Source organism: Magnolia sinica, chromosome 9 (genome assembly GCF_029962835.1).
Source record: "Magnolia sinica isolate HGM2019 chromosome 9, MsV1, whole genome shotgun sequence".
NCBI lineage: Eukaryota > Viridiplantae > Streptophyta > Magnoliopsida > Magnoliales > Magnoliaceae > Magnolia > Magnolia sinica.
In genome coordinates, this window is record NC_080581.1 from 38,962,459 (window position 1) to 39,034,547 (window position 72,089).

Sequence of the window (72,089 nt, forward strand, 5' to 3'; positions counted from 1 at the left end):
TTATATCGAATAAGCTACTTATCTACTGCTATATGTATATAAAGTAACTTATTTCAGGGTAACCAAACAGGACCTAAAAGCCAAATGCCTTACACCAGCACAAGTTAGTGACAAGTAAACATCATTTCAAGATAGCCTTTGAGAAGAGTTCTCTTTAGTTGATGTGTTTCGAACAGTGGTTATTAAGTTTGTCAATCCAATCTCCAATATCTAATGAAAGACAACAATTTTCATTTGAAGTGAAAGAAGGGATACGTCAAGCCAAATGAAAAGAATTTACAGTACATAAAGATTGTTTCGTGGGTACCTTAGTGAGCATTCATGCTTTTATGATGCAACAAGGATCTATTACATTAGAGAGGATCAAATACTATCAATATTATTTAAGTAGCCTGAAATCGAGCAAGGCAAAATGAAAATTGAGCGAGCCTAGCATGAGAGGGAGCAAGGAAAACTGAAAATAGAGCGAGCCTAGCATGAGAGGGAGCGAGGAAAACTGAAAATTGAGTAAGCCTATCATGAGAGGGAGCGAGGAAAACTAAAAATTGAGCGAGCCTAGAATGAGAGGGAGCGAGGAAAACTGGAAATAGAGCGAGCCTAGCATGAAATTGAGCGGAGCGTACATCAAATTCAGTAGGGCAAACTGGAAATTGAGTGGGTTTTTGGTTGAACACCAAGCTTTAAAACCAAAGACCAAATAAATACAGCCTTGTGCCTCTCTTTTACTGGCATAATGATTTGAGGACCAACAAGATAGCCCAATATAGTTTTAATTAGCCCTTTTGCAATCAACCCATCCCTCAAATCAATCTTCCCAAGGCTATCGTGATTAGAGAAAGAACTCGGACTGAAAAGCCACTAAGACTTGAAAATTTTCTGCACTCTAAGATAACTATAAACCTCGTACAATTTTCTTCAGTTGTAGGTCATCTGTTATAAAGAGCTTATCCTTCTCTACTAATTGAATTCCATCGCTAGAGGCAGTCTAGGAGGGTAGCTTTGTTATTTTCTCTTTGAGAATCTCTTCAGCGGGAGAAACTTGAAATTCAGCGGGGTAAACTGAAAATTGAGTGGGGCCAACATGAAATTGAGCGGGGCAAGCATGAAATTGAGTGGGGCAAATTGATATTTGATCGGGGCAAGCATGAAATTCAGCAAGGTAAACTGAAATTTGAGCGAGGCAAACATGAAATTGAGCGGGGTAAGCATGAAATTCGGCGAGGAAAACTGAAATTTGAGCGGGGCAAATATGAAATTCAGCAGGGCAAACTGAAATTTGAGTGGGGCAAACTAACTGGAATTTGAGCGGGGAAAGCATGAAATTAAGCGGGGCAAACTAGAAATTTAGCGGGGGAAACTAGAAATTGAGCGGGGCAAACATGAAATTGAGCAGGGCAAACATGAAATTGAGCGGGGCAAACATGAAATTCAGCGGGGCAAACATAAATTTCAGTGGGGGAAACATGAAATTGAGTGAGGCAAACTGAAATTTCAGCAGGGGAAACATGAAATTGAGCGGGGCAAACTGCAGATTGAGCGGGGCAAACTGCAGATTGAGTGGGGCAAACATGAAATTATGAAATTGAGCGGAACAAACTAGAAAATCAGCGGGACAAACTTAACAGATAATTTCATGACTTGAGCCCAAAAATCTAAACATATCCAATGTTCAAATGGACCACACCACATGAAAATTTTCTAGGGGCCACAAAGGTTTTGGATCAAGCTTATAATTGTGTTTTCTATTAATCCATGTCTGTATAATCTTATGAATAAGTTTGATAACAAACAAACATCATTGTTGGGCCTACTATGGTTTCAACAATGGAAATCATTATCCCCACTGTTTCCCGTGGTATGATCCACTTGATCTTTTGATATGCTTCAATTTGGGGCTCAACCCCTTAAATTAGATGGAAAAACGGATGGACGGCGTGAATATACTACATACATTCAATGTGGGCCTAACTGAGATTAAAATATACTTGTGGTGCATGCTTTCTTTACTGGACCGACCATTTTCAGAAGCAAACAAAATGCTGATATACAGGGAGGATGCAATCCAATGCTGATAAGGAAGGGGCCCCCAGAAAATGGGTTTTTTTGTCTTTCTTACTGGAAACAGAGTGAAGAAAGGGGGTGAAAGAAATGACAGTGAAAGCAGCAGTGGAAAGGGCAATGAAAGCAACACAGTGAAAAACGAGGGATATTTTTGTCCTCAATTTTGGTGTTCGTTCCAGCAGGTCTAAGTTTGTATATTAAGTTTGTTTCATTTCATAAAAACCATTGGATAAAAGGTGAGGCCCACAGTCGTAAATTTCTCGTTGGTGATCTGCGAGTTATCGGATCGCAAGGTCCCTCCCGTGACACGGTGCACAGAGATATACACCTGGCCAGGGATGTGTGGAGTCCACAGAGATGTCGTGACAAATCCACTCTGTCAATCTATTTTTAAAGATCGCGATAAGACATAAATCCAAAAATTAAGAATATATACAACTCAGGTGAACCACACCAAACGAAACAGAGAGAACATAAGCATCCACCGTTGAAACCTTCCTGGAGTTGACCATGATATTTATGTGCTATGCAAACCGTCCATGGGGTTATTACCACTCAGATAAACACTAGGCACAAATATCATCCTACTAGAGGGCTTCTGTCACCCCAGGCTTTCAATCACCACTGTTTCGTGTGATATGGCCCACGTGAGCTTTGTATCTGCCTGAGTTTTAGAATCCTATCCTACTATGGCCTTGAAAAACAGATAGATGGAATGGATTTTCCACGGCAATGGTCTTGAAAAACAGATGGATGGAATGGATTTTCCACCGCCATCTCTGCAGTCCCTACACAGCCCCGGGCACACGAATATCTCTGTGCCTGTGGTCAGAGGCAATCCGCTTCCGAGTCCACCCTGCTTGCCATTCGTTGAAACGATAGGACCCACCCTTAATATCGGATCCGACCCGACACTAGTGGGTACCAAATTAGCCTGACGGAGCGGAAACGAAATTTCAAAGATGATCCTAACCATCCAAATGATGGACGACGGTTGAACAGAGAAAACGAAATTTCAAAGATGATCCTAACCATCCAAATGATGGACGACAGTTGAACAGAGAATACGAGAGAAAGATTCTATAGTCCGCACTATACAGACCCATGCATTGGGCACGATGCATAATCAGAACCATTCGTCTTCTAGAAACTCACTGTAGATTGCCATTCCGAATAACTTTTTAACAATTGTGTGATCCAGTTGATCCTACGGTGAAAAAATAACCAGAAATTCTTTTTCTACGAGTAAGAAGCCGTTTCGTCAGTTTAGCAAAAGCGTTGTACTGACGGACGGGCCATGTAGAACAGGGATCCTTGGGTGAACGGTTCCGATATCTGGGATGGAAACAGGCAATGCCATTTCAAATGATCCGGCGGATTACGAAATGTAAGCTCGAAAGAAATTGAAATCCTCGTTCCTTCCAGAAAAATCGTTAATCCGCATTCTACCGGATCGTATACGGTTTTCGGGCACTGTTCCCCTTTTTAAGCTACAATCCCTCTCACTTTCTCACGTCTATCTTCCACTCTTCACTCCCCAACATTACCAGTAATCCATATATAAGGAAAAAGAAACTCTCCTTTCATCTAAGATAGAAATCCCTCCTTGTTTTCGCTTTCTTGTTTATTGTTGGTCTCTCTCTCTCTCTCTAGCTTACCTGTTGATTGCCATCTACGCCTCTCTCTCTCTCTCTCTCTCTCTCTCTCTCTCTCGTGTTTGTCTGTTTTTCTCGGAGTTGAGGAACTGTGGAAATCGCTAATGGCGGGAAACGACTGGATCAACAGTTACCTGGAAGCGATCCTTGACGTTGGCCCGGCGATCGACAACACCAAGTCATCGTCCCTGCTGCTGAGGGAGAGAGGCAGGTTCAGCCCCACCCGCTACTTCGTAGAAGAGGTCATCACTGGGTTCGATGAAACTGATCTCCACCGCTCATGGGTCAAGGTGCCGCGATCTAATAGGCTTTTGTTTTTTTGTTTTTGTTTTGTTTTTCCTCCTCCTTTCAATAACCCCTGACTTTCTTCAAGCAAATAATTTTTAATTTTAATTTTAATTTTTATGTTAAGGCGGCAGCGACGAGGAGTCCTCAGGAGAGGAATACTAGATTGGAGAATATGTGTTGGAGGATATGGAATTTGGCTCGCAAGAAGAAACAGGTTCTTCTTTCTTTCTATTTGTTTTTAGTCCCACATTTTGATTCGTATATATGTAATATCTCAATGTTTTTATTTAAACATTTGCATGAATGTGCTGAAAAGAATACACATGAGTGAATTTCAATTAGTAGCCTCTGGCCTAATGGAACTGCGATTTTTGTTTGAGATTGTCCATATGGTGGCCACCATTGTGAATGGGCGATCACCAATCGGAAGAGTTCCAGGGCAGGAGATTTTCACAATCTGGACAACTATAATGGGGCCCACCACATCATTAGTCTGGATCACATATAGGTGTAGAGTTGCTGGTTTGAACAAGAAAAACTGCTTTGTTTGGCCAAGCATCATATATTGTGTCCGCAGTTTGTGCCCATGAAAGCTTTTAGGATATCATGTTGAAGATTTGAATTTGACTCACTATAGGATCAAAAACTGTTGCTTGGTCATTTTTATGTATGCATTTCATTGCACTTGAAAAGCATTTTCTCTGAATTACTTTTCCCTCATTGGATTGTCACGCCTTTTGCTTTGTCATGTTTAGGGTTTTTTTTTTTTTTTTATGTCCTTATGTTTCTGTTGTAGGATTTATTTGTTTCATTAGGACATGATTTTATTTTTATCGGCTAATATGTTTCTTATTGTCTTTATTTTGCATGCACTTGATGTTAGTGACTTGCATTATTTTGGTCAGAGTTGTGCTGTCAAGTTGGAGGGCCTAAGTTATTGATTTAATCGTCGATTCAGTTTGTAGAAGTTAATTGATTAATTGTGGACATGTTTTGATTTTCTGTTTTTATTTTTGTACTGCCATGGTCACTATAGCAATAGTGTAGCATGCTTTTTATGTGAGAGTAGATTATGGGTTCCCATGACTGTGATCAGTGGTCCCTTCTGTGAGAATAGGTGATGAGCCCACTCTCCATGCCTAATGTGATTGAGTGGGGCCCATCCACATTTGCATCGGGCAGTGATCTTGTCATGAACATTTTTATTGAGAGTCTAACAAGTACGTGATTGTTTTTTTTGAAAGGCAAGTACATGAAAACTTTAAATTACATGCTTTGAAAAATATACAACTTAGCCTAGTATGGATACACTAGCTGGTCCCCATCAAGGTGGAGGTTTGATGTTAGATGGACAATCTTTTGTCCAACTTCTGCAAGAAATCATGAGAATTCTTACTTCAGATATGACAAAACAGAATTCCTTTAGCTGGCCCCAAATAACTTGGATGTGTAAAAAATTAGGGGAAATAATCTATAGAAACAGCAACAAAAGTTTGGAAATTGGGAAAGAATGAATTTGGATATATATATATAGGGAAAAGGTACTATGCGCTCGACCTCACAATAAGCTCCCGTGAGGTCGAGCTGTGTGGGCCCCACCGTGATGCGTGTCGACCATCAACACCATGCATTTGATGGGTCCCCTCTAAATTATGGGATATCCCAAAAATCAGCCGTATACGGAACTCAGGTGGGCCATACCATCTAAAATCATGTGAAGACACCGCTAAAACATATAAAAGCACTTGGTGGGGCCCACCTGAGTTTTGAATGCTGCTGAAACTTGGTTTGAACCCTCATTCAAGTGGGACACACATAATGGATGGGCTGGATTTGCAAACCACATCTCGGTGGGCCCAAAAAATGATTATGAATGTTTTAATGGTGCACGCCCCCCCCCCACTTCTGTATGTGGTGTGGCCCACACAAGTCACGGATTGACTTGATTTTTGAGACCTAGGCTCACGATGGAATGGTGCATCTGACTGATGGGGTAGATGTTTGAAACGCATCACAGTGGGGCCCACACAGCTCGACCTCATGGGACGGACTCTTGAGGTCGAGCGCATAGTACCTTTTCCCACACATATATATATATAAATTGAAATGGATCCCTGATAATTTTAAATTGAATTTTAGCTTGTTCATGAATGATCGATCATTATAAAATCAAGAGGCAAGGTAGAATCTTACTGGTTTTGTTATGCTGTATGTGCAAGAACTAACACTTATGGAACGCATAATCGGTCAAGATTTTGTGCCATGGTTTTTGTGGAAATACCCGATCCCTGATTTTCAGGGATACTGCTGCAACAATTTTGATTTTATTATTAGTTGGCTACGTTAATTTAGGAATAAAGAGATTCTGGAAAATCCTTGATATCTCTATTAGTTTGTTTCCTATATTTGTATTTGGCTAGTTCCCTGATTTTGTGGTAATTAGTATCTTGTTACCGAATATAGTGAAAGGAATTTCTCTTCCTTCCATTATATACAAGCTGTACATTTATCATTGATGAATAAGAGAATTTTTCTTCTCTAAGAACAACACGGTATCAGAGCCACCTCTGAACCGTAGATAGATGACAAAATACGGGATGACAATGGCTCGGCAAAGTCAATCCTTCTCCGAAGTCACCTCCCATCCTGAAACCTCAGCCGCAGGCAGCAATGGAGGATCAGATGGCAATATTCTGCCCATCAAACTCAATGGACAGAATTATCTTCAGTGGTTACAATCAGTAATGATGTTCATTTGCGGAAAGGGAAGAGACGACTACCTCACCGGAGTAGTGGCCCCACCAAGCAAAGAAGATCCGAAGTACAGAACATGGAAGTCAGACGAAAGGTTTGGCGTTTGATCCTCTTGAATTCGAAGAGAATTCAATTTCCAACAGGAAAGAAAATTGGGGATTTTTGGTATTTTTTAAAAAAGCTGTTTCACGCGCGAAAGGTTTGGCGCTGCTCTAGGTCTTATGCACGGGCACACGTGATGTGGGACGGATGGTCTGAACTAGGATGATGTAAATAAATTAATTAATGGGTTACCAGAGTAAAGCATAAAAGAAAGCTAATCTACGAGAAAGTTAGAAATCAAATATTCAATTAAGTTCAAGTTTAAGACTACATCACAATCTTGCAAGATAGATACTTAAGGCTATTAATTGGACAAGGCCCAATGGAAGGTAGAACTTCCATCTAGCATAGGATTTGTTCTAGATTCGACGGTTCACTTGCGCTTTGCTAGGGTTTTGATGGATTATGTTTTAAGTTTGGAAAATAAGAAATTGAGAATTTAGGAAACTAAGAAATTGAGAATTTAGGGTTTTATAAAAGGATAGGGTTAGGTGTTCTCGAATCCCAAGTGCAGGGTTGCGATGTAGTAATAAATCGGTGAGACTGAGGTTGAATCCGAAGGGAATGGGGAACACGGTCTAGAACTAATCTAAGTCTAATGTGTTGGTCTGGTTTTTTAATCCAGTGATTTGGGAAAGAGTTCAAAACAAATAAATAAACGACTAAGGATCCAGGAATTCACTCATAGTAATCTTAATATCCAATTTACCGATTCAATAGATAACTCAATTGGAATCGGAGTCTTAGCCTATCTAATTGGAAGATAATTATGTTAAACCATCATTCATGTACCAGAACAGATTTGAACATCAATTGAATTGGTTCCCTCATAAATCACCAACGTATTGATCACTGGGAATTTAAAGCATCTATTGTGCCCGGAGTCAATGATAGATTAATGAATTTTACAGATCAAACGATTGCAAAATAGATAAGAAACTATTCTTAGCTTTCCTAAGTATTCAATGTGCCCGAAGTCGACAATGGATCAAAGTAAATTAGAAATATTTCTTCATTCAAACCAAATCTCAATGAATTGTTCAACATATAAACCAAATTACTTGAATCGAAGTAAACTAAACATTAAGAAGAACTATAAGCTTCATCCCTTAGCCTTAGCTAAGAGATTAGATAGTCATAGCTAACCCAAAAACAAAAGAAAAACTAAAATATCTACTAGAACCCATGAAAAAAATCGAAGTGGAAGAATGTTGTTGGCGCTCCGCCTAGGCCTTCTCTCCCCTTCCAAACCTTAGAAGATGATTTGGAATAGCCTAGGGATGAACTCCTTTAAATAGTTTTGGAATTCAATCTTTCGTACTGCTTCGGAAAAGTTCGCAAATTGACTTTGAATTTATGCAGTTATCGCGCATTTGATGGCACCTTCGATGGCATTGAACAATCCTTCAATGGCATCGAAGGGTGCATGAATATGTCTAGTAAGAAAATCAATTTTTTCTTGGTTTTTGTGATGGCATCGAAGTCTGTTTTTGTAATAGGACAGTTTTTCTAGCCTTGGAATTCAAGAATATGATTTTTTTGGCCCTGGATTTTTAGGATTCCTTTTCTTTGGTTTCTTCACTTCAAATCTTCGATTCCCGTCATTCCTCACTTTGTTTTCTTGGATATTTGGCATGTGAATTCTTCATTAATGACTTCTAAATATCCAATTCTTTATTATTTTCTTTTGAGCTCTAAATCCATCATTTTAAGTACATATTCATGCTAGCCTTTTGAATCACCTCACATGACAAAAACGTATATAATTAAATCGAATCAACACTTAAATGCCAGGATAACTAATGTAATTGAAGGGTTAAATATACAATATTTGAGTCTCAACAATAGGGTTTTATAAAATTGAGAAGAAGAGAAACAATCAATGAGGGGGAGAGCGTTTGGCTGTACGAATGCTATTTGGACAAGTCTGTGTAGTGTACGGGCATGTTCGTACAGTCATATGGACGGTGTGGTGGGGTTGGGTCAGTTTGGTCAGTGATGAGTTGGGTTGATGATGGTGGAGTTAGAATTATGAGAAAGAAGAGAGAAAAATTTTTAATGGAAAAAGAGGGTTTGACAGGGAGAAGAAAGAAATACCTTAATAATAAGAAAGATAACTTGGAATCACTCCAATGGCTTTACACCAAATTCCATTCATAGGAAGTTTTCTTGCTCAAAAGATGCAATGTAGAGAAATTTCATTCAATATATAAGAAAAATAAAGCAGAAATTAAGATGTGCCACAGTGCACAAGGATGATCTCCAACATGCAACACGTACGTCTACACGTGATCAACAGCCTGGATGAATATGGTCCAACATGTCCATGACTCGGTTGTGCAGACTAGAGTGTCCTTACACTTAAACTCGTGTATATGAACATAGCCAACAGTCTGGATCACCAAACTGATGTGTCTAAGATATCCAATGACATGATCTAACATTTGTAACGTCCATATGTGGTCCAAGTCAAGCTGGTTGACATCCAAACAATCAAAGATGTATCAATCAGTTCCAAATAAGCAACCAACATGCATTTTTCCAGTTTGGGGTCTTAAAACATGCACCTTCCCAGTTTGGGGTCTTTAGACATGCACAATCATACATGTTGGGTCTTTAACATGGCTAAGAACTCAAATTGGGTCAACTGAGCCTCGTGTAATATTCATCCAAGCATAATGAAGCTTGCGCTGGGGCCTCAGCTCTCCTCCTTCCATAAACTCGCGCAGGTGCCCGGGTGCCCCCATCAACACAAGTTGTGTTTTTAGGCCCTGGATCACATGTACAGGTGAGATTAAGGGGTTTTGATTGTAATTCACCATATTGTAATTCACCATGTGGTCCAGTAATTCAATGGTTTGGATCCTTGATTGAGTGGCTCGTACAACGGTTTTGTTCAACGATAGCAGTTCGGTTTATCATTGGTTAGATCAACGATTTGTCTTCAGATCCAACGGTTTTGGATTATATCAAATTGCAAATCACGGTCCTAGGGCTCCTTAAGGGTGTTTAGGTTTAATTCAATGGTTGATTCTAAGGTACGTGCATAATCATTGGAATCGTATTTAACGGTGTGGGTGATGCAGGACAATTAACCACTTGCTCTAAAAGCTTGACCTGTTAGAGTATGGCGAATTAATCCCTTTATCTCATAGCCCAGGCCCCACATCTCATGGGTTAAGACCTCGGCCGAACCCCCCTCGTGGGCCCTAAATCACATGGGCTGCTTTGCATTAATCATCCCCGGTGAGGAGTCTCGAACACGAGACCTCCCCTGTGGGCCCCAAATCACATGGGTCACCCACCCCGAGTAGGTCGCCGCATCCCACGGGCTACCCTACTCGAGCCCGGTGTGAAATGTTCCTGCATTAATCACCCCCGGTAAGGAGTCTCGAACACGAGACCTCCTGCTCTGATACCAATTTGATACAGGACAATTAACCACTTGCTCTAAAAGCTCGAACTGTTAGATTTTGGCAAATTAATCCCTTTATCTCATAGCCTAGGCCCCACATCTCACGGGTTAGGACCTCGGCCGAACCCCTCTCGTAGGCCCCAAATCACATGGGCCGCCCACCCCGAGTGTGTCCCCGCATACCCCACTCGAGCTCAGTGTGAAATGCCCCTGCATTAATCACCCCCGGTGAGGAGTCTCGAACACGAGACCTTCCTCGTGGGCCCCAAATCCCCGCATCCCACGGGCTACCCCGCTTGAGCCCGGTGTCAAATGCCCCTACATTAATACATTAATCACCCCCAGGTCACTCACCCCAAGTGTGTCCCCGCATCCCACGGGTTACCCCACTCGAGCCCAGTGTGAAATGCCCCTGCATTAGTAGAACACTCTTAAGTGTATTTGGATCATAATGCAAAGTTTATATTCATTGATGATTGGGTGTAAAGGGCTTAAACCATGTCCCTTAACTATTTCACGATGATATGTTGATCCAAATTGAAAATGGATGGTTACTAGCTTTAAATGTCCATAAGCAGTCTTCTCGATTGTTGGATCGATGTATAATTGAGCATACAAGCTGATCTTTAGGTTATTTTATGAATGACCTAGAACCATGATTGAGTTGGTGGATCTGTACACATCAGTTTCGAACAAAAATTTGAAGGATTGATTTATCATCTTGATTGGATTGATTTGAACGGTTTAGGTACGACATCACGGTTCAATGGACTGGTTTAGATCGTGGCTTCAATGATCATTATTGATGTACTTCTCAAAAAAAAAAAAAAAAAGAAAAAGAAAAAAGAAAAAAGAGAAGTAAACCTATGTTGAGAATCATGTGTCAATCAAAGGTGGATTGATCTCAAACTTTACAGGTCCACTATGGGTTGTCATAGCTCAAGATTGGACGGTTAAAGTGGGTTGGATTGATGTAGAAATTGAAAATCTCATTAGGGCAGATTTTTAGTGTGGATGTATGGTCATAATCGAGTGATTTGGATTCACGGGTCATGAATCATGATCGAGCAAGTTTAGGGTAAGATCAATGGTTAGATTTAGGCTATATTATATATGAACCAGTGTTTTAAATAGCAGTAGCGTGATTCGTAAATACGTAGCGCTACACGATACTTCTATTTTTTAATTTAAAAATAGGACAAATATAATAAATAGTGGAAAAAAGGAAAAATATATAAAAATGCCTAAAAGATTATTCATTTGATCAATTATAAGCATGTTCAAATGATTTATTAGTTATCATTTATCAAAAGCCAATCCACATATATAAGCCAAATCAAATAATTATCACATCAACAATTTTCTAAGCAAACTACTTTAATTAATATTGTCTAATTGAAACCACAAGTCACAATTATGAAAATAAATAAAAATCCCGTAGGTTAAAAGTATCAAGTACAATACAAGTATCACATTCCTCAACATTAGATATAAAGAAAACATGAAAAAAGTAATATAAAAAATAATATAGTAAAAAAAGATACACTGTAGCTGTAGCATGTGCTATGTAGCTGTAGCATGTGCTACGTAGCTGTAGCGTATGGATTTACACTATTTAGGATGCTACATAGCGCTACAGCCACGTAGCATACGTTACCGCTACACTACGAGCGCTATTTGAAACACTGATATGAACAAGTAAACTTGCGAGTACAAGAGGGATCTACACATTGTATGCTTAAATGGATGTAAGCATACATACTCGTATGTGTGTACATGCACCAAAATCCTGGGTCATTATTGATACCATGTGAAATAGGGGAAGAATGGTTTTAACAGAAACTAGAGAGAAGAAAAGAAAAAGATGAGAAATTAGAAGAAAAGAAGAGAGGAGGAACGGCCGCTCACATGCTAGCCTCCTCACCTTTTTCCCATCTTATTTTATTCAGGCTGCAGTCATTACAGCTGAAATTACAAAATTGCCCTCCTTGCTTTAGGACTAACCAAAAAACATGCATATGGGCCCAAACTTGGGCCTAAACTAAACCCAATAAACAAACCAAAGCCCAAAGGGGCCCAAGGCCCAAAGTGTGTTAACCCACAATACTTTTAACAGATCTAATGGTGTAAAAACTCCATTAGCCTCTGGCACCCTGATCCTTTTATCACAACCCTGATGGGGGATATAGCTAATCTTCTTCAGCACCTTGCTAGAAGCTGATGATTTTAGTTGTTGAATTCATGTACCACGTTGGTTATGTAGCAACCTCGAGAATTAATAAGAATCAAAGAAAGACATGATCTAGCAGCCCAGTTTGTCAGACTTCAGATTTAAGCCATGCTCATGGATGCTATAGCCTATATTTTCCATTAAAGTAATAAAAATAAATTATGCTATTATTTTTTAATTAGGTTGGCTGTTATTTTGTCTCATGTTTCAACAAGTTTATGCTTTTTTTGTTCTTCTTTTTTTATCTGTGTAATGCAGATAGAGGGAGAGGAAGCCCAGCGCGTGGCTAAACGTCGTCTTGAACGTGAAAGAGGCCGCAGAGATGCAACTGCTGATATGTCAGAAGACCTGTCAGAAGGAGAGAAGGGGGATGTTGTCAGTGACATTTCAGCTCATGGTGATGGCACTAGAAGCAGAATGCCTAGAATCAGTTCTGTTGATGCAATTGAGGCTTGGACTAATCAACACAAGGACAAAAAACTGTATTTAGTGCTCATAAGGCATGAAACTCAACTTTAGGCTCTCACCATTCTTCATGAAGTTAGGTACAAGTTTATACAATGCTCACTTGCCAACATCTAAACCAGACAAAAATTTTATTGAATTGATTTTTTTTTTCGAGAGGATTTTTTTTTTTTTTTTTTTTTTTTGAAATTTGTATTAATAAAGATAAAAATGTTATCTGAGTAACCTTTCAAAAAGAAAAAAAAAAGGGTTATTGAGTTCAATGAGTTAGGTGCTGTTCTGGGATGTTTGATGGTAGTATTAATTCATCTGTGATGTCAACTAAGCAGTTGCTGGATATGGCTAAGGAAGTTTTTAAGAATTTGCAGCAGTTTTCTGTTTCTGATAAAGATACTTACCTTATTTTATTTCTCTGGCATACCTCAACACTAGCTCTGATAAGAAAAATACAGATCCTATGCCATCTGTTTGCCATACATGATGGTTGTTTATCTATTTTTTCTAACAATTAGCAGTAATGCAGCATTCATGGCCTGATACGGGGTGAAAACATGGAGCTTGGCCGCGATTCTGACACTGGTGGTCAGGTAGCCCTTATGAAGCTCTTTATTTCGTTGTCCTTGTGGCTGTCACGGTTTTGCTTCTAGTGATGAATTTCTGACTCAAATCTTTGCCAAGATCTATGTACTTTCCTGGCAATTATAGGGAGACTTAAACATTCTTCATCTTTTATCAGGTTAAGTATGTTGTAGAACTTGCAAGGGCATTAGGTGCAATGCCAGGAGTTTATCGGGTTGACTTGTTGACCAGGCAAATATCAGCACCAGAGGTAGATTGGAGTTATGGTGAACCACAAGAGATGTTGACTCCTAGAAGCTCTGAAAATTTCATGCTTGAGACAGGAGAGAGCAGTGGTGCTTATATAGTTCGTATACCATTTGGACCCAAAGATAAATACATCCCGAAGGAACTCCTTTGGCCTCATATTCCTGAATTTGTTGATGGTGCACTCAACCATATCATACAAATGTCTAAAGTTCTAGGGGAACAAATTGGTGGGGGGCAACGAGTTTGGCCTGTTGCCATCCACGGACATTATGCAGATGCAGGTGACTGTGCCGCCCTACTGTCTGGGGCTTTAAATGTTCCAATGATTTTCACTGGCCATTCTCTGGGTAGGGACAAGTTAGATCAGCTTCTAAAGCAAGGGCGCCAATCAAGGGAAGAAATCAATGCGACATACAAAATAATGCGTAGGATAGATGCTGAAGAGCTGTCACTTGATTCCTCTGAAATAATCATCACAAGTACTCGACAGGAGATAGAGCAGCAATGGCATCTATATGATGGTTTTGATTTGGTACTTGAGCGCAAACTACGGGCAAGAATCAAGCGCAATGTCAGCTGTTACGGTCGGTTCATGCCTCGCATGGTTGTAAGTATCACTCATGGTTGCTTAAATTCCCTTTTTTATCTTTTACGATTTTGAGCAAGGTTTCATTTGTTTGCAAACTCAAGACCCCTAAGAAGGTCTATTCTAGTTGTTCAGTAAACGAGAATTGGAGTACTATTTCATTTGTTTGACTGGTCTTGTTTATTTTGGAGAAACCTGAGTTATTTTGTCACAATAATCCACAGGTGATTCCTCCAGGAATGGAGTTCAATAATATTGTTGTACATGACTCTGACATAGATGGTGAGCCAGAAGGAAACGAAGATAATTCAGCTCATCCAGATCCACCTATTTGGTCTGAGGTTTTAATAATATCTTTGTACACTTTTCTGTTTTAAAATTCCATGATGCTTGCCTCTCATATTTAACTAATGATATCTGCAAGTGTGGGTGCAGAAGTGTGTGTCTGCATAAGTGTGTGCATGTAGGTGTATGTATGCATTCATGCTGCTATGTCAGCCAATAATGGTCTCACTTGCGGCACATGTTTCTATTTATTTTGCTTTGTCGTATTGCAGTGTTTGACTCTCTTGACTCGGAATTTTATGTTTGACAGATAATGCGATTTTTTACCAACCCTCGCAAGCCTATGATTCTTGCCCTTGCTCGTCCAGACCCAAAAAAGAATATTACTACTCTAGTCAAAGCTTTTGGAGAATGTCGCCCATTAAGGGAGCTTGCTAACCTTGTATGTTTAAATTGCTCAATGTAATTACTTGACAATTTTAGTTTGGTGTAAATACCTATGTCCATTTCATGGATGCATTAATTGTGTATTCGTGATTATGATTTGGGGCAGCAGTAATTTACTCAGTTTTGTTCTATGTTTTCTGGAATACTCTAACAAAATTCTTTAATGGTGCAGACATTAATAATGGGTAATCGTGAGGGTATTGATGAAATGTCAAGCACGAATGCATCTGTTCTTACTACAATACTCAAACTAATTGACAAATACGATCTATATGGTCAAGTGGCATATCCTAAGCACCATAAGCAGTCTGATGTTCCTGATATTTATCGTCTGGCAGCAAAGACAAAGGTATAATTTCTCTTTTTGTTGGAAATGGGCAGTACTAATAGTTTACTGTAGATAATAAACATGGACATATCTATAGATAGTTTACTTATGTCCTTTGTGGCTGAATCATATGAATTTTTGTTGAGTTAATGTTGGCATGTTCTTGTTCTATGTGCTGTTAGATCCCTTGTTTGTTGTTTCTATGTGTTATTTTTGTGCTCAAGGATTTATTCAAGATGAAGGTTGCCGTTCCTGTGTGATCATGAGTTGTACTACTACAAATTGGCAATTGGTGTTTTATGGGGCAAGCAGTAGGAGCTTCCATATGAATCAGTTAAGTGTGTCCATATCTTTTGTGGTATTTGTTTCTCATTGTTTAGTTGGTGATGAGAATTCTACTACCATCCAGATGAGTTATGGAGCTTCGAAGGGAGAGTTCAGTGTCAAATTCTTGTAGAAATCCAAAGAATGACTAGAGAAGCAAAAAATATCAAAGGCGGTATATAATCTTTGACGGAGAATCTAATCTCTGTTACAATTTCCAATTTCAAATAACAACCAATTAACTAGAAACTTGCAGAATGTTCTATCTTACGCTTGAAATTGCGCTCCAAAACCTTGAAAGCATGTGAAGCGTCTGTTAATACTGTCCTTAGTCCCCTATTAGAAGCCTAACTAAATTATTCTACTCTGCTACTTCATAAAATAGTAAGTCCCGTTCTTCTGTCTGCCATTTTTTTACCCCTAAATTAAAAATATGGAAAATTTCAAAAAATAAATAAATATAAAATATAAGAAATTAAAGGTAACTTTTTTAAGTTAATAGATAACTAATTTTACATATTTAAAATATATTTGAGAGAAATAAAATCAATTAAACAATGAATTAAACATCAAGTGCTTGAATCTTGATCTTCCAACTTCAAAGAGAGAGAGAGAGAGAGAGAGAGAGAGAGAGAGAGAGAGAGAGATTAAGACCACATGGAATTAAGAACCTTGAAAATAGGAAATGTAAGAGAGAGAGATTAAGACCACATGGAATTAAGAACCTTGAAAATAGGAAATGTAAGAGAGAGAGATTAAGACCACTTAGAATTAAGAAATGTAAGCGAAGAAGAGAGTAAGAGAATTTTGGAGTGAGAATATTGCAAATGGGGAAGGTTTGGAAGCCTTTCTATAAACAGAGTTGTTTAAAAAAATTAATGCGCTAATCGTTGGCCGATATGTGATCGCATATGCTATATGCGATCCCATAATTTCGCATATACTACATATGCCATGATCGCAGATGTGCCAGATCCAATATGCCATGATTACATATGCGATTTGCATATGGATATGTGCATATGCGGTCGCACATGACAACAATGCTTGCAACCAATATGTCATCCACATACAATAACAAGATAATGAAGCTACCATTACTATAGTTACAAACATAGGCACAATGGTTCGTCTCACATCTCTGAAATCCCATGCACAAAATGAAGGAATCAAACTGCTACTACCGGTACCTTGGCGCCTGCTATAAACTATAAAGTAATCTATTCAGCTGACAAATGAGATTCTTCTTATCTTCTTCAATAAAGCCTTTAAGCCGAGTCATATAAATTATTTCATTAACATTCCAATACAGAAAGGCAATTTTTTACATCCAACTGCTCAAGGTCCAAGTTGAGCGCCACTGCTAGACTCCATAGTACGAATAGTACTCAATTGGACAATTGGAGAAAATTTCATCAAAGTCAACACTTGATTTCTGAACATACCCTTTTACCACTAAGCGAGCTTTGTATCATTCAATATTCTCGTTAGTAGCTTTCTTCAACATCTAAACTCATCTATAATGAATAGCCTTCCACCCTTTGGGTAATTCAACTAATTCCCAAGTTTTGCTTTTATGTCGAGCTTCCATCTCCTTCTTTGTGGACACTCTCCACTAGTTAACATCTACAGATTCACATGCCGTAACGACCGATACATAACGGTAACGGTAGATATCGTTACGCGATATGGCTCCGAAACGGGGCACGTCTATTTTTTGGGTTTGTAACGGCCGTTACGGTACCGTAACAACTGTTACGGGCCATAACCCTAAATAAAATGAGAAAAAATGAAAAAAATGAAAAAGAAAAGAAAAAACATACCTTTGTTTCTTTCTTTTCTTCTTCTTCTTCTTTTTGGGCAACTACTGCGGCGCTGCTGCGGCTGTGGCACTATTGCCCTCTCTCTCTCTCTCTCTCTCCCTCTTTTCAATTCCCTCTCTCTTCTTTCCCTCTTTTCTTTTCGGTTTCCCTCTCTCTTTCTTCTTTTCATTTTCTATCTTGGAAAAAACAAATGGATTGCGTGCACGCAACATAGTGCACTTGCACTGTTTTGTTACATGGGGCCCACCTTAATTTATGTGTAGTATATCCATGCCGTCCATCAATTTTTCATGTTCATTTTAGGGCACGATCCTTGAAATGAAGGGATCCAAATCTCAATTGGACCACAAAGTTGGGATTGAATGCCCACTGTTAAAATCTTCATAGGGCCCACTATAATGTTTATTTTCCTTCGAACCTGTTGATAAGGTCACATAGACCTTGACCTTGATGAAGGGGGAACACAAATAATAGCTTGATCTAAAAAAAAAAAAAGGCATAAGAAAATTTTAATGGTGGGAATTAAACTTTATTTTGTGGTCCACCTAAGATTTGGATCAGCCTCATTTTTTGGACCATGCCCTAAAATAAGTTGGCAAAAAGGATGGACCACATGGATATACAACAAATGCATTGAGGTGGGCCCCACTTTTAAAGGGATGCTCACTAGTGGTCCACCGAAGATTTAGATCTACCTGAATTTTGGACCATGCCTTCAAATGAGTTGGCAAAACGGATTGATGGCATAGATATACAAATACATCAAGGTGGATCGCCTGACCCACTAGTGGTCCACCTGAGATATGGATTTGCCTTATTATTATTATTTTTTCCAATGCCCTTAAATGAGTTGCCAAAACGGATGGATGACATGGATATATAATACATAATCGAGTAGACCCCAGTACATGGCCTTAAAAATTTATACATGAGGTATATATCAACTCAAAATTAACCAATTAAATTTTCGGACCATTATTGCTAAGTCACAATTCCAAAATTAAATTGTTTGAACAATTTTCACCATTAGTTTGCAAACACTTGTTTTTTGAAATAGAAACATTTGATATTTTTCATTTTTCACTGTCCAATAAATGTCCACCAATCCATTAATGGGATAAGTGCCAATAGATTGCATTAATTTGAGGTTAGTTTGGGGCATCAAATGGTCCCCAAATCAGCCCCGAATTGACAACACTATTTACCCCAATTTATTTTATTTTTAAAAAAAGATCTATGGGGAAAAATGATATCAAATTGTTAGGTATATGAAAAGTCCCTAAACTCTATATATTGAAATGAAATGTATGTGAGTCACGAAGTATGCAATGCACTAGCGTTATAAATAAAAGGAAAACTTGAAAATATAAGATATTTTGTTATTACATTCATTATAGTAAATTTATATAGATATTATATAGTTAGAAAACTAAATATAAAAGGTTTGTAGTTAATTCCAGGTTATCAGGTTCATAAATCCATCAGACAGCCCGATATAGCTTTCTCACCAAAGATTGGACTGTTACACCACCATAAACATGTTAAAAAATATAAATGAATGCATATTTGGAATATTCCGGATTTAATGAATATTTTTCCAGATTTTTCTGACAAAAACAAATTCGTCCATTTGACACCCCGTATCAGTCGTTACGGCCGATACGGGGCATATCCGTATCTATAACGGTGGGGACTGTTACGCCCATCGTTACTGAATACATTGCTATCAGTATGAATAAGGCCTGCGATCTTTTTGTCATGCAAGCGTAAGCCTTAATATAATCCTTCAGCCAAACATAATGTTTTGTAGCTCTCTTCAGTTGACCTTGATCATTTTTAGTTTCAACACCCGGTATCTCATCTGTATTCTTCATCAGCTTCATCTTCAACAACTTCATCAACTAATTGATCTTCTGAGTAAATAAGTTGATTTTGAACATCCTTTGAGGATTCCAAATCAATTCTCTCTCAGGACTTCAAGCTCAGTAGTTCACTATCTTTCTACATTGGAGCTCCATTAAAAACCATATCGCGGCTAATCAACAACCTGTGGGTAGTAGGGTCCCACAATCTGTATTCCTTTATTCCATTTACATTGTAAAAAAACAATATTTTTTGGACCTTGCATCCAGCTTAGTCCTTTGCTCTTTGAGAATTCATATATAAACATCACAACCAAAAGTATGAAGAAACGAATAGTTGACAGGTCAGGGATCTTGCAATCTAATGCAGTCTTAGGAGAACGATTCATCAAGTAACAAGCCGTGTTAATGGCTTCTATTAGAAAACAATGCTTTGCCCTAGCCAAACTTAGCATGCTCCCAACACAATCCATAAGCATATGGTTCATATGTTCAGCGACTTCATTCTACTGTGGAGTACCAGGGACCATGTGGTGCCTCTCACTACCATGTTTCCTACACAAATCCTTGAATTCTTTCGAGATGTATTCTCCTTTTTTGTCAGTTCTTAGACACTTAATTTTCTTTCTCTTCTGATTTTTAGTCTATGCTTTAAACTTAATAAAGTTACTATTCCCCTTCAACATGCAAACCTATACATTCCTAGAGAAATCGTCAATAAAAGAAACAAAATACTCTGAAACTCTTAAAGATTCGACGGGAGCTTTTCAAGTATCAGAATGAGTTAGATTTAACTTTATTGAGCTTTCCAAACATGCAATCCTTACAAAATTTTAAATTAATAGATTTTAAACCAAAAAGTAAGTTTCAATCAAGAAGTACCTTTAGTCCTCGCTTGCTCATGTGGCTCAACTGCCCTTTAGTCCTCGCTTGCTCATGTGGCTCAACTGCCCGTATCGGATTGTAGCAGAGCTTGTCATGACATTAGTAATAATAGTATTGCCAACCACAATTTCTTTGATCAAATGATATAATCTGCCCATCAACTCTCACTTCGCCACCACCATTACTCCTTATACAATCTTTAATCAATCATTTTCACCAGAAAGTTTATAGCCATCTTCATCGAACTTCCCCAATGACAAAATACTCTTTTGCATGTCCAATATGTGCTGTACACCATAAATTGTACGTGTGATACCATTAAACATAATATTATTGACATTTTCAATCCTTACAATTTTACACGTGCTATCATCACCCATGTAAACTGTGTCGCCATTACATAATTGATGTGTAAAAATAATCCATTTGTGGAATCATATGAAATGAAGTGCCTGAATTTAAGATCCATTGATGGCTTAAATTCTCTCATGGAATTACTATCGACAATACTTCCCTGTCCTCGGATGAATTGCCTTTCTCAACTAGCTTTTCTTGGGAACCCTTTGAATCGAATGCTTGATCATGCGGATTGGGTTTGGAATTTTCCTAATTTTCTTTTCTAAGTTTTGAATTTTTACGGAAGTGGCCATTCTTTCTGCAATTCCAACACTTTCTTGTTTTGTGCCGTTTTGACTTTGATCTTGTTTGATCTCTCCTACTAGTACCTTTCTCCGTAGATCTTCCTCTAACCATCATAACATCAACAATAGACCCCACATGTGTTTTTCTACGGGACTTTGGTAAGCAATGTGGGCATAGTCGACTTCATATTGAGATCTTGACCGTTGCTGAAATTCATAATGAAACCATACCATGAATTTGGCATTGGACGAAGCAGAAGTGCCACCTTGTCTTTGTCGTCAAGCTTCACACTAACCACCACCAATCTATTAATTAGGGTGTTAAACCCATTTAATTGTTCTTGCAAAGAGGACTCTTCATCTTCAAGTTGTGAAGTTGTTGTCAGAAAAATATCTTGTTTGACATAAATTTCCTTTTATATAGGTTCACAATTTGTCCTACAAACCTTTTGCAATTATTTGATCAGACACGTTGAACAAAACCGAATCATCTAATGCAAGAAGATGATCTGCCATCGCTAATTGATTTTTGTCCTCAAATACCTCGTCTTTCGCCTCTATAGGCTTTTTTTTTTTCTTTCCTTGCTATCACAATTGCACTGCCTTCCTCATACTTAAAACGAAAAAAAAAAAGAAAAAAAGAAAAACAGCGCAGCTTTCCTTCACCAACATCATGTTCATCTTTAGTTTTCACAACACATAATTGGATCAGTCAAACTTCGACACCTCGAATATGGTAGGACTTGATCCAACCATCTGTAACACAATTGCAACACATGCTGATATCAATCTTATGTAAAAGGCTTCTCAACCGTTGCTTTTGGTACCAATTGTTGCCGAAAAATACCCGCACACGATTGATATAGGATAAGCCAAACCATAAAGAGAAAAGGGCCAAACAAAAGGCCAAAATGCCCAAATTAAAAACAAGACACGAGATATAGAGATTTACCTAGTTCAACATATGTCCATGGGGCAACAACACAAAGCTTTCTTCTTTATTGAAACAAGAGACAAAATTACAAGACTTACTTGTCTCTCAATGTTCCTTTGTATAAGAACTTCCCACACCAAAGAATACCCTATAAGATGAACGAATTATCTTTACCTGTGGTTCCCTATATATAGACTACACTAGAGAGAGGGCACATGTCAATGCCCAATAGAAGTAGGCTTCACATGAATGAGAGAGAGAGAGAGAGAGAGAGAGAGAGAGAGAGAGAGAGAGAGTTGTGGCCGATGCAGTTTCTTTCTTTAAAATTTGTAAATGTTATAGGGCCGTCATGGCCCATATCATAAAGATCTGAAGTCATATAGGCAAAATGGCAAGTGTGGCAATTAGAGCTGTACACGGATTGAGTTAGCCCGGTTAACTTGCTTGACTTGACTTGAAAAATCTTGATTCGACTCGGTTCGAAACTGAGTTCGAGTCGAGTCGAGTCAAGCTGATTTTTGGAGCTCGAAAAAATTTTGAGCTTGTCTGAGCTTGAATCGACTTGGATCAAACCCCAACTCAAATCGAACTTGGATCGAACCAGATTGGTGACTCGATTATTTTGATATCGATGCTGCTCACCTAGTGTTTGATGAAATGACTCAACGAAGTGTCGGTTGGTGGCGAGGAAGGTATAGATATGAAACAAATACCCTTGTATATTGATTTTGATGTTGCCTACCGAGTGTTTGATGAAATACCTGTAAACCAATGCTACTGTTTTACATACTGTGAGAAATTGAAAGTGCACTCCATGTGTTTGAGAACATGTCGCACGGGCTCGAACTCGGCTTGAACAGGCCTGAGCTACTAACCGAATTGAGCCGAGCTGGCCAGTCAGGCTCGAGGACCGAGCCGAGCCGAGTCGAGTTCGAGCTGGGGTCAGCTAGTGGCCGAGTTGAGTCGAGTTGTGCCAAGCTCGACTCGTGTACAACTCTAGTGGCAATGGTTATATTTTCTCAAACTCTGTAACCGCAAACTAAACAGGCTTTAAAAAAATTCCATGGTCTTCTATTTCTAAGAAATCTTCCAAACATTTACAATGGGCAAAAAATGCGTCAATTCTCTAAGGACCATGGAAACTTTTCAACACAACCAAACTGGCCCTAATGGAATTGTCTTTAAAACATTGTATTGTCCATATTCTTGAGAAGATTAGCTTCGCATGCATGTATTATTATTATTATTATTTTTTGCGAGTGTGTGTGGGTGTTGTGGTGGTGGGGATTTGAGTTACTATATGGGCCATGGTTTTGAATCCTGATTTTGGAACTCGAGTCAACTAAAGTTCAGATCTTTGTTAGATTGGTCACGGCCTGAAATGTGCTTAAATAACAAAAAACATGCCGAGTTGGGAAACAATTGACTTGGCTTGTTTTATACTTAAACTGAGTCTACTTGGGTTCATTCGATATTATTGCTTTCATTCTCTTGCGGAATATGAGGTTTGTCCCCCTCAAAATGTGGAGGGTGGGATGAGCGATTTTAGGTGATAATCAAGTGAAGTACACTAGTCTTCCATTCTCTTGCGAAATAGGAGGCTTGTCCCCCTCGAAATGGACGATCCTTTTTGTTTGTTGAATTTCTTTCATTCTTTCTTTATTTTTGTAATAGAAAAATGAGATCTTTTTAGTTCTGTAGAAATATTAATGCTTTCTTCAAGCTTATGACAGACTTGAACATAAATTTGCTATTTGCTTCTGTGGTAACTTCCAAATTTGGGATGGCACCAAAATATTGGTTGTGGTTAGTTCTCCATACATGATCTCAAATTTCTTACCCATTAATGATCCTTTTACTTTATATTGACTTGTATATTTGTGATGAGTATTAAAATCATTGTGTTTCCCTATTTCTCAAATTCACTCTTGATCCAGATGGTATGGTGATAGTTGAATCTACTAGATGGGTTGTGGTTCCTTGTTTCTTAGCACCATTTTCCAGATCCCCAAATCCCTAATATAAAACAATGAATTGCATCCTCTTTTTGATTGTTTACCTATGTCCACTTTTTATTTCCCTTGTCGATCCTATATGAGAAACATAGAGCCAATATATTCCATATCTTATTCAAATTGTAGAAGGGAGATGAGAATTGGGGAAAATGTTGTGTTAAGGAGCAAATGACTCCTTATCAAGGTGTCCCGTATCCGTTACGATACGGGCATATCGGCCGATATGTATCGGTAACAACCGTGGCCGTTACGCGATATGGGGCTGTAACGGTCACCCCCCCCGATTCTGTAGCCGTAACGGCCGTTACGGGGCGTAACGGTAAAAAAATGACCTCTTTGCTTTTTAAGGTCTGTTTTTTCACTTTTTTTGAAACTTCTTTCCTCTAAACTCTACCTAAATCATTCTATTGCTATTTTCGACCACTCTGAGCTTGATATTAGAAATAAAAACAACTTATATTAAGGATTTTCTAGATTCGAAGCTCTATGGGCCATTTTTTAGAAATTCCTCAAAAATAGGTATTTATACTTTTTATTCAATGTTTTGTTGTTTTAATGGTAGAATATGATGTGTTAATCACGATAGAAGATATTAATGTCCATTTTACAGATTGTTGTTATCATTTTATATATTTTTATAATTTTTTTCTATTTGCGCACTATTTTTGGCCTTTTTTTTTTTAAATTCAAAAAATTATTTTTTATTGAATATTTTGATGTTTTAATGGTAGAATATGATGTGTTAATCATAGTAGAACATGTTAATGTTCATTTTACAGATTGTTATTGTCATTTTATATTTTTTTATGAATTATGAAAAATAATTGCAAACACCTACACATGTAAGATATTTTTATATTACATTCATTCTAATATATCTATCATTGATAGTAGATAGAAAATTAAATATATGAGTTTTGCAGTCAAATCCAGGTTGTCTAGTTTATAAATTCATCAGACAGTCCGATACAACTTCTCACCAAAGAGTGGACTGTTGCACCACGATAAACATGTTCCAATTTATAAATGAATGCATATTTGGAATGCTTAGAATATTCTGGATTTAATCCATATTTTTTAGCAAATTTATTTTATTTTATTATTATTTTTTTTACACCGTTACGGGCCGTTACGCCCCCGTATCGCCGTTACGCCCATGTATCCGTATTGGTATCAGAGGACACCGTTACACCAACCGATAACGATACGGGATACCTTGCTCCTTATCCTACTTTATAAAGAGAGTATATATAAAAAGGTAAGGTGTCCCTAGGGAGCACCGAAATGAACATACATATTTCTTTCTCCCTCTCTAACACACTCACCTCAAGCGGGGGCATGTATATCACACATACTAAACTTGGCCCACGATCACAAAATTGAGAAGAATGAACAACTTTGGTAAGGACATCAACACGTTGATCCTTATAGTGAATATATGGCATAAAAAGGTTTGTGATTATCTTTTCACAAAGGAAGTGACAATCCACCTCGATGTGCTTTAGTCTATCCATGGAATATTGGATTGGAAGCAATATGAATTGTGGCTTGGTTGTCACAATATGGAGGAATAGTTGTTGAAATTTCAACTCAAAGATATGTAAGAACACATTGAAACCCAATAACTTCACATGTTGCATGACCTATTGAATGGTGTTCAACTTCAGTAGATGAGTGAGTAGTGCCAAAATTTCCCTTGCTCTTCCAGGAAACTAAGTTATTCCCACGAAGGTATGTACCAAGTTGTGGATAATTGATCATTAGATGATCCTGTACAGTCAGCATCACAATATGCGCTAATATGAAGATGACCATGAGTACAAAAGACCCTTCCTAAGTAGGGGTGGCTATGACCTAGCCACCCAGGTTTGGACGAGGCTAGGCTAGGATTGGCCTCAACCCGACATTAAGACCCAAGGCCCAAGCCCGACCCAACCTTGCTCGAAATTTGATAAAATCCCCATTTCCCACTTGAATATTCCTAATCTATCTGTTGATTAAGTGAGCGACACATGCACCACGAAATAGAGATTTTTGAGAAATGAAATCAATAATTCACATTCAATATTGATGGTTAGGGTTGGAATGGCATATTTATGGGACAAACACATGTACATATAATATCGGGTCAGGTGGGTTGGGCTGGGTCAAGTTGGGTTAAAACGACTTTGGCCCAAGCCTAACCCGATAATTGATAAGGCCATGCATGTGAGGCCTAAGCTCGTCCCACATGCCAAGTTAGTAGGTCCTAGTCTAGCCCAAAGCTGGGTTGGGTATGTTTGGTCGAGTGGACTACCCAGACCACTATCGCCCTTATTCCTAGGCAATGACTTCAAGTAGCAAAGTATCCGATAGACCATACGTCCCACAAGAAGCTTGTATGAATTGGCTCATAAAACTAATTGTATAAGCAATATCTAGATGTGTGATGCACATGGTATGGCAAAACAGTTACGTAACGGCTGTTACGTAATAGCAACGGTTGTAATCGTTACGCATTACACGGTTGAAACGACCGTAATGGCCGTTGCAGAAAAAATACCCCGTAATGGTTCTGAAATAGATTAAACGAAAAAAGAGGTTGTAAATCGTAACAATAATGGTGGTGGCTGGTACGACCACCATTACCATTATGGAAGCTCTTGGTGATGCCCTAGTGATGAGGACATCCGAGCACCTTTTAGAGTTTATTGGAGGAGGAGAGTTGCCCCAGTTTCTTTTTGCATGGGTGATCATTACGCAGAGCTCAGCAGGGTCCAATTCTTGTTCCATAGCCACGTTGAAGACCCTACATTCATGATCGTGCATATTTGAAAACCCCACATTGGGAAGATACGTGTGGGTTGCTTAGTTGAGAGTATTGGACCGTTGGATCAATTGGATACATCTATCGAATCCTTGGATTTTGCATGATGGGCCATCTTGAACGTTAAACCATTTTGATTGTTGGGTCGTCTTGATCGAGGACTCATATTGGACACTAGTTTTAGTTATTTTGTCAGTTAGTTCGATTATTTTAGTTTATTTTATGATTTAGTTAATATTAGGAGTGTTTTGGACATTTTATAGTATTAATCGTGTTTTTGTAAAAACACCCCAAATAGAGTATATAAAACTTGGACGTGTGAAGCCTAGGGCATTATTGGTTATTTAATGATATTTTCTTTGTGCTTTGTTTTGGAACAAAATTCCTCTTGTGATCGGAGTTTGGTGTGAAGCCCCAAAGTGATCCCAAATCTTCTTTCTTCACCACCATCACTAACCCCTTTCGAACCTAATCCACCATCACCCTAACCATTTGGACCAGTCCCAAGCCGTCATCCCACCCAACCATTCGAACAACCTGGTTTGTATGACCATACGGATGGACCGTATGACGGTCCATACAAACTCCTCCCCCCACCCCCTCTTTCTTGCTTCTTTGTATCCCATTTTCAAACCCTAATTCCCTAGATTTCCAAACCATATTTCAAAAAACCCTAATTCCCAAAATCCCAATTTCCAAATCTTAAAACCCAACCCTAACTTATCCAATCTCTAATAAAATTAAGTGATTTTCTTTGAATTAAGATTTATCCCTATGCTAGATGGGAGTTCCACCTTCCATAAGTCCTAATTAATCAATATTCTCTAAGACCTACATTGCGGAATTGTACGTAATCTTGAATTGGAGCATCCTTTAATGCTTGGACTCTTTAACCTTGTGATAGACTAGCTTTATTTGTGTTTTGATTTCTCCAATTAATCCGTTGATTAATTTCATTGCATCATTCTATGTTAGACTATCCGTCTTGCATTAAATTTTGGTATCAGAGCCTAGGTTTAGCATGGGGTTTAGTATGGTCCTCAAATTAGCGTAGGACTTTCATGTTGCATTTAGAGTATGTTTTTATATTGCCGTGTCTAAGATTAACAATCTTCCCATTCTCATCACATTGCATCTAGTCTTAGTTCTTAGGTTCCCCATTAGATCCTCGGTTTATGTCCCACTCGTATTGGGTGTGGTTTTGGTCTACCCCCCACAATGAGTTTGGAACAACTTATCGAGGCTATTAATGCAATGAGTAATCGGCTTGCGGCTCTTGAGGCCCAAAGTAGATCCAACAACAACCAACACTCGTGTAACCCATTTGAAAACTTTCATCCAAGCAAACCCTGACGATGGGAAAGATGGCAAATCTCAAGCAGGAGATCAAGTTGGAGGGCGTGGAAGAGGCTTTGGACGAGGTGTTAGCCGTGGTGGGGTGCGTACCCAACCACCCCTCGGAGAGTATCAAGACCACCATGATCCTGATGAGCGAGTAATGAAAAGTGTGAAAATTGAGGTACCGAGTTATGATGGTCGCTTAGACCCTAAGGCCTTCATCTATTGGCTTGCGAACATGGATCATTATTTTGAATGCTATGATATGTTGGATCGTCGTCGGGTGATGTTCGCCGAGATGAAGTTGGTGGGGCCAAGCCAAATTTTGGACGAATGTCGAGCGGAAGATGGACATGTCTGGAGATGACCCAGTCTCACTGTGGGCTGAGATGGAATAGATCTTGAAAGAAAAGCACCTTCCACATCTTACCACCAGAAACTTTTGGATCAATGTTATTCCCTTTCGGCCTTTCGGCAGGGATCAATGCTCGTGACTGATTACATTGCCAAGTTTGATGAATATATGATAAGATGTAACATTTAGGACCTATTAGAGACCCTTTCCCGTTTCAGGATGGGCCTTCGTCTCGAGCTTCAGCAAAAGTTTATTCCTTACGACATTAATGCCCTCGAGTATGCCTATCAAGTGGTGCAAGAGCTGGAGAACCATAATTTATGAGGCGATTCGACTTTTGGGAATCCAATGTCAGGGCCACCCCCTTGAGAGCTAAGCTTAATTTTGGGAGTCAATCCAATGCCCCTACTGGTACTCAATCGACTAATAGGGATGTTAAGGGCAAAGTTCTAGCTAGTACCTGCTTGAGGGTGGGTGAGCAAGCATGGTGTTACAACTGCCAAGGATACGGCCATTTCACATACTAGTGCCCTACGAAAGAGCGAAATAAGGCCCTCATGATTGGTGAGTTTGATGGGGATGTGGATTATTATGGTGATTGTGAAAAAGAAGAATATCAACTCGAAATTGGTGCTAGTGATGGAGTTGAAGGAGTTGAGACAATGCCAATTGCAGTTGGCAAATGTGCCTTAGCCCAGATTAAAGAGAGTGATGATTGGCGCAAGAATTCAATTTTCCACACTTACGTTAGGTGTGGTGACAAAAATTGTAAGGTGATAATTGATAGTGCCAGTTGCAACAATGTGGTCTCTACTAGCACTGTATCTCGTTTGGGATTGAAACCCGTCCCTCACCCTTAACCTTATCGAGTTTTATGAGTTGATTTGTCCTCCATATCGGTTTCTCAACGGTGTCTTATCACATTCAGCTCGCTTTCTACAAAGACACGTTGGGGTGTGATGTTTTGCCTATAGACATAGACCACGTCATTTTTGGTAGACCTTGATTGTATGACCGTGATGTGACACTATTTGGCCGTTCAAATTCGTGTTCATTTATTCATGAAGGTAAGAGGATAAAGCTAAATCCTCTTCCACCCAAAAGCACCCTAGAAAAGGAGGACGTTAAGAATGGTGACCCAAAAGATGTGAGGAAGTTCCAACCCAAGTCTCTCCACATAATCAACGCCAAAAGAGTTTGAAAGGGAAACTAAATCTGATTCGATGGTGTATGCCCTCGTGGCAAGAGAGGTTACATCCAAGTTTAGTGTAGAGTTGCCACATGAAGTGATTTTGGTGTTGGAGGAGTTTAGTGATGTTTTCCCAGAGGACCTACCGAAGGAGCTTCCACGCATGCGGGACATTCAACATGCTATGGATCTTGTCCCCGATTCGACTCTACCAAACCTTCCTCACTACTTAATGAACCTCGCTGAGCATGCACAATTGAAGAAGCAAGTGGATGGGCTTCTTAGAAAATGATTCATTCAGGAGAGTTTGAGTCCGTGTGTTGTGCCAACCCTCACGCTTAAGAAAGATGGCACTTCGCGCATGTGCGTAGACTATCGGGCCATCAACAAGATCATGGTCAAGTATCGATTTCCTATACTGCGTCTTAACGACATGTTGGATATGATGGCTGGTGCAACAATCTTTTCTAAGATTGACCTCAAAAGCGGGGGTATCATCATATACGTATTTGACTAGGAGATTAATAGAAGACAACCTTGAAGATGAAGGGCAGGCTATACGAGTAGTTAGTCATGCCTTTTGGCTTGACCAACGTTTTGAGTACGTTCATGAGAGTGATGACCCAGGTGTTGAGGCCCGTTATGGGTAAATTCGTAGTGGTATATTTTGATGATATCTTCATTTATAGTACCTCCAAGGAACAACATCTCCACCATTTGAGGCAAGTTTGTGGGGTCCTTAGGATAAAGAAGTTATATGCCAACCTGAAGAAGTGTTCTTTCATGTTTGACTAAATTATATTCTTAGGGTTCATCGTTTCATCTGAGGGTATGTATGCAGATCTCGATAAAGTCAAGGCTATAGTAAGTTGGCCTGAACCACAAAACATTTGTGAGGTTCGTAGCTTCCACGGCTTAGCGACTTTTTATAGGCGGTTCATTCGAGGCTTTAGTTCTATTATGGCTCCCATCACGGATTGCATTAAGAAGGGAGAATGCAAATGGACTAATGCGGCCTCTAAAGTGTTCAAAGAGATTAAGGGAAAGATGATTGAGGCTCCTGTCGTGTGCCTTCCTGACTTTTCTAAAGTTTCGAAGTTGCGTGTGATGCATCTAGAGTAGGTATAGGTGGAGTGCTTAGCAAGGAAGGACACCTTGTTGTCTATTTTAGTGAGAAGTTGAATGAGGTGAAGTAATGATACTCGACCTATGATAAGGAATTCTACGCGGTAGTCCAATCCTTGCGACATTGGTGACATTACCTACTACTGTAAGAGTTCGTTTTATTTTCCGACCATGAGGCTTTTTAATACCTCAACTCCCAAGAGAAATTAAACCCAAGGCATGCCAAGTGCATTGAGTTTTTTTACGAGCACACCTTTGTTTTGAAACACAAGGTTGGGGTTGAGAACAAACCTGCCGATACCCTTAGTCATTGAGTAGCATTACTCCAATCCATGATCGTGGAAGTCATTGGGTTCGAACAATTGAAGGGAGAATATTTCGGGTGCCCAGATTTTGGGAAAGTGTACATGTCACTTTTGGATGATTAGTCAAGGAGCGATAGTGGATTTGTTCTAATTGATGAGTTTTTATTTAAAGGAGATAGACTTTGCATTTCCCTCACCTCCCTTCGGGATTTTCTAGTTTAAGAGCTTCATAACGGAGGAGTAGCTGGTCATTTCGATAGAGATAAGACTATTACCCTTGTCGAGGATATATTTTATTGGCCTGGCCTCAAGCGAGACGTGGCCAAAATCATCGAGCAATGTAGGACTTGCCAACTGGCAAAGCAAAAAAAGCAGAACACTAGATATTAGTATGTATTTCGTCTGAGGGCATGTCTGCGTATCCGTGGCAAGATATTAGTATGAATTTCGTGCTTGGGCTACCCAAGATGGTCAGAAAGCATGATTCGTCTACGGAAAATGGTCCATTTTTTCCGATGTTCCAAAACGTCTAACGTCACCAACATTGCCAAGCTTTTTTTGGAGAGATGGTTTGCTTGCATGGTTTGCCAAAAACCATTGTTTGATAGAGATGTGAGATTTATGAGTTATTTTTGAAAGACACTTTGGCACATGATGGGTACGAGATTTCAGTTCTCGTCGGCATACGACCCTCAAACTAACGGTCAAACGGAAGTAGTCAATCGAAGCTTAGGTAACTAGTTACGATGTCTTGTGGGTGACCATATTAGGACTTGTGATTCTATTTTACTAGTCATAGAGTTTGCATATAATAGTTCAATCAATAGGTCAATAGGAATGAGTCTTTTTGAGGTAATGCATGGTTAAAAGCCTAGGAACCCTATAGATCTCATTCCCATGTTAGTCTCTTATAGACCTTCAGAGTTCGTAGATGCATTTGCACGACATATTCATGACTTGCATGCTGAAATTAAGAAACATATTAATGTGAGCAATGAAAAGTACAAAATATTTGCTGACTCTCATCGCAAGTCTAAAGAATTTCGAGTCGGAGATTATATGATGGTTCGGATAAGGCCAGAACGGTATCTGCAAGAGGCTGTGGAGAAATTACAAGCTCATAGTGCAGGACCTTATAAAATATTGAAAAGATTAGTTTCCAATGCGTATGTTGTAGATCTTCCGCTTAACATGAGAATTACTTCTACATTCAATATGGAAGATCTTGCATCTTTTGAGGGTCCAACAACTCCACCCACTACCCTTTCTCCTGACCCTCTCATTGGCTAGATGGTAGTGCTTCCAACCTGCCCCATGACCCGTGCTTCTTGCCAGACCAACCTTCCCAGCCTTTGACTCATTTACCATTTATACCTACAAAAAGAGAAGAGATAGAAAGTATTTTGGATGAACAAGTGGTTTCTACCATATACAGAGGTTTCTACAAATATATCGTCAAGTGGAAGAACAGGCTAGAGTCATAAAATACGTGAATTATAGAGACTGAGCTTCAGAGACTATACCCGGATCTCCTAGTGTTATTGCAGTTTTATTTCGCCAAAGGCGAAACTCTTCTCAGTCGAGGGGAGTTGATGAAGACATCCAAGCACATTTTAAGAGTTTATCCTCAGTTTCTTTATGGCTAGGTGATCATTATATGGAGCTTAATAGGCCCAATTCAAGTTCCTAGTCACGTTGAAGACCTTACATGCATGATCGTGCATCTTTGAAGATCCCAAACTATGAAGATACATGTGGGCTGCTTAGTTGAGAGTATTGGGCCATTGGATCAATCCGATACATCTATCGGACCATTGGATTTCGCATGATGAGCCATCTTAACCGTTGGACCATTTTGATTGTTGGGTCGTCTTGATTGAAGACTCATATTGGGCACTAGTTTTAGTTGTTTTGATTATTTTTGTTTATTTTACGATTTAGTTGATATTAGGGGTGTTTTGGACAATTTATAATATTAATGGTGAAGTATATGAGGCTTGGACATGTGAAGCCTAGGGCATTATTGGCTATTGAATGAAATTTTCTTCTTGCCTTGTTTTGGAGCAAAATTCCTTATATGATTGGAGTTTGGTGTCAAGCCATGGAGTGATTCCAATTATCTTCTTTCATTTATTCTCTTTCCAAGTAATTTTATTTTTTGCTTTCTTCTCTTTTTATATTTTTTCCTCATTTCTTTTGTTTCCAACCAACGACCATCACCACCATCATCGTAGCCCTTTTGGGCCTAACCCAAACCATCACACTAGCTGTTTGGACCACTCCCAAGCCGTCACCCCACCCAACCGTATGGACAACCCTGTTTATACACCCGGTCCGTACGACTATACGGACGCACTGTACGGCCATCCGTATGGACAGCCCTATGCCTCCTATTTGCTACTTTGTTTCCCATATTCAAACCCTAATTCCCTTGATTCCCAAACATTATTTCAAAAAACTCTAATTTTCAAAAACCCTAATTCCCCAAACCTAAATCTCAAATCCTAAAGCCCCAACCCTAACTGACCCAAACCCTAATAAAACCAAGTTATTTCCTTTGAATTAAGATTCATCCCTATGCTAGATGGGAGTTGTACCATCCATAGGTCCTAATTTATCAATATTCTCTAAGACCTACACTGCGGACTTGTAGGTAATCTTGAACTGGAGCATCCTTTAAAGCTTGAACTCTTTAACCATGTGATAGATTAACTTTATTTGTGTTTTGATTTCTCTAATTAATCCGTTGATTAATTTCATTGCATCATTCTAGGTTAGACTATCCGTCCTGCATCAACTAGTAAATAAGTTCACCACCAAGCGATGGTACATTCCCAGGTCTTTGAGCTCTTCAAAATTTCTAGAATGCAGGTGATGTGTCACCTCTATCAGAGCACCAGCAGGACACAAACTAAACATACTTGTTTCTTTAGATAGATCTAGGGGATATTTACACTCGAAATGAATATCCTATTCTTTGACTGAGCAACTTCAATTCTAAGGAAATATCTCGATGACCAAAGGTATTTTAATATCAAAAGTATTTGCAAGGAACTTTTTAAAGGAAAAAAAATAAAAAATTCTTCTGCCTTTCACCAAATATGATGATATCATTGACATTTGCTGCCAACACAGTCAGAGAGAAGCCAACTCATTTTACAAAAAACAAGTGGTCAATGAACTACATTGGAAGCCAATTCGGGAGATGGCATTGCTAAATTACTTGAACATGCCCTCGAGTTTTAATGGTTACATAATCATAATAAATGTAGTAACAAGTTGTGTCCAAGATGAGATTATTTCGTGCACGTTCCTTATGCATGCTTGGTTGACAAGATTAGAGGGGGCAAATGCCAAACAGGAGATTTGGAGGAAGGCTGTAGTATATAGGATGTCTCCTGCGAGAGTGTAGTGTGTGTGAGCGATCTATGGTTCAATTCCTGGTAGTGTTAACTTTCAAAAGAAAAAAAAGGCTTTAGGATTTAAGGCCTTAGATAGGATTGATTAGTGAAATGGGATTCATAAATCGTACCCTAATAGTTGCAACAAAGGCTATGACAACGATGACGATGATGATCAGCAATGCTTGATTTACCATGATACATTCATTTTATCTGAATAAATTGAGAGATAATATTGGGTCCTCACTTTGTTGTGACATTGTCACGAGAAGTTGAATTTTGGGGACTAGTTGAAATAATAAACCTCCCATAAATATTCATCCTTTTCTTCTCCTCATTTGTTTTTTTTTGCAGGGTGTTTTCATTAATCCAGCTTTCATTGAACCATTTGGCCTCACTTTGATAGAGGTGCATGTCCTTTTTATGTTCAGTTACCTACAAAGCGCTTCAACATTTCACAAGTTAAAAAATTGATATGAATGATTCTTTTCTCCTGAGCAGGCTGCAGCTTATGGATTGCCTATTGTTGCCACTAAAAATGGAGGTCCTGTTGATATACATCGGGTTAGTCAAGCTGCTGGCTTCTTTCATAACAAAATTTTGCAGAACTTCATATCCATTTAGTAGAGTTGTGGCAGGATAGAGCTTGCTGTAACTTTTCTAATATTAATGTTTAACTTGCTGCAGGTTCTTGAAAATGGTCTCCTTGTTGATCCCCATGATCAGCAGGCTATTGCTGATGCTCTTCTGAAGCTTGTTGCCGATAAACAGCTCTGGGCTAGATGCAGGCAAAACGGGTTGAAGAATATTCACCTTTTCTCATGGCCAGAACATTGTAAGACTTACTTATCTCGGATTGCCAGTTGCAGACCTCGGCATCCTCAATGGCGAAGAAGTGATGATGCATATGAAAATTCAGAATCGGATTCACCAGGTGATTCTTTGAGGGATATTCAAGATATATCTTTGAACTTGAAGCTTTCGTTGGATGGTGAGAAGGGTGAAGAAAGTGCTGCCCCCGATAGTGCTTTAGATTCTGAAGAAAGCACAGTTGATGGCAAGAGTAAGTTAGAGAGTGCTGTTCTGAAATTTTCGAAGGGTGTTTTGAAGACCACCAAAAGGACTCTTTCCAGTGACAGAGCTGAACAGGGAGGCAGCACTAGCAAGTTCCCAATGTTGAGAAGGAGGAAGCATATATTTGTCATTGCATTGGACACTGATTCCAATACAGATCTTCTTGAATTTATTCAAAAGATATTTGATGCTGCACATATGGCTATGACTTCAGGCTTCATAGGATTTATATTGTCAACCTCTCTGACAATATCCGAGATACACTCTCTTCTAGTCTCTGGTGGCATGAATGCTACCGATTTTGATGCCTTTATATGCAATAGTGGTAGCGATCTCTATTATCCATCTTCAAACTCTTCTGAGGACATGCCAAGCGCCACTGAATTGCCCTTTGTAATTGATTTAGATTATCACTCACAAATTGAATACCGTTGGGGTGGAGAGGGCTTGAGGAAGACGTTGGTTCGTTGGACTGATTCGGTTGTTGATAAGAAAGGAGAAAATGAAGAACGCATTGTTACTGAAGATGAACAACGGTCAACCACCTATTGCTATGCATTTAACGTGAACAACCCAACAAGGGTAAATTTACTTAATTTAAAAATTTGTTCTATCCTTTTGGGTTTTATTTTATTTTATTTTTTTAATGCAAAAGGTTGTGATGCCTGTCGACTTCGTGAATCCATTATGATTTGAGGCTACATTATTTCAGTAGAATTCTTTAGTAACCAGAGAATAGTAAAATTGCCCACTTCCTTTCTTATACACATATGCACCAATATTCAGTGTCATCTAGTGAATTCCATGGAGAGTAAATTAGTGGGGTCCTAATTTTTTTTTTTTTTTTTCCTTATCTTTATAGATTCCTTCTGTTAAGGAGCTTCGAAAGATGATGAGAATTCAAGGTCTTCGCTGTCATGTGGTATATAGCCATGATGGCACCAAGTTGCATGTCATTCCTGTACTGGCTTCTCGATCGCAAGCCCTCAGGTATGGGTTTCAAGATTGCCCCGTTCCTTCACATGGCGATATGAAGCCATACATTCATCTCATGTATTATCATGATCTCTTTTGTTTCATCTGTTTGGGCAGCAACAGCGTCAGAGCAGAATTGCATTAAAAAAATGAATTTTGAATTTTGAATTTGGAAATCAGTTTTGGGCATCATGGGCAGTATTTCGAAAATTTAGAATTCTCACCTAATATCCGAAAAAGTTGAGAATCAGAAAAAAGCTTAGTTGCAAAACCTTTACTCAGGTGCTGTCCGGCGTGAAATCATGCTTCAGACTCCTGCTCCTTCAACTTCAGAGCTATTTATACTTATTAACATTTTGAATGAGGCACACCCCCGTTTCCAAACCAGAATTTCCTGCTGCTTTCTTTTATACCTACGTAGCTATTCTAACAAAGAAATTATTTAATAATTTTGTAAGTCATGAACATCTCTCTCTCTCTCTCTCTCTCTCTCTCTCTCATGCAACCAACCCCTTGCCTGAGACACCTTTGGGAGAGACTTGGAGTTCATACATGTGCACTAAAAAACTGTAGGCTGGCCTACATGATAGTCAAACTGAATTGGCCAAATTGTGGGTTGAAATTGTTCAACGCATTATGATACCACTCGAAATCATATCCAACAGTCCACATTGCTCATACCAGTGACCATCTTCTTGAAGTGAGATCCAACGACACAATTGGCTCAAGATGTCATCAGTTGGTGTAAAGACAATCATGAGTCATTGGTAATTATTATCAATAGTTAGATCTGATAACCGTTCCCAAACCAGAATTTCCTGCTGCTTTCTTTTATACCTATGCAGCTATTCTAACAAAGAAGTTATTATTTAATAATTTTGTAAATCATGAACATCTCTCTCTCTCTCTCTCTCTCTCTCTCTCATATGCGACCAACCCCTTGCTTGAGACACCTTTGGGAGAGACTTTGAGTTCATACATGTGAACTAAAAAACTGTAGGCTGGCCTACATGATAGTCAAACTGAATTGGCCAAATTGTGGGTTGAAATTGTTCAATGCATTATGATACCACTCGGAATCATATCCAACAGTCCACATTGCTCATACCAGTGACCATCCTCCTGGAGTGAGATCCACCGACACAATTGGCTCAAGATGTCATCAGTTGGTGTAAAGACAATCATGAGTCATTGGTAATTATTATCAACAGTTAGATCTGATAACCGTTATCTAACCATAGTCATCCATAACCGTTGTTTAGATCTGATAATGATGGAGGATCTGATAACCATTATTTACCGTACCTGTCCATAAACATTGATAATGATGGAGGATCCGATAACCATTATCTAACCATACTTGTCCATAAACATTAATAATGATGGAGGATTACCTGATGCACGTGGTTTGCAGTGATTGTGTGCATCCGCAGGGAATAGTCTCGCTTCAAAATGGGGCGGGGACACCCTAGCGTCATAAAAAAGAGTCATTGTTTAGATCCATACTTATTGTTATATCTAACCATTACTTGTTGATAATCATTATCAACAGTTAGATTGGATGGAGATCGTTAAAAAAAACTGATAATGATGGAGGATCATTGTTCGTAATGATAATGGAAGATTAAGAGTCTTCTCCAGCAATAATGAATGATAAGTGGTCAGATCTAGTGGTATTTGGATGATTGGCATAGTATCTTGTCATAAGGAACATTGCTGAATTGTCAGATCTGACAATGATGGAAGAAAGATTAACAGTTGGATCCAGTGATAATGACCGATCAAGAGTTGGACCTAACAATGGTAGATGATGGACAATCAACTTGCTATATTTCACACAACGTGATCTTGATGATGGGGCCTACCTGCATCTGGCGATGTATGCTGGTGTTGCTGATTTGTGGTGATGTTCTAGGGGTGTGTTTTGTTGTCATGATCAGCCAATATATGCTCATTCGATAGCTTTCAAAAAATGATAGTTTGAGAGCTACAATCTGTCCATCATAGCCCATTGAACAAATGGTTCAGATGACTTGATCAATCTAAAATTTCTATGTTGGCCTACCCATCATGGGGGCCCTTGATGAAAGGCCCAGCTATTCTACATGTGCCAAGTGTTTCAGGGAAGAAATCTCACTTAAATGACTCATTCGCAACGTCATCATCACTGCTAAACTGCAGTTTGTAGTTAACGAATCCAAACATGCACCAATGAAAATGATCTAAAACCATTACCCATATTTGGTAGGTTGAACTGTTAAATTATTGTAGATAAGAAACCTTGAAATTGCTGAAGAAGCTGTAGTTTTCCAATCATGAAACTTAAAATAATAATAATAATAATAATAAATCCAAACAGAGGCTTTTAAATCATCATACATATCAAATATAATAATGGCAATCCTTAGTTGATCCTTTTGCTGATTGAAATTTGCTGCTGAAGTGGTCTGAATGGTTAATAAGATTCTGTTATTTATTCCACCTGATGATGTAGTTATCCAAGGCTATTGAGCTCAGTGATTTTTATTTATTTTTTGTTTTTAATAACATTTGAGTTTGGAAGTATTGGAACTTTCCTAGCCATTTTCTGATTTAAAAAAAAAAAAAAATCCTAGCTATTTTGCTGGATCATATTTTCACACATTGTAGTGAATAGTGATCTAGTGAAAGATAGTAATTGTCTAATTCAAAAGTTATAATAATAATATTATTATGATCACTATTTATTTTATTTCTCATCTGCATAGAGTCAAATTTGGTGATGGAAGATGCAGATTGTCTCAGGAATTTTAGGCCTATCCGTCTCTTGGGGAGCCCGTTTAAGACTATAGCTAAACAGTCTTGAGTCAAAGGTTCTTGGCAGTTCTCACCAAGGTCATTTCTCATTTCCAGAGTGCCTTTTTCTCCAGCAAACAGATCATTGATGGTGCCTTGATTGCCAATGTATGTGTGGACTCATGCCATAGGTCGGGTAATTGGCTGTTTCTGGCTGGACAACCAGAATGAGATTGGCCACGTCCTAAATGCTGGTCACAGGACCAGTAGATTGCGTATTCGTAATTGTGGGCACTCGGTGTCGGTCTTTGAAATAATCCCACATTTGAACTGGTTATGTTCAAGATTACCATGTTTTGATGGATCTTTCACCATGTAGTTCAGGTAGTATTCTGCTACCGATAAAACTGTATGCAGTGTCAATTGTGGCAGCGGCAGTGGCCATATGCTCTTCAGCATTGCTGTTTGCTAGAGGTCGACATTTACACTGTCATATTCGGGTATTGAGGGGCTAAACAATTTATGATTATTACTTAACAGTTCATAAAGATAATCAGTGTTGTTTTGTTCGATGATATATATGTTGATTGATGTCTTAAATATGTAATTCAACATGCCTGTCGATGACAGTTTGATGCCATCAAGCAGACTTCGATGCCATTGAAGTATTGCTCGATGCTATCAGGAAATTACGGATTTTCTCATGTTCGTCGCTGGACACTTTGGTGTCTTGCCCGATGTCATCAAAGTTAATTTCGATGACATCGAAGGCCTATTCGATGCCATTGGAAAAATCCGTGAAATCCATGATTTATCGTGGGAATTTTTTGGTATTAGTTCGATGCCATCAAAGTGGGTTTGATGCTATCGAAGTCCCATCGAAGTGCCATCAAATGGATTGCTTAGAGTTACACAGATTTGCGTATCTGTGGGATTTGAATTCCCTTTTGGCATCGTATGAGTCTTTCAAAGACACGTTGTGCATTAGAAAGACGTCCCTTAGTGTCGATACCGTTATCTTAGCCCTTCAGGGAAAGGCGATGATAAAGAAAAACGGTAACATGGGGGCCTCCAATAATGCATTGATTACGAGGGAGCGGGATTTTGAGTGAGACAATGGATCTTCTTGATCAAGATCCAAATCTAGAGGCAAGGGCAAGGGAAATGCTGGAAATGTGGGATGTTAGGAAACATGAAGAAGGATTGTATAAATCCTAAGGCAAGGAAAGAGAATTCAAAGGCTTCTTCCAGAGAAGCCAACACTGCCGAGTCTGATGAAGGTACGAGTGGAGGTGATAAGTTGTCAGTGTCTATGGTTGGACAATTATAAGATGACCATAGGGACGAGTGGATCTTGGACACCGGGGCTTCATATCACATAACTCTTCATCGGAGTTGGTTCACCAGTTACAGAGAGTATGATGGTGGCCAGGTATTTATGGGCAATGACAATGCCTATAATGTGGTGGGTGTTGGATCGGTGTGCATCAAGATGTTTGATGACATGGACCGTACCTTGATCGAGGTGAGACACATTCCTGACATGAGGAAGAGCTTGGTATCTATTGGAGCACTCGAGGCGCTTGGGTGTAAGTTCACCGATTTTGATCGTGTCCTTAAAGTTTCAAAGGAGGCACCACTTGTTTAAAAGGCAGAGGAGCGGAAACCTTTACAGGTTGATCAAGAGCACTTTATTGGGTGGAGCTGCAGCAGTTGTAGCGGATTCCATGTATGCACGTATGTGGCATGCACGTCTGGGCCACATGAGTGAGTGGGGCATGAAGGTACTTTCTGACCGTTGTTTAATTCCAATTTTTGAAATTTTAGATTTCAATATATGTGAACATTGTATATATGGTAAACAATTTAGGTTGTCTTTTAAATTTGGTAAACATGTTTGTAAGGGTGTCCTTGATTATGTAATGTATGGGGGTCGTCACCCATGGTTTCCACTGGAGGATCGTCACTGTTTGTCACATTCATTGACGATTACTCTAGGAAAGTATGCATTTATTTCATGAAAAATAAATCCGATGTTTTCACCAATTTCAAGCAATGGAAAGCGATGGTAGAAAAGCAGTCAGGGCGAAAAGTGAAAGTTTTAAGGACAAATAATGGTGGAGAATTTACTTCAGGTGAATTTAATCAATACTGTAAGGATGAAGGGATCGTGAGGCACAACACAATGCGCCACACACGAGCAAAACGGTATGATTGAGCGGATGAATCGGACCCTCCTGGAGAGGGCCCGATTCATGATTAGTAATGCCCGGTTGGGCAAAGAACTGTGGACTGAGGTGTTAATATGGCTTGTTACTTGGTGAATCGGTTCCCTTCTACAGCCATTGATTGTAAAATTCTAAAGGAAGCATGGAGTGGTCAGAAGGTAGACTACTTACGATTGCGTGTGTTTGGTTGTGAAGCTTACTCTCATGTACTGTCAGTTGAGAGAGATAAGCTAGACCAAAGAACTAAAAAAATATATCTTTGTTGGCTATGATGGTGGTATGAAAGGGTACAGGTTGTACGATCGGGTCACACAAAATCATCATTAGCCCTGACGTCAAATTCGACGAAGGATCCTTATTCCGTAAGGATGAGCAAGAGGAACCGGAAAGGTTGGTTGTGGACGTTCAGGTTGACATAAGTGATACTTAGGCTAAGACAAATATGCAGACAAAGGTACAGGAGGAGGTGGAGCAGCCACCCGTGAGAAGGAATCCACCGCAAGATCGCATGTTACCGACGAGATACAGGTATGACTCAAACATCGCATATGCCCTCATTATAGATGAGGGGGATCCGTCTACTCTTTAGGAGGAGCCTGATGCCGAAAAGTGAAAATTAACAATGTATGAAGAGATGGACTCCTTGTTTAAGAATGCAACGTGTGAGTTGGTGGAGCTTCCAGTTGGTCGAAAAGTGATCAGGTGCAAATGGATCTTCAAGAAGAAACATGATAGATACAAGGCAAGGTTGGTTGCGAAGGGTTATGTTCAGAGAGAAGGTGTAAACTTTACAAGAATGCGGCGTGTGAGCTAGTAAAGCTTCCAGTTGGCCGAAAAGTGATCGGGTGCAAATGGATCTTCAAGAAGAAACATGATAGATACAAGGCAAGGTTGGTTGCGAAGGGTTACGCTCAGAGAGAAGGCGTAGACTTTACTGAGATATTCACGCCGGTTGTGAAGTATCTATTATATTTGTGTTGGTGCTGGTTGCCCAATACGATTTCGAACTGGAGCAAATGGACATGAAGACTGCATTCCTACATGGGGAATTGAAAGAGCAGATCTATATGAAGCAACCAGAGGGCTTCAAAATAAAAAGGGGCAAAGAATAATGTTTGCAGGTTAAAGAGGTTGTATGGCCTGAAACAGTTGCCTAGGCAGTGGTACAAAAAGTTTGATTCTTTCATGTTGAGTCAGAAGTTTCTTTGGAGTGAATATGATCAGTGTGTTTTTTTTAAGACATTGAGTGATGACCAATTCATCATCCTAGTACTGTATGTTGATGATTTGTTGATCATCAATCATATCATGTCTGAAATCAATGTACTGAAGACTCAGTTATCAGAGACATTTGAGATGAAATATATAGGAGGCTGCAAAGAAGGTTCTCATCATTGATATATATATATATATATATATATATATATAGAGAGAGAGAGAGAGAGAGAGAGAGAGAGAGAGAGAGAGAGAGAGAGAGAGAGAGAGACAGGAAAAGGAGCAAACTTTGGTTATCTCAGAAGGATTACCTTGAGAAGGTATTGGCGAAGTTATGGGATGGGCAAGACAAAGACAAAGCCGGTTGGCGTTCCCCACGCGGCTCACTTCAAGCTTTCCTCAGAATAATGTCCTAAAACAGATGAGGAAAAACAAGATGTCTCGTGTACCTTATTCGAATGCGGTGGGCAGTTTGATATTTGCCATGGTTTGTACTAGATCGGATATTTCATATGCAGTTGGTGTTGTTAGTAGGTATATGTCTAACTCTGGAAAACAACACAGGGAAGCAGTGAAATGGCTACTTCGATATATTCAAGGTACGCAGGACTACGTCTTATCTTTCAAAAAATCAAAGGCCAAATTGGTTGGATATGTGGATTCTGATTATGCAGGTAGTGTAGATTCTAGAAAGTCGACTTCAGGATACTCGTTTGTGAAAGCGGGTGTAGCAATCAGTTGGATGTCGAAGCTATAGTCTGTGGTGTCTCTTTCTACAACCAAAGCTAAGTATATGGCAGTGACAGAGGCATTCAAGGAAGGTATTTGGTTGAGAGAGATGATAAATCAGTTGAGGCTTCAACAAGAGGCTGTGTCGGTTAATTGTGACAATGGTAGCGCTATCAATTTGGCTAAAAACTCTGTTTATCACTCACGTACTAAACACATTGATGTTCGTCATCATTTTATTTGACATGTGCTTGAGGAATGAGGCATGTCTTTGGAGAAGATTCACACAAGCATGAATCCGGCCGACATGCTCACTAATGTGGTTCCCTTAGAGAAGTTCAAGTTCTTTGCACTTCTCTAGGCTTGGCGAAGGCGTAAAGGAAGATGGAGGGTGCACGAGAAGCAATGGTGGAGCTATGATGAAAAGCAGGATTATAAATGAGAGAAAATGAGCTATGGAGAATGACGATTGAAGACATGGTAGGGATTGTTGATTGCTGTCTTAAATCTGTAATTCAATATGCCCGTCGATGACAATTTGATGCCATCAAGCAGACTTTGATGCCATTGGGAAATTCCTGATTTTCTCATGTTTGTCATTGGACACTTTGGTGTCCTGCTCGATGCCATTGAAGTTAATTTCAATGACATCGAAGGCCGGTTCGATGCCATTGGAAAAATCCGTGAAATCTATGATTTATCGCTGGAATGTTTTTGTGTTAGTTCGATGCCATCGAAGTCCCATCGAAGTGCCATCGACGGTCTGTCGATGCCATCGAAGTCCCATCAAAGTGCCATCGAACAGATTTCGCAGAGTTACGCTGATTTGCGTATCTGCGGAATTTGTTTCCGATTTCGATTGTGATTCGTCTAAAGCTATTTATAGGGGTGTAATCGGGTTTGGGGTATATCTTAGAGCTTTCTAATTCATTCCTACAGTTTTCAAGGGCTTGTAAGGGGAGATTCGAGGCTTGTTCGAATTTGGTATTTTCTATATCTCTTATAATTTCTACTTTCATAGTGATATCCGTCGCTTTGTGCCATGGTTTTTTCCCGCAAGGGTTTTTCCACAATAAATTCGAAGTCTTTGTGCTTGTGCTTGATTGTGCTATTGGAATACTTTACTTGATTCATCTATGTGTGCTTTTGTGGTCGCCCAACAATATTTTCAAATTTGCATTATTATAACCACATTACATGATTCCACACACCATATTGCATTCATCGTAATTCAGTTCATAGGTGCACCTATCAATTCCTAGCCATTCAGGAGATATAATGCAATTTCTTAGGGCTTGTTTGTTTTTATTTACACTGTAAATACAACGTAAATGAGTGTTTATTATTTACTCTTGTAATTCACTATACATCCTTTCAGTTGACATTGACAACCGCTCTTGTTTGGAAGGCTGAAATATTAAAACTGAGGAAATGATAGAACCAATCCAATAAAATTGGTGGGGCCCACTGTTATGTATGTGTCTGATCCTTGCCCTTCATTTGTTTTTCCTACTCATTTTAGGGCATGAGCCAAAAAATGAGGCCTCTCTGGTGCTTAAGTGGACCACACCTGAGGAAATAAGGGGGAATTGAACGTCTAACATTGAAAACTTCTTGGGGGCCATAGAAGCTTTGGATCAAGCCAACGATATTTTTGCTTACCCTTTTATCCATGTCTATGTGATCTCATGAACAGGTTGGATGATGGGCCCACTGATCGGGTCAACCCCAAGTGTAGGGCTGTGAAGTAGTATAAACTCGGTGAATCCAAGGTCGATCCATAGGGACTGTATTGGTTAAAAACACTACTAGAACTAAACTAATTCTGAAATTAGGGTTTCCAGTGAATTTAAGAGATTAAAAACAATAAGAAATAACAAGGACCCAAGGATCCCCAATTAATCAATCCTTAACATCAATTTGTTAATTCAACTTAATCACTCAATTAGAATCTAATAAGGATTCCTTCTAATCGGAATATAATTATGTTAAATCAATAACTAATTCCCAACAAAATATATCTGAATTGTAATCGATCAATTTCCCATGAAGATATAGGTAATTGATCACTGGGAATCCAAAGCATCTATTGTACCTAGAGTTAGCATTAGATCAAGGGATTTTACAGATCAATACCTTCACCAATACTAATAATCCAATCAAAACAATCTCAATTCAGCCATAAAAACCAAAAGCATTGAATTAAAAACAAATTAACATTTTATGAAACATTACGGTGGGCCCTAGGAAGGTTTTAATGGTGAGACATTTAGTCATCATTGTTTCGTATAGTCCCTCTTATGGTGCACAACTTATTCATTTTTGGGGTCAAACCCTAAAACGATCTGGCAAAACAGATGGACGACATGGATTTATAATACATACATGAAGGTGGGCCCATACTCATTGCAGGTTTGATGTATGCCAAACATTCTATCTCTCAGTGAAGTAAACCATACTCAAATCATACAAATAGAAATAACTGCAAGATCTTACAGGGAATCTGGTAGACCTTTGCACCCTGCATGGATATCAATCAGTTCATTGTGGAAGAGAGAGATGCTGCGTCTCCTTGATCCATCATGAGAAGACCCTGCAAGAAAATAGTTCCTGATCATGAGAGTAACATAGGTTGAGCAAGAGGCTAGGAGTTGTTCAACATCATCTGATTTGCAAGAAATCTCTGAGCTTATTTCATGAAATAATGGAGTTAGTTGACATGACTTATCGGATGGCTGATTACAGGCTTCAAATTGAGGAGAGCTATGGATTTTCCTAGGTCTTATACTGACAGATCTTTCAAAAATGGCTACATGCATTGTGAGATGCGAGACAGACTAGAGCCGACGAAGTCCTAAAGTGCGCGCATGCAGTGTTTGAAGGACATGCATGGAGTATGCAGATGTTGATCATGGAAGTTAGTAAGAGAAAGCAGGAATGCCTTGTGTTATGAAGAGGAAATTGCAAGGCTATCTAAAATCAATTGATTGAGGAAAATGGTTGTGGGAGATTTTGTAATCTCTGCATGGATTGGATGAAGGATATACATGGAGTAGGCAGAGGTTATGCTTGGCAGAATGACGGAGAAGCCTTCACTGATGAACAGGGAATCGAAGATCCTACATAGAAGGATGCATGCCGAGTTAGAAGTGAGAGAGATGGGATGCATGTGTAACAGAATCGGAATGAAGGAAAGTCGCCAGTTACCTTTATCAACAGGAAAATGTCTACTCTTGCCAGAACTATTGTACGTTGCCTGACTGAGAAGGATTTCAATGGACTGTTAGCCAAGTGGATGGGTTCTTCCTGTCTCAGAACAGCCAGCGAAGGAGCCGGGATAAGATGAATGTGTACAGTACTTTATCTCCAGTTAGAGATGCACATGTATGTTGTGCTGTGTACTATAGAGCACTGAAAGATTTCAACGTTCTCTAAAGAGATCTTCGAATTTAGTCGGAAATTTCACAGGGATTCACTGCTTTGGTGGTGGCTACTTTGATTAGACGGTTCTGTACTCAAGAGCCTGAAATATTGTGACTGCTCGAAATATCTAATCGTCTGTATTCTGTAATTATGGTGAGTTTTACACCACTTTACGGTCGTAAAGCCCCATCCAAATGGGCCCTTAATGAACAGCTCCTTTATCCTGCACATATTATTACTGGCAACTATGTCAAGATAACCAAGCATTCTCTTGCTTGTTTCCATATCCTTTGTATGTGATTAAAAATGTGGATTGATCTTCTTCATCTCCCTCTCCAGCTTAGTAGGATTTCTCTTTTACTTTAATTGCTAACTTGCTTTAGCAATCATCTCTTAGATTAGCATAATTTTTGCAATCATAGCACTGGATCTGTGACCTGCCATTCCTTTTTGTGTGCACCTCTTCCATGGCTCCTTGCTTCTTGTTGTCTATCACTTGATCGACAACCACGATCATCATGTCCACCTTGGTTGCCTTGACCACGGCCACCACGATCATCTCTAAATGCACCTCTTCCACAGGAACCACATCCACGTTATCTATTGTTTTGGTCATCTTTCCTGATGGACAGCTTTGCTTTGTAGGGCTTGATCTAGCATCTCTGTAGAGTTTTAGTTTATCTGTTGTTCATGGGCTTGCAGCGAGCCCATGAGGTCATTGATGGAAGTAGTGGAGAGATCCTTACATTCTTTGATTGCTATTCACCACTATTACATGTTCAAACTAAGGTGTCAAAGTTCATAAGATCTTTTCCATCACCTGTAAGATTCACCATTTCTCTTCATCTAGCTAACAATAACGAGAACTGAAGTGGCAATTGTCCCCATTTTGTTCATGCAAACCATCTTGAATTTGGCTCGAAGTGCTTGTTGGCATACTGTTTGCCTTATCCACTCCTTTTAATGAATTTTGCAAAATTTTCCACGCATGCTTTGATGATTTGGCATTTGAATCTTCTCGAGATTGCCTCATCTTCCCTGGGATCATTAATAGGGTCTTTTTGTCGTTCTTTATTGTCTCATTTAGTGTGATCTGCTGAGCAATGGTTAGAGGTGCTTTGACGTCCGGTATAGGCGATAGCTGGTTTGCCCTAGCCTCGACGATATCCCATTAGTCTTGTGACCTGAGTAGAATCTTCATCTGGATGTTCCAATTATTATAGTTGGAATTTGTTAATTGTGGGATCTGTTTTTGGATTATGTTTGCCATTTTGGACGGTTGGATAGAGCCGAACAAAGGTTTCGATACCAATTTGACGGAGATAACTTGTTGCTTCTCCTTTTGATGGACGCTTGAGATGGGTCACACAAGAATCTAACTTCTATTGAATGGACAACTTTTACAAGTCACTTGGATTACAACACACAATTGTGCCATACCTTTCTACACTAATAACCACAAACCACAAAATTTTAACCTTCTCACCACAATTTAGGAAATCACCTCCTCTGAGCTTTGCTAAGCTCCCAACATAGCTGCTCCACACTCTTACAAACACTCTCACCCCTTTTTTATTTGTCCCTAAAATCCACTGCCAAACACCTATTGATTGACGTTTGTCCATCGGTTAAGGTTCTCTAGAATAGCCATGTGTGCATCGACTTCTCCACCACCATTTTTTTTCCTCTAGAAATACTTGAACTTAGGAAGCCTCCCCTAGTCTCTATGGTGTTGTGTAGAACCCTATTGGGTTTTCTTCTTCCAATGGAAGTGCACGAGTTTGCGGCATGTTCGAGTCTTTGAATCATAGTGGAGTTAGGTAAACCATGGCATGCCAAGAATTTAACTGGTCTAAACCATGGGTTCAGAACAAAAGTTATATCTGGTTTTCGGGAGGCAATCCTTCTGGATGCAATGTTTTACATATCGACGATATCAGTTGATATATCCCACGATATATCTTGTATCCCACCTGTGCGATACAAAACGCACAAGTAGTGCCGATATATCCCACATGTTCGATCCAGTGAGCATTTTCAATTTTCGATCCATTTTTTTTTTCCTATTGAAATTATGTTAAATCAATGTCAAATTGTTACAAATCCATTCTTTCTTCATGCTTTGCACGAAAAATTATGGAGTTGGCGCTTTGATTTTGATATCCATTGGTTCTTTATGTTCTCCATGTTTTTTCTCAAAATTTTCCTTCAACTAGTTATCAATTGAAACTAATTTTGAAGTATTTAGGAGTATTTGATGAAATGATCATCACATACACCCTAATTTTGAAATTTGAGTGTAGGTGGTCTGATTTGGAAAAAATTCAAAATTTCCCCAATTTCTCCCAAATTGCTTGCAATGTTGCACTCCAAACATGAAATCAAACGTATGAGGGCTGATCTATTGATTTGTTGGGTCCTTGTTAATTTTTGGATAATAAAAAACAATTTTTTTAATTAAAAAGTAATGCAAAAATTATTGTTATTATTATTATTATTATTTTGAACTTTCCCTTCAATCAGTTGCCAATCGAAACTAATTTTGAAGTATTTAGGAGTGTTTGATGAGATGATCATCACATACACTCTAAATGTTATTTATTCAATTTGAATATAGTTGCATTAGTTCATTTAGATAACACATAGCTTTAGGACCCTATATAGAGGAAACCTATTATGTGCACTTCTTTTTTGAGATGTTATGATTTAAAAGTGTGTATTATGGTCTTTTTTAACAATCCATGAAGTTTCATTGAAAATTTAACCAATTTTCCAATGTTTCCCAAAAAGTGCGATAAATTACCTGATACATACAGTATATCCTGTGTGATAACCGATACATATTTGTATCCCAAGGATGCGATACGTAACGCGATACCGATATTTCGAACAGTCTGGATGTTTGTTTGTATCTTGTTTGATTTAACAGAACTTGTTTAGGAAGCTTGGTAAATTGAAGCATGAAAATATACTCTGTGAAAGTATATTCTATTTGCCACATGTATGAACTGGATGAATGGTTCATATTTATATATATTTTTCTTTTTATATGCACCCTTTTCTTGTTGTATGTACCTTTTCTTAAGACACTAGTGAACTAGATGGTTTGAAATTGCATTTTTTTTCAGGTATTTACATGTTCGGTGGGGCACAGATTTGTCCAGTATGGTCGTCTTCGTAGGTGAAAATGGCGATACAGACTATGAAGGATTGCTCGGTGGGGTCCATAAAACCGTAATACTGAGGGGAGCTTGCAAGGCCACCCAAAGTCTTCATCTTGCTAACAGAGGCTATCCTCTAGAAGACGTGGTTCCATTTGACAGCCCCAACATTGTCCAAACCTCAGAAGGATGCAACAGCAATGATATCCAGTTGGCTTTGGGAAAACTAGGCATCATGAAGGCCTAGTTGAGCCTCTCCTTTACAGGCTACTATTTTGTTTTCCCCCCTTCCGTTTGTGAAATAAATCTTACTCAGTGTTGTTCTGTTTTGGTAAGGCTTTGCTCCCACGCTCCTGATTTCCATCTACAGACCTTGCTTTCTGAAGTGGTTTTTGTTCATAAACTATCCCAATCAGTGCCCTCTTGATTTTGCATATCCATTCCCTAAAACCCTTCTCCTTTCCACTTCTAAGACCTCTAAAGCCAATACCACATTACTTCATAGTACTCTCTTTCCTTGCAACATGTTTCTCATTCATGCCAGAGTGCCTTTTATTTCCAGTCAGCCTCCAAAGGTTTCTCCAGCCTTTCGTTGCTCTCTGGTTAGATCTCTCTCTCTCTCTCTCTCTCTCTCTCTAGCTGAAAAAGTCCAATTGAACACAGTTGCGTTCAGCTGTGAAGCACAGGTAAAGAAGTGGAAGTCCACACGGCCTCCCTCAAGTGCCATCACAAGCGACACCGGCATTTGAAGTAGATGGAAACTGATAGTATGTAATTTTTTTTTTCCCGTGAGCTAGTCAGGAATGTGGAAAGATGAAATTTGAAGGCCTTGTTTAAATAAATGTAAAGAAGAGGGAATTAAGCCACAGGAGGCGGGAAGCCCCTTGTTTTTGTATGTTGAACTACTTTATTCAGTTTCTTTATTTTCTTTCTTCAAGATGCTTGTGGATTGGTGGTAGACAGTCTATTGTGATTTTAATTTCTAAGGTCCTGTTTGATTTCATCTTATTTTAGTTAACAGTAATTATATAGTAGAGATCATAGTTTATATAAATGAGAAGCGATCCAGTGCTCAGAGCGCTCTAAGTTATAGTGATCCTAGTTACGTCAGTTCACTTGGACAGTCCAATCAGTTAATCTGAACTGTACATTTAAGTTCATAACACATTTCATGGGCAACCATGCAACATACCACTGATAAGTTGATCTAATCAATCCCAAATTTGACCTTTTGTTCTATCGCCATCTTTATTCCAAGAAATTCGTTTGGATAAGGCTTAGATGATGATCCTTTTTCCCATTCATGGATGGGATGGTTACGATTACCTAACAAATGTAATCTTTGGAATCATAAGCAATCCATTATGGTCGAAACAAATAAATCAAATTGTTGATTAGACCTGTTTTTGTGTAGATGATCTTGGCCATCAATCTTTAAGATCATTGATCAAATGGTTAATATTTTGGATCAGTGTGAGGTTTTCATGGTAATTCATGAAATATGCTTTGGACACCTAATGAACGGTCTAGATCAATGGATTGGACTATCCAAGTGACCCAATGCAACTGGAGCACTATAATAGTGCTCTGGTAGTACTGAAGCATTTCTCTATACAAATTATGTGTTGTCAAGAATTTTTTAATCCTAAGCAAAATATCAAAAATAATATTGGTAACACCATAATTTATATAAACTATTATCTCAATACACTGTTAACTAAAATAAAATGAAATCATTTTTAGTAGTGATGAAAAATGGTGACCTAAGTATGCGCACATGCGTAATCAGCCTGGCACGTGAAATGCCGGCTTAGATAGAGGGCATTTAGTAGAATGGATATCTTGAAAGCTGCTCTCATGAATTAGGAATGATGCGACTAATTGGGAAGCATACTTCAACTCGGCTATATCCACACACACACATTGATGCGAAAATATGGCTAGCCTTCCCTCGGCCTTCGTGTATAGGGATGGATAAAGGAGACCCTGGTTAGTGCAGGGGGGCTCTTCAATGCCTAAGTTAGGTAAGGAATCTAGGTCTGGTCGAGTAGGGAGTTTTGTGCTAGTAATTGTGTGTACCTTTCACCATTAGATATGCTTCTATTTATAGTTGAGGAGAGGTGGTGATGTAGAGGAGATCTTCTTATTTAATAGAGACGTACTGTAGAGGGATTCAAATCCCGAGTATGTCGTAGATATTCTCCGAGATCTTTGACCGAGATCTCAGAGAGATTTGTGTTGCGTTGGTTTCCTGAGATCTTCGGTTGGGATCTCGGATAAAGTCAGTTGGAGTAAGGTCGGAGCCTTTGAGGACGGTGTTGTGCCGACTTGGGGTTTTGCTGACTTAGGACAATGTTGTACCGACCTATGGTTTCATCGACTTGGCAATTTTGCAAAGGGCAGGCGGGGTTCAATTGACCTTAGGCTCCTCGACTTATCCTTGATGTGGTCGTGCAGCTGAGTTCAAGCTGGTTCCTTGGTCGATAGTAGTCTTAAACCGAGCTGACTATTTGATCGGTCTTAGCCCCTCCGACCTGACCTGTAATGTCTCTGAAAATCCGTACAAAGACCCAAGTATCACTTCAGGCAGAAATCACTAAGGGTCAAATTATGTAGAAATTAGACGAAAATTAAGTACTAAACTGAATTATTAGTAGATTAGCTTGAACTGCTTTCTATATGAACTACAAGACCGAAAACCAGTAGAATTGCTAACTCTACATTATCTAAAAACCTAGAAGAAATCTCAAAACCCAATTGCTCCCAAGAGCACATTGAAACTTCGTATTGGACCTGTACCGTGCGTCGAAAGTCCGCTAACCGCGAAACTATACAGTTATGACCACCTTACTGGGCTTGACAACTATTGCGGGAATCGAGTCCAAATAGTATGCAGAAATGCATAACTTGAGCCCGGAGCGAAGTGTGTGAGAAACATGAATATCTTTAGAAAATAAACTCAAACTTAAGTAATTTGGGCCGTTCACTTGCAGGCCAAATTTAAGGTTTAGAACCGTCAAATTCTGACCCAACTACACGCTTGGATCAGAAAAATTTTCCTACACATGTCAGTATACTTGTGGTCTTGATCGAGTGAAGATAGCCGTTAAACTGAAACTGGTCCTCCACGGTCGATCCACAAATTCGATCGGACCGAAATCTTAACCTGACATAGATCCATTGTCAGGGAACTTTCTCCGGACTATATGTAGGTAATGGACCTCCAGATGAGCTCCGTTGGCCCGAAACATCCACCTCTTGGCTATAACCTAAGTATACCATGGCCATGGGGCCATTGACATCACTTCTGGGCCTATTTAAAGCCCTAAACCCAGCCTTCTTTCATTCCATACGAATTCTTAAAACCCTAGGAGAGAGAAGAGAAAAAAGAGGAGGAAAGAGTGAGGAGAAGAGAGAGAGAGAGAGAGAGAGAGAGAGAGAGAGAGAGAGAGAGAGAGAGAGAGAGAGAGAGATATTGGGATTCATTCCCACCACTCCACGGGCGAATCATCTCTCCTATGTCGCTACACCGTCGAATCCGAATCCATTTTTGGGTAAGAAATCCTAACCCTAATCTGTTTTAGGAATCCGAATAGAGGAAACAGTGATATAGCTAACTTATTTCATGATTTAGGTAGCCGTTGTGCCGTAGACAAAGGCGTAGTGTACGAACCGAGTTCGTAATTGGCGTATCGGAAAAAGGTGTGGACTATAAATGTTTAGGTTATAGTTTTCAAGGCTTTCAATGTCAGTTAATAATTTATGACTGACTTGATTGTTGTTACATGTACTTAGATGCAATGTTTTCCATGTATTACACATATATATGAACTATGTTGAATAAAATGCATTCCATGTGTTTGTTGAAATGTTTGAATAAATATGGGATTATGATTTGTGCTTGCCATGATTATTAATTGAGAATACATGATTGTTGTATGTATGACAACTCCTTTGTGAAAGGATTTGCTATAATATATGTTATAACTAATTTATTACATGTATGTTGATATGTGTAGTCTAAGTGTTTGATAAAAGGTTTGAATTAGAAGTTGCTTGTTGAAATGTATTTAATAAGGGCGTTGAGATTGGATTCTCAATTACCGTATCTATAGTTACAGTTTCCTTTATGTAACCTATCTCGCTACTACGTGATTTATGGATGAAATGCCTATGTATGATAACATGTGCACTATGTGTTTGAAAAATGCTCAAGTGAGATTTATATTTGAATTGGTTATCACATGCTGTTTTGACTATCACATATGAATGCCTATTGTATTTGAGTATGATTGAAACTAATACTAGCCTAGGCAATCGGTAACGGTTTACGATCAGTGGCCGAACTAGTTTTGCCACATTAGATACGTTCGATGAATCCAAATCATATGATGATTATCGACAGTGGCTAGGCCACGAGGAGTGCGTATGCGCTCCATGTCGATTAATTCAAAGTGCACTCGTACTAATTGAACTTGTCAAGTAACCCGATTGGCTTAATGTGTTTACTATGTATGGACACTACTGCTTGAATCTAAGGTACCACTTACCAATGTAAAGCCCATTTCAATCTTGGTACCACGATCCGCTAAGACTTATGAGTTGGGCATGGTGGTACGGGATACCGTGGTCGAGCTGTCGGCATACACTAGGGTGATGAGCCTCCCTGTAGTGACCAGTGACCAACCCAAACTCGTGATCTGAATATAGTGGTATGAGATACTATATTCGAGCTGTCGGCCTGCGCTAAGGTGACGAGCCTTTCCTAGTAACGTCGAGTATAAAATAGGCCTACGCTGAGGTGACGAGCCTCTTCGTAGTGACCTGAACTTGCCTATCCAATATTTTTCAATCAGGAGAGATGTTGCATTATAACTTGTCTATCATATGTGATTAACTAGGATTGATGACCCTAGATGGATCCTTGTTTGGGTAAATGATATAAAGGAAGGTACCTTAGTTTCCCGAATCTGTTATACAATAAGCCTAAATAAGAACTTGGCTAATACGATCATGCCATGCATTGCATGTGCTTTGGCGAGGAAGCGCACGTTTAGCGGGAGTGTTGCATGCGCAATCGTGAGATGATGTTGCTGAGGGAGTGCAGGCGAGGGCATGCATCATTATAGCATATTATTCTTGCATTAACAAGAGTACTTAGGACATGATTGTTGTACTGCTTGATTGAATTGATAACATGTTAACCTTTGCCTTATAGCTCCACTGAGTTAATCACTCACTCCCACTCTGCAACGGTGTTTTAAAACACCAACCAGTCCTTGTTTTAGTTTCAGATGATGGCGAGGCTTACGAGGCGGAGCCCGACTTTTATGACGACGAGGAGTTCTCCTACATGCAACTCTCAGGCAGGTCTATGTAGACTTGGAGTTGCATCGACAGGGTTACAGGGATACGGGTTAGATGCCATTACATTGTATCATTTTATAAATTTTGGAACTATACATGTAATTATTTAACCTGGTGACATGTTCATGCTCTGGGGGACTTACAACCACTTATATGTTTTATATATTTATCACAGTCTTCCACTTGCGTAATCTAATTATATTTGGAGTATGATATGCTGATTTAGTGTAATCCCATTCATGTTTAATGCACCAATGCGGGCAACATTTAATCATCATTATCTATGTTGCATAAGTGATGCAATGGATCTCGGGAGTTGAGCCTTTATTCGACCCTCAAAATTCGGGGTGTTACAAGTTGGTATCAGAGCATGATTTGGATTAAACTGGACCTGGGTTATGGACACATGACGCACTTTGACGTACTTTGACTTAGGAGGGGGCGAGAAAAAAAATATAGAAACGAACATAGGATTCCCAGTTTCACTGACAGGCGAAACTGACCATTGAATTTCACCCCATATGCATATAAGATCATGTAAAAATGATCCCAATCTCTTTCTAAATCGTCAATCGACGGGTTTGGGCGGTAATTCAGCAAATTCCACGCTTAAAATACACCAAAAGCGTGAATACGTGCGAGTTGAAGTCCGAAAGCGCCTTAAACGGATGTGGGGGCCACACCGTAATTTACAAAGGGACCTAGGTGGTCCCACGTGTTTTTGATACCCTGGGGAGGGGTGGACACCGCCCCTAGGTGGAGCCATCGCCGGACATCCAGAGTCCGGGCGGCGGCGCACCGCCCACCGCCTGGTCAGGTGGGCCCAAGCACACGTGTGGGACCACTCCACCCTCCCTTTAAACCCTTTTTGGGGTTGTTTTAACCCATTGCAAACCCCCTCCACTCCATTTTCACTCCCAAACACTCTAAAGCTTCCTTCCCCTTTAAAATCCTTTCTTCCATACACTTCCATCCTTCAAATCTTCCATCTTGTTCATCATTACCCTCTTATTCCTCAATTTCATCTCCCTATCTCTGTTATTTCCACCCATTTGAGCACAAAAGCCCTCTTTTGTGTCTCATAATCTTTTAAATCCTCTACCCATCACATCTATCCACCTCCATTGCCTTAAAACTATCATCTTTATCTTTCTAGCTTTCCTATCTCCATTTATTGAGCACAAAGGCCCTCCTTTTGTGTCTCAAACCCTCCAAAAATCCACCAACCCTTCTCATTCTTCAAGCATTTTCACTTCTAAGGGCCCCTTTTGAGTTTGTCGCCGCCATCTCCTCACTCTCTATGCTCCTTCTCTCATGGCAAGGAAGAGAGCGGCCCCAGATAAGGTCGGGCCGAGTCGACCACGCTGTACTACGAAGAGGGCAGATGTTGAAGCCAGTATGAGTGCCGAGCGTGAACGAAGGTCCAAGCGGGATCTCGATCCTCGAGTTCCGTTGGAGAGATCGCGGACGTCACTCTTGGTAAGTTCTGCAATCGCAAGGTCGTGGTTGAGGCTCATGTCGATGACAAGTTGTTTGGAACGTATCTAGTCATCGACTTTCTCCTGAAAAATGGGTGGGGTCCCATTTTTAAGGGGAACACTCATGCAAGCGAAGGCACTGTGCGTGCCTTCTACGCCCACATTTGGAATCCACTGTGAAAGCCTCTCCAGTTTACTATCCCTTTGAGAAGGCAGGAGGCTATAGTTGGTGTGGACGAGATTGCCCACATTATGGGAGTTAAAAGAGGTGTGGTACATGCTAGTGAGAAGAAACTCGCTAGTGAGTGAGAGAAAAGACTTCGCACGCATTTCCTATGTGTCCAGCTCGAGCGTTGGAGGCGGGGAAATAGCCTCGCTTCATCCAAGATGACGAACGACTTCTGCCTACTCCACCACATATGCACATATAACGTGTATCCTAGGTGGAGTAACCACACCAAATGCATAAGGTTCATGGTGAATTTCTTGTATAGGGTTGGGCAAGGAGAGAAAGTGTGCCTGCCTACACTTGTCCTATCCCAGATCATCCGCACTGCACGGTCTACTAGGGAAAGCTCCTCACTACTTTTGGTTGACTGGTATGCAAAATTGCCCGTCACTATTGTTTCTGACTCCATATGAATGATGTCGCCCCAATCCACATTATTAGCGAAAACACGCTCGACAACATGGGCATTGGCCTTAGGTGACGCCAAGCCCGACTTGAGGAATAGAGCGATGATACAGAAGAAGAGAGTGAAGATGTCGAGGGAAGTGAAGGTGAGGAAGAAAGTGGTGACGAAGAAGAATGAAGTGGTAAGGAAGGCAGCGAAGATGAGGGCAGTGATGAAGAGGGGGATCAGGAAGGTGAAGAGGAGGCCTAAGAGTCTGATGAGGGACCTCCTCCTACTACACCTGAGCACTGCCGTGATCAGGCCGCCATCGAGGCCCGCTTGGCTCAGATTGAGGAGGACCAAGTCGCCCTGAGGCAGGAGGTCAGAGAGATCCGGGCAAAGCTTGAAGAGAGTTAGGCCTATATGAAGTAAAAATTTAAGAAGGTGTCTCGCACCTTGAAGGTTCTCCTGTGCTATAGACGGGACAATGGCGATCCTCTACCATCACCAGATTCGGACGACTAGTCATATGTGTAGTCACCTTTTAGTTTACTTTGTTGTTAGTTTTCTTTTGTACTAGCCTTGGTAGGCTTAGTTAGTTGTTAGTATATTATGGTGTTTAAAGCTTGTTTAAATTAGCTCAAATGCATCTTCTGTCATAATCCATGTAAGACTATATCTAATATATTGTGACAATTTTGGTAAATGAAATGCATGAAGCTTCTTTTGATTTTGAATGTGAATGGTGTTTGGATGAGTGTGTATTCTTATGCTCAATCTTACATGGGTTTCACCCTATGTTGTATTAGGGAATGCAACCTAAGGCCACTCGGAGTACGGCACGTCTTACACTTGGTGAATCAAGCGATGGGGCACCTCCCCTAAGCATAACCATACGGACCCCAGTTTGGGCCTGAATCACGAGACTATGCCGAATTCTCTACCGGCCACTGACCTCACCAATAGGCCAACACCTAGTGCACCACCGGTTCCAGAACAGAACCGTGCATCTACCTCAACGCCATACATGCCTCAGACGGCTTCTCCTCCTGATAGGTTAGAGCAGATGATGCTCTTTATGTAGCAGCAATAGATTTGGACCACCATAGCAGGGGCCATTGCCCAGAACATGAACGTGGTTCCACCTCACCACTTGTGTGCCCTGCTAGACACATGAATGCTAATGGCTTATTCGAGCGATTCCAACGCTTCCGACCTCCCACGTTTGTGGGTACTCACAGACCTGAAGAGGCCGAATATTGGCTTGATCGTATCTTTAAGATGTTGAAGCCGCTGCACTGCACTGAGGCAGAGTAGGTTGAGTTGGTCACATCTATGTTTGAGAAGGAAGCTGGCCTCTGGAGGGACAGCATCCTTCGGACCGTTCCCGAGGGTTACATGTGGACATGGGATGCTTTTGAGGCCCGCCTCCACGGAAAGTATTTCCCCCTCACCTACTGTAACGAAAAGGAGGGAGAGTTCCTTCGCCTCCGTCAGGGAGAAATGACTATGGCCGAGTATGAGAACAAGTTCATAGAACTGGCCAGATATAGTCCTTTGATCATAGCGAACGAGCCAATGAAGATACGGCGATTCTTCGATGGTTTGCGGCCCAATATCCATACAAAGATGTGTTGCACTAGCATACCCAACTATGCTGAGCTAGTGAGCATGTCTCTGCGAGTTGAGCAGGACGGGGACAGGTTATCCCATACACGTGTACCCGTGGGTCCTAGGCCTCGACCAGATTTGCTGAGCAGGCCATTCCTTGGCAAGAGGCTACGTACAGACTCGCCTCCTAGACTTACGGCTCCACCAGCCCAGCAGAGGTGATCAGATCTGTGGTGCACCTACTGTAAGAGGTTGGGCCATACAGATACTTACTTCTTCACCAAGATGAGAGATAACAGCTTCTCGCCACCTCAGAAGATCAATCGCTAGCTTCCTCAGGCTATCTTGGCTCGGCCTCTACGTTCAGTACCACCAGCACAACCTTTCTATAGGCCTAATGTACCTCGTAATAGGCCACCTTAATGACCTATGTTACCGCAGCCAAATCGTCCTCAACAAGCTCGTGTGCACTCACTTGCAGCTGAGGCATCCGAGACAGCAGTTACAACACCATTGGCTTTTGAAGTCACATCACATATCTAAGGTACACCAGTCTTCCTATTGGTGGACACCGGGTCCACTATTTCAATAATATCATGCGCAGCAGTCAAACGACTAGCACTAAAAACCACTCCTATGGTTGGGTTGAGACTCCTTGTCGCCACAGGGACCTTCTCATACACTACCAAGATTTGTAAGGGTTGCTTGATAGACTTAGGAAGCAGAATAGTACTCGTTGACTTGATTGTTACCCCGCTGTGCCATTATAACGTCTCAGCATGGATTGAGCCAATGACATGAAGGCAGAGATCGATTGTGAGACTAGAGTGGTGACAACCCATGGTCCTGAGGGCACGACCTTTACTTTCCCAGTTTAGGTCAGTTGGTACTATTGCGTTAGTTGTTACGTTTCCTTGTTAGAGAATATTGATGCTTCGACAATTAGGAACACGCCAGTAGTTCAGGATTTCACGGACGTGTTCAGAAAGATACCTGGATTACCTCCTCAGCGCGAGATCGATTTTACCATCGACCTGGTGCCTGGTGTAACACCTATATCTTTGCTGACGTATCGCATGCCTCCATGTGAGATGGAGGAACTGAGGAGACAGATCAATGGTCTGTTGGATGCGGGCTTCATACGATCGAATGTCTCCCTAGGGAGCACTCGTGTTGTTTGTGAAGAAGGACGGATCGCTGCGATTGTGTATTGATTGTCGTAAGTTGAACTAAGTGACAGTGAAGAACAAGTATTCTTTGTCCAGGATAGATGATTTGTTTGATCAGTTGAAAGGGGCGCAGTATTTCACTAAGATCGACTTGCAGTCAGGGTATCATCAGTTGCGCGTCAGAGATGAGGATGTGTAGAAAACAGCATTCAGAACCAGCTTTGGATACTACAAATTCCTTGTGATGTCGTTTGGACTCACAAATGCACCAGGCATGTTGATGGACCTGATGAATCAGGTCTTTTGGCCATATCTATATGAATTCATCATTGTATTTATAGATGACATCGTGATATACTTCAAGAGTCGGAAGGATCACGAGGAGCACGTGCAAGCAGTCTTTGATGCTCTCAGGAAGAACTAGTTGTTTGCCCAGTACAAGAAGTGTGACTTTTGGAAAGAAGAAGTCAAGTTCCTGGGACATGTGGTGACCAAGGTAGGGATAGTTGTGGACCTTGCTAAGGTGATCGCAGTTCAGGACTGGGAGCCGCCCAGTTCGGTTATTGAAGTGAGGAGTTTCCTCGGTCTAGTAGGTTACTATCGTCGATTCATTAGGGATTTTTCCAAGATAGGCAGACTATTGTCTCATCTCACTTGGAAGGATCTTAAGTTTGCCTGAAATGAGAAGGCAGAAGCAGCCTTTCAGGAACTGAAGGACAAGTTGACATTCACACCTGTGCTAGTATTGTGTTTTGATGCATCGACGCGTCTCGTGTTGGTTTGAGTTGTGTTTTAATGCAGAAGGACAGAGTGATTGCTTATGCCTTGCGACAGTTGAGGAAGCACAAGGAAAACTACCCTATGCATGACCTAGAGTTAGTGGCCGTCATCTTTGCATTAAAGCTCTGGAGACACTACCTCTACGAAGAGGAGTTTGAGCTCTTTTGCGACCACAAGAGCCTCAGGTACATATTTACGCAGAGGGACCTGAATATGAGGTAATGACGATGGATAAAAACCTTGAAAGACTTCAAGTTTGAGGTCTCCCACCATCCTGGCAAGGCCAACCTTGTGGCAGACTCGTTGAGCCGCAAGAAGACGATAACAGTTGCAGCTCCGCTGATGATAGAGGAATGGAGCATGGTCGAATTTGTGTGAGATTTTGAGTAGAGGCTTATAGTAGAGGAGCCGTTCCAGAGCGTTGCATATATTCGTGTATAGCCACTTATCGATGACCAAATCATTGTGGCTCAGAAGGAAGATGAAGGGTTGGCAGAGTTGAGAAAGCGAGCTAGTGACGATGACAACTTGGAATGGAGAGTTGGTACAGATGGGGGTTTACGTTATCGTGGCTGCCTATGCGTTCCCAAATCTTCATGAATTGAGAAGGAAAGTTCTCGAAGCTACTCACAATTTAAAGATGGTGATGCATCCTGGTAGCATGAAAATGTATTGAGATATGAAACGTACGTATTGGTGGGACAATATGAAGGCCCACATAGCAGACTTTGTGTCTCGTTGTCTCACGTGCCAACAGGTCAAGGCCGAACATCGCTGACCTCCTAGTTTACTTTAGCCCATACCTGTAGCTGAATGGAAATGAGATTTCATTTCTATGGATTTCATTTCAGGGTTACCGAAGACGAGGAAGGGACATGACTCCATTTGGGTGATTGTGGATCAGTTGACAAAATTGGCTCATTTCCTCTCGATTAGAGTCTCAAACTCAGTAGACGATTTGGCCAGGCTGTACATTAAGGAGATAGTACGTCTGCATGGAGTACCTATAGAGATTGTGTCAGATCGAGATATGCAATTCACATTTATCTTCTGGACTTGAATCCAGGAAGCAATGGGTGTGAAACTGAAGTTCAGTATCGCATTCCATCCACAGACGGATGGGTAGATGGAATGGGTCAATCAGGTGTTAGAGGATATGTTGTGGGCATGTGTGCTCGATTTCAAAGACAGTTGGGATGGCTGTCTTCCCTGTGCTGAGTTCGCTTACAACAACAGCTTCCAAGCGAGCATTGGCATGACTCCCTACGAGGCCTTATATGGGCGCCCATGTCGAGCACCGTATTACTAGGTAGAGGTTGACGAGAAGAGTTTGATTGGCCTAGAGTTGGTGCAGGTGACCTCAGAGAAGATCAACATTATCAGGCGTCGACTTCATACAACACAGAGCAGACAGAAGAGCTACGCTGATACAAGACGACAACAGTTGGAATTTGAGGCTAGGGACCATATATTCCTGAAGGTTTTCCCAATGAAGGGAGTCCTCTGGTTTGGTAAGAAGGGAAAACTCATGCCGAGATTTATTGGCCCATTCCATATACTAGACCAAGTGGGGTGGTAGCATACCGCCTCGCTTTACCCACACCACTCGCAGGCGTGCACAATGTATTTCACATATCGATGCTGAAGAAGTACGTTCCTGATCCTTCCCACATTATCAAATGAGAGCAGGTACAGTTGAGTGAAGATGCTACTTATGTACTGCGACTGACGCATATTTTAGACAGGAAGGAATAGGTACTACGCAGTAAGGTTATCCCGCTTGTGAAGGTACTGTGGACACACCATACTGAGGAAGAGGCTACTTGAGAAACAGAAGCCGAGGTTCGTAAGAACTACCCTCAGATTCTCGAGGAGTACGAGAAGGTACTAATTTCAAGGATGAAATTTTTCTTTAAGGGGGGTAGATTGTAAGGTCTCTGAAAATCCGTATAAAGACCCGAGTATCACTTCAGGCAGAAATCACTAAGGGTTAAATTATGTTGAAATTAGACGAAAATTAATTAAGTACTAAACTGAATTAATTAATAGATTAGCTTGAACTGCTTTCTATACGAACTGCAAGACTCAAAACCAGTAGAATCGCTAACTCTACATTACCTAAAAACCTAGGAGAAATCTCAAAACCCAGTTGCTCCCGGGAGCACATTGAAACTTCGTATCGGACCTGAACCGCGTGTCGAAGGTCCGATAATTGCAAAACTATACGGTTATGACCACCTTACTGAGCTTGACAACCAAGCAGGAATTGAGTCCAAATAGTATCCAGAAACACATAACTTGAGCTCGGAGCGAAGTGTGTGAGAAACGGAAATATCTTTAGAAAATGAACTCAAACTTAAGTAATTTGGGCCGTTCACTTGCAGGCCAAATTTAAGGTTTCAGACCGTCAGATTCTGACCCAACTACACCCTTGGATCAGGAAAATTTTCCTACACATGTCAGTGTACTTGTGGTCCTGATTCAGTGACGATAGTCATTGAACTGAAGCTGGTCCTCCATGGTCAATCCACAAATCCGATCGGACCGAAATCTTAACTTGACATAGATCCATTGTCAGGAAACTTTCTCCAGACTGTATATAGGTAATGGACCTCCAGATGAGCTTCGTTGGCCCGAAACATCCACCTCTTGGCTATAACCTAAGTATACCATGGCCCTGGGCCATTGACATCACTTCTGGGCCTATTTAAAGCCCTAAACCCACCTCTCTCTCATTCCATACGAATTTTTTAAAACCCTAGGAGAGAGAAGAGAGAAAAGAGAAGGAAAGAATGAAGAGAAGAGAGAGAGAGAGATAGTTGCTGGGATTCATTCCTACCACTCCACGTGCCGAAACATCTGTACCGTGTCGCTATACCGTCGAATCCGAATCCATTTTTGGGTAAGAAATCCTAACCCTAATATATTTTAGGAATCTGAATAGAGGAAACAATGATATAGCTAACTTATTTCATGATTTAGGTACCTGTTGTGTCGTAGATAAAGGCGTAGTGTACGAACTGGGTTCGTAATCAGCATATCGGCGAAATGTGTAGACTATAAACATTTAGGTTATGGCTTTCAAGGCTTTCAAAGTCAGTTAATGATTTTTGACTGACTTGATTGCTGTCACATTTACTTAGATGCGATGTTTTCCGTGTATTACACATATATATGAACTATGTTGAATATAATACATTCCATGTGTTTGTTGAAATGTTTGAATGAATATAGGATTATGATTTGTGCTTGCCATGATTATTAATTGAGAATATATGATTGTTGTATATATGACCACTCCTTTGTGAAAGGATTTGCTATAATATATGTTATAACTAATTTATTACATGTATGTTGATATGTGTAGTCTAAGTGTTTGATAAAAGGTTTGAATTAGAAGTTGCTTATTGAAATGTATTTAATAAGGGCGTTGAGATTGGATTCTCAATTACCATATCTATAGTTACAGTTTCCTTTATGTAACCTATCTCGCTACTACGTGATTTATAGATGAAATGCCTATGTATGATAACTTGTACACTATGTGTTTGTAAAAATGCTCAAGTAAGATTTATATTGGAATTGGTTGTCACATGCTGTTTTGACTATTACATATGAATGCCTATTGTATTTGAGTATGATTGAGACTAATACGTAGCCCAGGCAAATGGTAACGGTTTATGATCAGTGGTCGAACTAGTTTTGCCATATTAGATACATTCGATGAATCTGATTCATACGGTGATTATCGACAGTGGCTAGGCCACGAGGAGTGCGTATGCGCTTTATGTCGATTAATTCAGTGTTCGCTCGTACTAATCGAACTTGTCAAGTAACCTGATTGGCCTAATGTGTGTTTACCATGTATGGACACTACTGCTTGAATCTAAGGTACTACTTACCAATGTAAAGCCCGTTTCAACATTAGTACCATGATCCGCTAAGACTCATGAGCCGGGCATGGTGGTATGGGACACTGTGGTCGAGCTGGTGGCCTACGCTGGGGTGACGAGCCTCCCCTTAGTGACCAGTGAGCAACCTAAACTCATGAGCCTAATACGGTGGTATGAGACACTGTATTTGAGCTGTCGGCCCGCGGTAAGGTGACGAGCCTTTCCTAGTGACCTTGAGTATAACTTAGCCTACGCTGAGGTGACGTGCCTCTTCGTAGTGACTTGAACTTGCCTATCCACTACTTTTCAATCAGGGGTGATGTTGCCCTATAACTTGCTTATCGTATGTGATTAACTAGGATTGATGACCGTAGATGGATCATTATTTGGGTAAATGATATAAAGGGAGGTACCTTAGCATCCCGAATCTGCTGTACGAATAAGCCTAAATAAGAACTTGGATAACATGATCATGCCATGCATTGCATGTGCATTGGCGAGGAAGCACACGTTTAGCGGGAGTGTTGCATGCGCGATCATGAGATGATGTCGCTGAGGGAGTGCAGGCAAGGGCATGCATCATTATAGCATATTATTCTTGCATTAACAAGAGTACTTAGGACATGATTGTTGTACTGCTTTATCATTACTGGTTGATTAAATTGATAATATATTAACCTTTACCTTATACTTCCACTGAGTTGATCACTTACTCCCACTCTGGGACGGTGTTTTAAAATACCAAGTAGACCCTGTTTTAGTTTCAGATGACGGCGAGGCTTATGAGGTGGAGCCCGACTTTTATGACGACGAGGAGGAGTTCTCCTGCCTGCAACTCTCTGGCGGGTCTATGTAGACCTGGAGTTGCATCGACAGGGTTACAAGGATATAGATTAGATGCCATTACATTTTATCATTTTGTAAATTTTGGAACTATACATGTAATTATTTAACCTGGTGACATGTTCATGCTTTGGGGACTTACAACCACTTATATGCTTTATATATTTATCATAGTCTTCCACTTGCGTAATCTAATTATCTCTGGGGTATGATATGCTGATTTAGTGTAATCCCATTCATGTTTAAAGCACCAATACGGACAACATTTAATCATCATTATCTATGTTGCATAAGTGATGTAATGGATCTCGGGAATTGAGCCTTTGCTTGACCCTCGAAATTCGGGGCGTTACATGACCTTTTATTGGCTTACCCATTTTTCCTATATATATATATATATATATATATGGGAAAAGGTACTATATGCTCAACCGTATGTTACCTTCCATACGGTTGAGAGCTGGTAACACATAAGCAGTAGGATGTTGAAAATTCTAGCCCAACGGTAAGATTTTAGAGGATAAGTGGAGAAACAAAACTGGTGAAATCGGTTTTTAAAACATGACTCGGAGTATTTCCTGCAAAAGCCTTTAGCATGAAGTAGTGCACTAGAATCCTGGGTGGGGCATACCGTGGGATTTTTTGAGAAATCCACCTCGTCCATCCGTTTTTCCATATCATTTAGGGGGTTGAGCCTAAAATTGAACCAAATCCAAGTCTCAAGTTGATCGTATCGCAGGAAACAGTGGGAATGATGATTTCAACCATTGAAATCATGTTAGGCCCCACATTGATGTTTATTTGTCATCCAATCTATTCATAAGATCATACAGACATGGATGAAGAGAAAAAACAAATATAAGCTTGATCCAAAACTTCCGTGGCCCCAAGAATTTTTTTTAACAGTAGATGTTCAATTCTACTGTTTCATGTGGTGTGGTCCATTTAAACATTTTATATGATTAATTTTTGGGCTCAAGCCCTAAAATCATATGGTAAAATGGATGGATGGAGTGGATCAGATACATAAATCATGGTGGACCTCACAGTGTCTACTCAGTACGCTAAGGGTAGTGATTTACTTCACAATCTGCTTCCGTCGAACAGGGGTGCGGATTAGATAATGACACGCTGAGTAGTAAGACTCACTACTGAAGTTACGTCACCAAGTTTCGTGGGCCCCATTATAATGTGTGTTTTGTATCCACTCCTTCCATCCACTTGGAGGGATCATTTTAGGGCAATATCCCAAGAACGAGTTAAATCCAAAGCTCCAGTGGACCCCAGCACAGAAAACAGTGGGACACTGACGCCCACCATTAAAAACTTCTAAATGCCACAAAAGTTTTAGATCAAGTTGATATTTGTGTTTTCCCTTCTTTCATGTCTTTTTTAACTTTTGAACAGGTTGGATTTCAAATAAACATTATGGTGGGCCTTAAGATAGTTTCAATTGTGGGAAGCACTCTCCCCACTGTTTTCTGTGGTGCGGTCCACTACAGATTTTTATCTACCTCATTCTTTGGCTCGTGCCATAAAATGATATCTCAAAATGGATGAACGGTGTGGGTACAACACATACATCATAGTGGGGCCTACAAAACTTAGTGACGTCACTTTAGTAGAGAAATCGCTGCTCAACCTTTTAGTATCTAACCCGCATCCGTCAAACAGGCCTGTTCTGGAAACGGATTGGCAACTCCCTACCACTGGAAGCGATTGTGTAGTGAGTGCGGATTGCGTGGTTAGCGTACTGAGTAAACTCTGTGGGGTCCACTGTGATTTATTTATTATATCCACTCTGTCCATTCATTTTACCAAATAATTTCAGGGGTATAGCCTAAAAATGAAATATATAAAATGTTTAAATGGACCACACCACAGGAAATAGTTGAATTGAATGCCTATAGTTGAAATTTCTTGGGGGCCATAGAAGTTTTGGATCAAGCTTATATTTATTTTTCCCATTCATCTATGTCTGTATAATCTTATGAATAGGTTGGATGAAAATTAAACATCACTGTGGGGCCTAATAAGGTTTCAACTGTGGAAGTCATTATCTCCACTGCTTCTTGTGATATGGTCCACTTGATCTTTGGATATGCTTCAATTTTGGTCTCAACCCCTTAAATTAGATGGAAAAATGAATGGACGGTGTGGATAGATCACATACATTCAAGGTGGGCCCAAGTAACTCAGTACGCAATCTAATTTCCCTCCCACCCGCCAATGGCAGGTGGTCAGTGCTCTGTGGGCTCCACAATGATGTATTGTTTCATTCATGCCGTCCATCTATTTTTTTAGATCATTTTTGGGTATGAGACCAAAAATAAGGTATATCCCAATCTCAAGTGGACCACATTACGGAAACAGTGTTGATTAAACGTCGACCATTAAAACCCTTTTGGGATCCAAAATAGTTTTGGATCAAGATGATATTTGTTTTTTCACTTCATCTATGTCTGTATGACCTAATCAATAGATTGGATGTCAAATAAATAGTACAGTGGGCCTTAAGAGGATTTTAATGGTGGACATACAATCACTATTGTTTTCCTATGGTGTGGTCCACCTGAGATTTATATCCCTTTCATTTTTGAGATAAAGCCATAACATGATATGTAAAAATGAATAAACGACATGGATGAAACACATGCATCATGGTGAGGCCCATAGAGTACCGACCATCACCACCCGGCTAGTGGTAGGGGAATAGCCAATTCGTTTCTGCCTGTTCTGCACTAGTGCAAAAGAAAGAGGATAGGGATTGCGTCCTACCCGGTAATCTGTTCGGCAGGGCTCTGTAGGGCCCAACGTGACATAATTGTTTTATCCATGTCGTTCAATGCTTTTCTCATATTATTTTAAGTTATGATCCGAAAAATGAAGCAGGTCCACAACTCTAATGGACCACACCAAATGAAGCTGCAGTGATAATGACACCCACCATTGAAACCTTTTTAAGGGCCACCGTGATGTTTTGTTTTTAACCATCTAACCTATTCAAAAGGTCATGTAGACGTGGATGAAGTGAAAACACAAATATCAGATTGATCTGAAAATTCTTCATCTCCTTAGAAGTTTTCAATGGTGGATGTTCAATCCTCAACTTATGGTCCACCTGATCCCTGGACTTGACTCATTTTTTGGATCATAACTTAAAATGATATGAGAAAAATGGATAGGCGGGGTGGATTTCTCAAAAAACCCCATGGTAAGCCCTATCTAGGTTTCTAGGGTAGGACCTTCATGCAGAGGCTTTTCGTAGGAAATATACGTGTGAGAGAGAGAGATCCAGTTTCACTGGTTTTGTTTCTCCACTCACATATAAAATCTCACCTTTCTCCCTATAAAATTTCACTGTTCCTTTGAAACTTTCGCCATCCGACTGCTAACATAGTGCCAGCTCTCGACCGTATGGAAGGTAACATACGGTTGAGCGTATAATACCCTTTCCCTATATATATATACACACGCACACACACACTGACAGTGGGGTGTACTAACAAGCTAACGAAAAAAAAAACTAATTTGTTGTGTGTTGGTTAGATTTGTCATTCTCTGTAAGAGAGGTCTCTAGTTCAGACCTCACCTTTTGCTTTTTATTGAGACAACCTTTCCAAGTGAATAATTCGGTTCAAGTCTAGACTAAGCCACTCTCATAATTGAGTTTTGTGGTGACTCGCCTTGAAATCTGGTGGAGTCGATTCGGTTTGAAATCTTGTCGAGTTGACTCGGTTAACCTTTGAGTCAAGTCACTGAGTTTAGTTGATTTGGAGTCGAGACTCTCTAGAAGCTGGCTTGGCTTGGTCAGTGGTAGGATATTCAACCAGATTCATGAAGACCACTAGATATAGGTGCTAGTATTGAACCCATTTTAAAAGAATCACAATCATGTGTGACATAGGAATACTGACTGTGCCAAATGACCAAAATGTGGAGTTCCGTATGAATGCTAACAGGGAAGAAAGGACTGCATCTATTGCAGCTGAGTGGATAGGAACTTCCTGGTGGTGGTTGTGCCCATCCCTTACAATTAAACCCACCATTCTCCACTATGGTGAAAATCATAGTTTAAAAACATGGAAAAACTGGACTTGGACTTGGTTTGATTAGATTTTATCAAGGAAACTTTTGCTTCTGGCATTATTTTGCAAAGGGTTGAAAAAAGATGGACTTAGTTCGAGGACAATAGGAGAAAAACATCATCAACATCATCTTAGTTGAGTCTGGCAACACAAATCTTGTTCTACAATTCTACTGTCAAGGACTGTATCCTTGGTTAACTCTTAGGTAATCATTTTTTCCTACGTTTAGGCCATTTTCTTGTTCTTTTAGAGTCTTCAACTTAAATCAACTCACTCCTAACCGGTGCAATTCATGGTCGTTTTACATATAGTCATACCATATAAGGCTACTTTTCCTTACTTTATTACCTATTGATACTACTCATAAATTAATACATTCACTTCTGAAACTAGCCTTTCTTGATTTGCTACTCATCCATCTCAGCACCCTCACCCTCATCTTAGATATTTTCTTTCTATTGAATATGTTGTTTGTTTCCCATAACAAACGTCTGGTTTTATGGCTATCCCATAAATAGATTTTGGTATACGACAATCACATAAAACGCTTAAGAGGTACATCTCCACTTTATCTACCCAGCTCTAATTTGTGAGTAACATCCTTCTTAATCTCTTCACTTCATGAATAATTGACCCAAGATATTAAAATGGTCATTATGGGATACCTGAATGGCATGACTTAGTAGCAGGATATTGGCCATATTCCCATAGCATGATGAATAATATCTTCTCTCGGTCTTTTATAACCATCTTGATTTTATTATAGTCGTAAAATCCATCCATAAACGAGAATATCTTGTAACCTACCGTGTTATTGACTACAGTCTCAACATGAGGTAGTGGAAGTTGTCTTTAAGAACAACTTTGTTGAGGTCTCGGAAGTCATGGACATCAAAAGTCTTTCTTCTTTGGAAATGGTACAATATTGGCAAGCTATTCTGGGTAGTTGGATACTGCTAAAAAGCATGTATTATATTGCTTGATGACTTTTTCTTGTATCTTTAGGATCTACTCTAGTTTCATTCTGTTGAACTTCTGCTTGATGGACTTAATTTTAAACTTCGTACATAGATGATGTACAATCATATTTTCTTTGAGTCAAGGCATGTCTTCGTAGGTGAAAATGGTTCAATAGTTGCGGCCTTAGGAACTCAATCATTCTTTACTTATTATTAGTGGAGAAGGACTGTACAATACACACTTCTTTGGGGGGTTTATGCATGACCTTAAGCTCATGACTTTAAAATCATTGGGAATAACATTACCTTTTGTTTCAAACTTTTTGAGGACATCCTCTCGATTGAGAGTCAGAGTATCATCTTCATAATCCTTAGTTTCATCCAAACCCTGAATTCAAAATCTAACTCGAAATCAAAACTATACTAGTCAATTTTAAACCCATGTGCTTTGACCAATAGATTAGGCAATTTATTGCTTAAGATTTTCTTTTTCTTTTTTTAGAATTTTTTGGATTTTTAAGGGGGATTGGAGATATTATGGTTTTTTGAAATATTTGAATTTTTATGAGTTTTCTTAAATTTTTGTATTTTTAGAGTTTTTATTTTAAGGGTTCCGAGCCTAACAACATTACGAACCAGGAGCAACCTTGGTTCGGCGCGGTAATATGTGGGCTATTCATATTGATGTTTTTTCTTTTTTATTTTTAGGCTAACATTTTGAGAGAATTCATTATGGGGATTACAAACTAGGAATTTCCCTGCACTCCCTCGCCTTGGGAGACAGAATAAGAGAAAGTAGGGGGGTTAATCACCATGATGTCAGCTAGGGTTGGTTTAGAATTTGGATCTGACTCTGTTCCTCTAGGGTCATCGCCTACACATTGGAGCTCGTCGGGCTTGTCCTGCTCATTCCCATCTAGTGGGACTTGAACCTTGGTTCAGTTAATTATGGGTAATTTTTGCTCCTTGCCCAAGTCCTTGTTAGGTAGCTCAAATAATCATAACCCTTGCAATTGGTCATTTATGTTAGGCTCTCATTTGTCGTTGGAATAGATGATCCTTGCATTGATAAATTTGACTACTGCGCATATGTAGAGATCATCTTCATCCCAATGGCTTTCTCCTCTTTTTTGATGACCCCATCGCTTCTATTTCTCTCCCAGAGACGCTTCATACCCTAGTCCTAATATTCTTGGATTTCTATGTGTCAATGATTTTTGTTGTCCTGATATTAGACTCGAAAGTGAACGATCTATTGCT

General features: G+C 39.9%; 1 protein-coding gene across 2 annotated transcripts; it reads left to right on the forward strand.

The window, feature by feature from the left end:
• Window positions 1-3,728: 3,728 nt before the first annotated feature.
• On the forward strand, window positions 3,729-50,893 carry LOC131255380 (probable sucrose-phosphate synthase 1). Of its 2 annotated transcripts, XM_058256075.1 has the most exons (13): window positions 3,729-4,006; window positions 4,129-4,218; window positions 12,764-13,005; window positions 13,494-13,557; window positions 13,707-14,405; window positions 14,609-14,725; window positions 14,980-15,111; window positions 15,289-15,465; window positions 34,802-34,855; window positions 34,949-35,011; window positions 35,135-36,103; window positions 36,384-36,511; window positions 49,995-50,893. In XM_058256075.1, the coding sequence occupies exons 1-13, from the start codon at window positions 3,821-3,823 to the stop codon at window positions 50,272-50,274; spliced, it is 3,201 nt and encodes a 1,066-aa protein (XP_058112058.1). In that variant the 5' UTR covers window positions 3,729-3,820; the 3' UTR covers window positions 50,275-50,893. The 2 variants fall into 2 exon arrangements, with proteins under 2 accessions (XP_058112058.1, XP_058112059.1); XM_058256076.1 differs by lacking the exons at window positions 3,729-4,006; window positions 4,129-4,218 and having other exon boundaries at window positions 12,932-13,050.
• Window positions 50,894-72,089: the final 21,196 nt, after the last annotated feature.

Coding starts and splice junctions, on each gene's coding strand:
- LOC131255380 (XM_058256075.1), top strand. CDS start 3,821: ATGGCGGGAAACGACTGGATCAACAGTTACCTGGAAGCGATCCTTGAC. Junction 34,856..34,948: donor TTGGCCTCACTTTGATAGAG/GTGCATGTCCTT, acceptor TCTCCTGAGCAG/GCTGCAGCTTATGGATTGCC. Junction 35,012..35,134: donor GTCCTGTTGATATACATCGG/GTTAGTCAAGCT, acceptor AACTTGCTGCAG/GTTCTTGAAAATGGTCTCCT.